The sequence below is a fragment of the Topomyia yanbarensis genome, chromosome 2, assembly GCF_030247195.1.
Source record: "Topomyia yanbarensis strain Yona2022 chromosome 2, ASM3024719v1, whole genome shotgun sequence".
In the NCBI taxonomy this organism is placed as follows: domain Eukaryota; kingdom Metazoa; phylum Arthropoda; class Insecta; order Diptera; family Culicidae; genus Topomyia; species Topomyia yanbarensis.
In genome coordinates this window covers 294,866,536-294,938,624 of record NC_080671.1, presented here as the reverse complement: position 1 = coordinate 294,938,624, position 72,089 = coordinate 294,866,536, and the positions used below count along the sequence as shown (strand labels likewise).

Genomic DNA, 72,089 nt, shown 5'->3' with positions numbered 1-72,089 from the left:
TAAGAAAAAAGGGGGTTAGGTCGGACGAGAAAGGTCTATTGCCATAGATCACCAAAATGCTCTGCGACTAACATTGTGAACAAAACAAACCAAACGAAATTGATCGCAACAACGATAAAATAATCTAAATTCTACCCAAACATTTGAAAATGAGAAAAAGGCAAAAGAAGTTTTGGTCGAATTCATTATAATTCTATTTAAAAATTGAATACTGTTTTATTTAGTTTGATTGCGCATATTGTTTACATCAGACACACCCCTTAATTCATTGAGTACGTATTTCACTGCCTTTATAATCCTTTTGGAATCAGTTACAATAATCCTTTATAATCATTTTATAATAAGTGTATTGCTAGTTAGGACTTTTATATCAGCCGGGCTCTTTTATAATTTGTTATAAAATCATTATCAAAATTCTTCATAATCCATTGTTGCGTTATGTTTATGTACATGGCCAGATAGATAGTTTTTAACTGGGACGGAACGTGTTGATACGAAAAAACCTAATGTCAATTGTAGCCAGGGGAGCTGTCAAATGCAGCCAAAGGGAACCGTCAAATGCAGTCAGGGGGGACTGTCAAATGTAGCCCGTCCATTTAAAATATGTGAGGAAGAAAGAGTGGCTATGCAAGACAAGAGATAAAATGAACAGAAAAAAGAAAAAGAAAACATCTATCCACAGGTTCTGTCCCAGGATTTTAATAGAGAACATCAAAATTCGATTTGTTTGCATTTGGCAGTAGGCCTTTTTCAAATGTTTGGCTAGAAATTCCTGGCTTCTTCAGTGAATCATGTACAAGAAAAGTAAAAATGTTAAATTTAACGGAACAATGTATGATGCCGACATCAATTAAAAAATACAGCTGAGCGACCTTGTTGGGTAAGTGTTAACATTTGGCAGCGAACCAAACCAAGTTTCTCATACTATGATCGAATCAACAAAAATTCCAAGATCATGTAAACAATCTCTTTGAACTGTCAAAAAAGTGAGGTTAAACATTACCATGCAACGTTCTCCACCGAGAGGTTCATTTTAGTTTGTTTACATAACCAATGAACTTTGTACCGCGACTCACCACTTCATTTGCCGCGTTGCCAGGAAGCCAAGCAAAAATATACAAAACAGTGCTGCCCAAACACATATTTTGAGTCCCACCATTCTTGCAAAGGTGAAAAAAATACTCAACATTCTTGCATTTTTCAAATTTAAAAAAATTATTAAAAAATCACGATAGCTCTAAAAAGTCTCATTTCAGCGGTAATAATCTTAAAAATGTGTAGTCTTTTGAATAAAAATAAGAAAAAAGGGGGTTAGGTCGGACAAGAAAGGTCTATTGCACCGCTAGGTGGATTAAAACAGGTTTTTTTTTATTAAGTGTTGTATAAAACTAAATAATCGGTATTTTAGGCTGTGAACCATTTGGCGATTTTTTTAACCTTTAGTTAAAATTTGACAGTTCGAAAGTTATTTTCTCTTGAATGGAAAAATTTAACCGAGAGAGCGAACCATTTCAAAAGTTGACATATGGATAGTTCAAAGAGAATAGTGAAAGAGACGAAGAGTGAAAATCAGTCAAAACGGCAACACTCCCTTTATGATGATTTCAACACTAGAATTTTGGCAACCGCTTCTACAGGCAGCACTTTAAATGACTCCTATTATATTTTGAAAACAAACCGTATGTCGATCGATGGATTTGTTTATCAAACGATGTGCATTTCGAAACAAAGAGATGAAATAATTCTAAAGCTTATTTTTAATCATACATATACTCTAGAATGCACCTCACAATCACGATTGAACTAAATTCTGACGAAAATTCAAATTTCTTTTTTGATAGAAGTACAATACTTATCTCCTCCAACTCAGGCATGAGTAATGTTTATTTACATTGCACGATTGGTCTGCTCAATAAGGTATTTTTGGCTTCACACTATTCGTCTCTTTCTCTATTCTCTTTGGGATAGTTATTGCGCACTTCCCACCAACCTGGACTCCGCACTTTCGAAGTGCGAGTGATCAAACTGCTACTGAAAACTGCGAGCTGTCAAATCACATGTATTTCAAGTGATAGAGATGGTATTTTCATGGACAGACCAGTCGAGCTAACCATAGTCTATGAGAAGAATTCAATAGAAGAATAGTAAGTGCGCAGTGTGGTTAGAATCCAGTTTTTACTGCCACAAGCAATATTTAGAATTGACAGCTGCGATAACCACAAGATGGTAGAGGTGTGAACATTTCTCGACAAATATATGATTACGGCCTAAAAGCCAACTGTCAAAATCCACTTTGAATGGAAATTCTGGACAAACCGTTACATGCCAATCACAGATGTTGGTAGTAAACGAAAGAGAAAAGTTTTCTCTTTCATAAACTGTTGTGAACTGTGTTCAGCTAGTAACGGTTTGTCCGGAATTTCCATTAAAAGTGGATTTTGACAGTTGGCTTTTAAGGCCGTAATCATATGTTTGTCGAGATTTGTCGATATTTTGAAAATTAGTTTTTTTTCTTATTACATTAAGTATGACAGTCATAGCAAAGACAAATAATAAAGACGTGAATCGTTCGAAGAAAGTTTTAAAGAGTTGTGGCTCATTTTACAATTTTTGAAAGTTACTCCGGTCCCTTCAGATTTGACCGCACTCACCGCTTGATGGCGCGCCAGTTTGAAGTTTCTTTTGAGAGTGTACTTAGAAAACGAAAAACATCAACGCAGGCTTTGATGCATGCAAATAAATCAACACAAAATTCGGTATCCATGACTAAATATTGAACGTTACTATGGCGGTCGGTCATCTAACAATGATTTTCTTCCTTGTTTTCTTCTGTTTTTCGCGTCGGTTATTGAGTTCTACAAGATGACGACACGAATGAACTCATAATGAATAAAGTTCATGTTTGACAATTCTCGGTGGTTTGTTTACTTTGTCAGATGCGTGAGTGCGAGCGCAACGGTTGCTCATCTGTTACATTCGAACTCACGTAACTTCCATGTAAACAAACCACCCAGAATTGTCAAAAGAAGTTCATCCGGCTCGTTTTGCGGGGTTATGTCGGTTGGTGTAAAACCTAATTCGGTTGTTACTTGATCAAAAATTTAATTAAATTGGCGAATTCCGCTGAAACAAAACAGTAAGTACTTATTATAACTGACGTGAATTATTTGACCCAACAATCGTGATACATGCAAATTTTATTTTCAGTGCAGTCTGATGATCAAAATGAATCGTTGCATCGACAACCATGGTCTAATAAGAACCTCAACCAACCGACTTGGCGAAATTCCAATCCCACCAATCCACATCCCAACAGTAACGAATTCTAATCAGCTGTTCGCACCCGTTTTACCATCAGAACGATCTCGTTGCACATTTGATGTTGTAAATATCTCGAAAGATCTGAAAACGAGCTAATCAAAGATGCGGGGAAAGTAATTGAAACATTTTTCTTCTCTATCACTCTTCCTTCTTCTACCTACCACTACCGTACCGACTTTGCATGGTACTCTCAGGGCAACAGGGGAACGATCAATAAAATAGCACTTACCCGAATCTCAAAAGTTTGACAATTTCTGTATAGTGATGAATACGAAAACTCAAGATGTTGAAAATATTATTCTAAATTTATTATATAAAAAAACACTTCATGTGGAAAAAGGAATCACTTAATCTCTATATTATATTTATTAAATTTGCGCAAAATTGAATTAGCAGTATGGAAATATAAAAAAATAAAGAATATCGTTGGCATGCTTGAACGTTGCGGCCGTCGGACGGTTGGGCGCCTTCGACGAAGCTGCAGAACGAGTGCTGTCATCCGCACCCGGTCTCGGCGCGCAGAGTTCTCCGAGCAAGCAAGATGACGAAAGAGACGTACCTTTATGAGTGACCACTATTCCCGTCACTATAACTGTTCCACTGGCCGGAAAGGAGACCACGCGGTGACGTTGAACGAATTTACAGATGCTGTCTCCGTCGATATTAATAGCACCCGTCCAGGGGGTGTCCACGAGTCACTTTTCACAGTAGGGTCCACCTTTCTCGTAGTGGTCGGAACGGGCACCGTATGTTGATGGACGGTCTTGACTTTTACGACGCGTAACACTAGATTTTTTTTTCTACACGTGCACTTTTAAGAGTGGTTTTCGTTGGCGAAGTGGAAGCCGTTAAAACGTTCATCGGGCACTCGCACTAAAAGTAGATCTCTAACGAGATTGCCTACTTGGGCACTTTTCCGATCTACCTTTGGCGACACTGGGACCTTAGTCCACCACTCTGCGGCTTTCCACTCCTTCACTACAATAGCCCGATCGTAACTTTTTGATCCTCTGATCAAGCGCGTCGTACTAACCACGTTCCGAACCGTACTAGTGTCTAAATTATACAAGAGACCCCTCTGGCTTATTGTGACGGCTTTTATAGTCTTGCCCGGAGTCCTCTCAGCGCCCGGATACCGTGGTGCCACTGTTGCTCCCGGCAGCGCTAAAATTGCCACTGCTGTCACCACTAAAGGCATCTCCGAGTGTCGACGACGAATCAGACGTTTTGGGTTCAATATGACCGTTAGTAACCTATCTGATGGGTGTTAGAATTAATGGGGAGTGACCAAGTGCGCTTCATATTAGTAACTATTACTTATGCTAGGGGGTTAGTAATATAAATTATACAATTTCAAAAATTATCGTTGAGTTGCCCTGTATGATTCTTTCTGGTTGGGTCACTCCCTCCACACCACTACCTGCTGACCCAACCCCATCCCGCTACCAATGCTCGCCCTCCCTAGGTGCTCACACTATATCAGGAGCAATTGGACACGAGCCTTAATAACGAGCTGCGACGTTTCTCGCAGTATATTGAGTAAGCATGTAGGGTGTTTCTCTGATCTACAAGTTTATTTGGTGGTGTACATTTTTATTCCTTTTGAGAAACGGATTGGAACACGTGGGTTACATAATCCAGCTTATATGACAAAATGGGTGCTATTCGAGGACTAAATGCAAACTCCGAAAGTTTTTTTTTGACGTAGGACTACGTCTTTGTTTTCGATATGGGGGTGCACTCTGCAAATTCTACAAAAATGGTATGTAACGAAAAGTGGTCCAATTTTAAACGCATATAATTCAGCCATCTCACGATAAATTTTCAAATTTTTTGCACAAATCGCCCCGAAATATTTCTAAGAATAGATTCCAATAGATAAACCCAAAGATTTTTGATATCATAGCATTAAAAAATTAAATAATATACAACCTTGTCAAAATATCGCGCATTAACACACAGAAGATAGCGCTTCCCAAGCCCTGTACGACGGATTGGTATACCTAGTGCGCAACGCTTCTATGAATGACGTCATCATCGACTATTTAAAGAACGGACTTGGCCAGACACGCTCAGTTCCCTGTTGAACGGCTGGCGAAGCAGATCACTGCGCTCTGTTTTTTACAACCAGTGTAGCTGAGCTGGAAGTCCGTTACACTGGCTGTGGAGGGACGCTGCCCTGTGTCGTCCAACAGGCGACCGCTCCAACTGCTTCCTAAATGCCGCTGTAATGTTGCCAGTAAATTTTTGGTTTAACTAGCACATGTATTTGCTATTTGCGCTTGAAATTAAGTAATGTAGTGGTAGTAATAAGCTTCCCATTTTGGTTTAAACGCAAGGACAGTTTTTAAAACAGGATTTGATTAATTAGTTTAGCTCATATAAGCAATTTTATCAATTCTGTAATTTAAAAGGAATTTTACGGAACTTGGTGAATTTGGCCCCACTTGCAACTGATATAATCAACCTGCACAAAGTGTTGCATAACGCAGGGCTGTTTTTTGGAACAAAATTATGTGTTATCATTCAGCCCTTCGCTATGCAAAATCACGATTATGACAGATGGGCTAAGCGTGGCCGTTCCTTTCAATCGGTAAAGGCCGCGTAGAATTTTGGTGAAATGCGCTAATAGTGGTGGTACTAGTTGTCTCTTTCGTTCTACCCATCATCATCAGCGTTGACTTATTTTGCATTGTACGCTTGGGTTCAATGTTTGGCGTCAAAGTGTTGGTAGGTAGGGGAACTGGCGGTAAAATGAACACGTTAAGCAAAGTCATTATTTTCTAACTAATAAGTGAATGAGATATTACAATCACCTTATGTTTCTTGTTAGACATGTTTTGTACATATCTGGTAAAAATACTTCGTCATAAACACATTTTTTCAAACATGATTCTTGATTTCTAAACATGTCCAAAAATGAGACATGTTTATAGCGAGTGGGTAAAATGAACATCTGGCGGTGTTAAAATGAACAGCTTCTGGTGACCTGCAAAATGTCCTGTATGTATGCAATGCGCAGCGTTGGAAAGCATTTTCCGATCAATGCTAATATCCCAACAAATCATGAGCTTTGCATACACACAGGTCATTTTGCAGGCAAACAAAATTGTCACGGAAGAATTGAATTTTCATGACGTAATATTAACCATTTTACAATCCTGTGACATCGAAACACATCTACAAACTTGGGGTTATCCATGGGTATTTCAACTTTTAGGATCTGTTTGAGAGCAACTAGAAAGCTTGTTCTACACATGAGATATGATTATATTGTCTAAAATTTGATTTTTCTTCACCGGTCCGGGTGTTTTTTCCCACACACTAAGTACTAAGAAAATAAATATTTTACATTAAGTAGTGTAGTCCTACGTCTACAGTTCGTGCAACCCCATAGGGCTGCCCCTTGTAGTTTTTTATCTTAAATACGTTTATTTAGGCCCAAATGCTTTAGCTTAACGAGGCCGATAATTCATTTTTTTTAATTACATGTCACATGTTAGTGGGGGAAAGGAAAGCCGTATTTAGGGGCGGCTTGCTCCCCTCTTATGTAAGTAAAGGAAAAAGATAGGAAGTGGGATACATATTGTGTAATAGACATCGTCGTTTGCTGATTGATCATTGTGGCGGATATGCACACTTTGTTGTATTGTTGTAGTTTCCAGCCTGTAATCGCAGGGGCGAGGGGAGGGTCGATATTTCGGATAATTATTGGCACTCTGATACTGTCATGATGTTCTCTATATCATCTGCATGTGAGGTATGTCATGATGTTCTGGGTAGACGGATATCAAGAAGGGTATGCACCGAAGACTCGTGAAGCAATGCCATATTGTAGATACAGGGATAGGTTGGTGAGATTCTACTGTGAATGAGAGAGGGGAAAATGTATTAAACTTGGACATCAATGGTTTTCAAAAAGATATAGATAAGAAAAATATAGGGGTGGTCACGGCTTGCCAGGACGTCCCGGACTGGCACATAGGGTGATCTACCTCGGGCCCGAAGGGAATCTATTAGTTGGGACCTGGCAACACAGTACTCTGCGCACAGCCAAACAACATGCTCGATGTCGTGGTAGCCGTTCTCACAAACACAATGATTACTTTCAGCAAGCCCTATACGACGGAGATGCGCGTCAAACGAGTAATGGTTGGACATGATCCTTGACATCGTACGAATAAAGTCCCGGTTCACATCCAACCCCTTAAACCAAGCATTCGTTGATACCTTCGGGATACTGGAATGTAGCCACCGTCCCAGATGCCCATTGCTCCATGAGGTTTGCCAACTATCGAGCGTCCTCTGACGAGAGATACTGAAAAATTCGTTGAAGCAAATTGGTCTTTCGTAAGTGTCGCCTTCTAATGCGCCCACCTTGGCTAAAAAGTCCGCCTTCTCATTGCCCGCAATAGAACAATGTGACGGGACTCAAACCAAGGTAATCTGGTAAGATTTTTCAGATAAAGCACTCAGATATTCCCGTATTTTCCCCAGGAAATACGGTGAGTGCTTTCCAGGCTTCGCCGCACGGATGGCCTCAATGGAGCTGAGACTATCCGAAACGATGAAGTAATGGTCTGAGGGCAGGGTGTCAATGATCCCGAGAGTATACTGAATGGCAGCTAATTCTGCGACGTAAATTGAAGCAGGATCATTGAGTTTGAATGAGGCAGCAAGATTTTCGTTGAAGATACCGAAGCCTGTGGACCCGTTGAGAATTGATCCGTCAGTGTAGAACATTTTGGCGCAGTCGACTTGATGGTATTTGTTATAGAAAATATTTGGGACCACTTGTGGGCGAATATGATCCGGAATTCCACAAATCTCTTCCTTCATGGATGTATCGAAAAATACAGTTGGATCAGAAGTATCTAAGAGATGAGCACGGTTGACGTTATACGTAGATGAATTGATGTTCTGTGCCATGTAATCGAAGTACAAGGACATGAATCGGGTCTGAGAATTAAGCTCGACAAGCCTTTCGCAATTTGCAATCACCAATGGGTTCAGAATATCGCATCGAATGAGTAATCGATATGAGAGGTCCCAAAATCGATTTTTCAGAGGAAGAACGCCCGCCAGAACTTCGAGACTCATCGTATAGGTCGAGTGCATGCAACCCAAGGCAATACGATACTGGATTCGCTCCAGTTTGATGAAATGTATGTTCGCAGCGGAGCGAAAGCAGAAACATCCGTACTCCAACACTGATAATATCGTTGTTTGGTACAGCCTAATTAGGTCTCCTGGATGGGCACCCCACCATGTTCCAGTTATTGTACGGAAAAAGTTGATCCTTTGTTGGCACTTCTGTTTCAGATACCTAATGTGACATCCCCAGGTACCTTTAGAGTCGAACCATACCCCGAGATATTTGAATGTTGAAGCCTGAGCAATAGTTTGATCCATTAATTGAAGCTGTAGTTGCGCTGGTTCACGCTTTCTAGAAAATACGACTAGCTCAGTTTTCTCCGTGGAGAATTCGATACCCAGTTGGAGAGCCCAAGCAGACAAATTGTCCAAGGTATCTTGCAGTGGTCCTTGCAAGTCGACGGCTTTAGGACCTGTAATAGAGACCACACCGTCATCTGCAAGCTGCCTTAGCGTGCAGGAATTGACAAGACATTCGTCAATGTCATTCACGTAAAAATTGTAGAGGAGAGGGCTTAGACATGAGCCCTGGGGAAGGCCCATGTAGCTAAATCGTGATGTCGATAAATCGCCATGCGAGAAATGCATTTGTTTTTCAGACAACAGGTTTAGCAAAAAGTTATTTAAAATTGGCGAAAGACCATGCTGGTGCAACTTCTCATAAAGAATGTTGATCGAAACTGAATCGAAAGCCCCCTTAATATCCAAGAATACTGATGCCATCTGCTCTTTGTTAGCATATGCCATTTGAATTTCTGTTGAGAGCAACGCAAGGCAATCGTTCGTCCCTTTGCCTTTGCGGAAGCCAAATTGTGTATCTGACAGTAAGCCATTTGTTTCGACCCAATTATCGAGGCGAAACAAGATCATTTTTTCGAATAACTTCCGGATACAGGACAGCATTGCAATCGGACGATACGAATTGTGGTCGGAGGCTGGTTTTCCTGGTTTTTGGATGGCGATGACCCTCACCTGTCTCCAGTCATGTGGGACAATGTTACCCTCAAGAAACCTATTAAATAAATTCAACAAGCGTCTTTTGGCAGAGTCTGGCAGATTCTTCAACAAGTTGAATTTGATTCTATCTGGCCCCGGGGCTTTATTGTTACATGATAAGAGAGCAAGTGAGAACTCCACCATCGTAAACGGTGTTTCGTTCGCGGTATTGTAAGGCGACGCGGCGCGGTAGATTTTCTGTGCCGGGGCGGAATCCGGACAAACTTTCTTGGCGAAATCGAATATCCAACGGTTTGAATATTCCACGCTCTCGTTAGTACTGTTTCGGTTTCGCATACGTCGGGCCGTGCCCCAAAGAGTGCTCATCGATGTTTCTCTTGTTAACCCGTCGACAAACCGGCGCCAGTAACTGCGTTTCTTAGCTTTCATTAAATTTTTCATTCGCTTTTCTAATATCGCGTACACTCGATAACTAGCAACTACCCGTCGTTCCGGAAGGTTTTATACGCGGCAACTTTCTCCGCGTACACGTTTGAGCACTCTTTGTCCCACCACGGGTTGGGAGAACGTTTTTGGGTGTTCACGTCGGGTACTCGTTTCGTCTGAGTTTGAATCGCGCTATCGAGAATCGAGTTGGACAAAAACTTATATTCTTCCTCCGGGGGAAGTACCTGTGTTGAATCGATAGTTTTGGATATCGCAGCAGCGTAGCTCTTCCAATCAATGTTTCGTGTGAGGTCATAGGGAACATTGATTGGTGCCGATGGTCTTGAACCAGTGGTGATTGCAATTACAATTGGTAAGTGGTCACTACCGTGGGGATCAGATATTACCTTCCACTTGCAATCTAACCGTAGTGATGTCGAGCATAAAGATATGTCCAGGGCACTTGCTTGCGCAGGTGGTCTAGGGATCCGTGTCATTTCCCCTGTGTTCAGAATTGTCATATTGAAGTTGTCACAAAGGTCTTGAATTGTAGAAGATCGATTATCGTCGTATAGACAGCCCCACCCCGTACCGTGAGAGTTAAAGTCTCCAAGAAGCAGGAGGGGCGAGGGAAGGTGTTCAATCACGTTGGAGAATCTTCGATATCCCATCATGGCCCTAGGAGGAATGTAAATAGAAGCAATGCAAAGATCTTTGCCTTTGATTGTTGTTTGACAAGCGACAACTTCAATGCCTGGCGTCGAAGGGAGGTTGATTCGATTGAAGGAGCAGCACTTTTTGATCCCCAAAAGTACCCCCCCCCCCCCATATGAGTCTTCTCGATCCAAGCGGATAATGTTAAAATCGTGGAAGTTGAGGTTTATATTAGAAGTTAGCCATGTTTCACATAGGGAAAATGCATCACAATGATTGTAATTTAGCAAGTGTTTTAATGAATCGATTTTGGGGATAATACTTCTGCAGTTCCACTGTAAAACAGTGATCAGATCCCTGATTCCGTCTAATAAGTTAGCCATCGAAGGATACGATCGCTGTAAGGAGGGGCCATTGTTCAGTCAACTGTTTTAAAAATGTTCTTACTGTTGGTAGAATAGCAACCAGCAAGCTTTTCATAGGATCGGTAATGTTGAAAGCTGTGAATATCCAGTCCACAATGTCAGAAAATTTAAGGAATCCCGTTTTAGGGTGAGTTTCTGACTGTAAAATTGGAGCACTTGGGATTTTTGGTGCCCCGGGGAGTGCTGGGAACTCCTGGTTGTATCTCAATTTCCCAAAACCAGGAGGTATTATCTTCGGATTTGTACCAGCACTTCCAGTTGATGAATTATTTTTATTTTGTACCCTTGTTTGGGACAACCTAGGACCCTTACGAGGAAGTTCAGGTGAGTTTTGATTAGGTCTTTTCCTAGAGTTTCCAAGCGGAGCCAAAGAATGCCCCTCGCAAGGGTCGTTAGAGGCGTTATCGTCAGTTGGCAAGAGAGTGAATGGGTTTTCGGAGATAAGTGGAACAGCTCTTTTAAGCATTTCTGCGTAAGAGCGTCTGGAGCGATCTTTGGCGGATCGCTTCAGTTTATCCGCGCGAAGTTTGTACGTTGGGCATGTCAAAAGTGCATGCGGATTCTCCCCACAGTAAACACACTTCTCAGCGGGCCTACTGCAAGTATCATCCGCATGGCGTTCCCCACATTTACCGCACCGTTGCTTGTTGCTACAGTAGGTGGCCGTGTGACCTAGCTGCTTGCAATTGGAACAATTCATGACCCGCGGTACAAACAGGCGTACAGGTAGACGAGCTCCTCCCACTTCAACGTAGCTCGGAAGTGCAGATCCGGCGAAGGTTACGCGAAACGAGTCTGATGGATAGTAATTACCATCTTCGATGGACTTTGAGTGCAATTGCTTGCACTCCAAAATCTTAACTGATTGAAGATTAGGGTCCTTAAAGCGGCCAGCCCCATCATTCATCAGATCATCGACAGTTAGACCCGCATCACTTACCACACCGTCGATCTTCACATCACGAGAAGGGATGTAGACGCGATACTCCAGCGAAAAGAGGCTATTGCTAACGATATCATTGGCCTGTTTCAAGTCAGTAACGACTACGCGCAGTTTATCTGACTGAACCTTTTTAATCTCGGTTACGGCCGAGTAACGTTTTGTCGGCTCCCGTGCAACAGTTATGCTGTTTAACGGTTTATTTTTGGGCCGAAAGTGTACCACCCAAGGACCAGCGGATCCATCCTGGTAAACCTTGACTCGTGGGGGCTGTGAGACATTGGGGGGAAGTGGATCGACTATAACATTATCTGTCTCAGTATCAGATATATGTTCTTCTTCCCCATAATATTCGTCTTCGGAGGGTGATCCTTCTGTTTGCTCCATTTTGTTGCGGGAGCAACACGCTCGACCGCACTGTTTAACTTAAATCAAAATAAAAAATCAAAAGCAATAAAAAGAAAAAAAATCATTAAGAAGAGTAAAAAACAAAACACTTCACCAGTTGGTTCCTGACGAGCTGGTAGGTGAATTGATCCTTCGTTTGTTTTATCCGTCACCCGCGTGACCTTCACACAATAGAGCTGATATAGCTCGTCTAAACAAAGCCGTCTTTCAGGCAAGAAAACTGTTTAGTAACTTCACTGCACCGATATCGCAGGTAATAATTATCACTCGCGGGACTGTTTATTACTAATGCTTTACTCAATGTTCCGAAATTTCAAAATCAGTTACCCATTTCTGCCTGTATTTACCGAAACCGACATTCAGATTCAACGCCTCCCTCATGCATTTACTTTCCCACTGACTGAAATTTCATGCAGAATCGAATGCTTGAGTGCAGAGGAAATATAAATTCATTCACCAACCAAAGCATTCATTTGTTATTATGTCGACAGTTTGAAGGCAGAATTTAGCATCTTCTACATTTTCGAGCATAAGTGAACTGCATACTTTATATCTGGTGCACCTTTGATCAATAATCCCTCTCAGAGCTAGCATAGAAATAAAATTCACTTTGCTTCTGAAACTGAACATGTCCGTATCTGAAAGCGCTGCGTCGGGAGAACGAATGACGATGGAAACGAATCAAAAATTTCATTCATCGCAGCGGGCGTGAATTGAATTTCGTTTTCTTTCAAGTTCATGCAGCGATGTCAATTTTTTTACGCTCTGGCTTTACTGCAGCCTCTGCCACAGCAAGCACCTTCGTACTACCGAAAAAACTAAACCACACCGGAGAGAACAAAAAGCACTTGTTTCCCGGTACAAAGTTGGGTTACGAATGAACTCCGAAAGTTGAAATATAATTGAAAAATATATATTTTTAGAATATAACCTCCATAGCAGCGGTTCTCAACCTTTGCCGTACCATGGACCCATAGAAATCACCCTGGGTTGCTGTGGACCTCCATGGATAAACATCGATTTTGTATGCTAATGAATGTTATTTTCAGTTTGTTAGGATTTTTCTTCGCGGACCCCAGCAACGACTTTACGACCCCCTAGGGATCTGCGGACCCCAGGTTTAGAAGCACTGCTCTAAAGAATTTAAGAAAAAACAAGCAACACTTATAGTAGTTTATTTGCTTAAAACGATTCTACTAGTAGCGACTATATAAACGGATCAATAAAAATTAATAAAACTTCAAAAGATCGCATGTATTGCAATAGAAAGATTTGACACGCAATCGCTCTCGTAGCAATATGGTTGCAATCTGTTCCGGTGCCTAGATCGGATAGTTTCGAACGAATGTATTTTCAAAAAAACACGATTGCTTCATAGTTTACCACACTGAAAAAAATCCAAACGTTAATTCTATTTGCTTCAAACCGCTTAAAATTCATATGAAGCAGAAATACTATTGTTATCACGCGCACACATACCTTCTATGTGTCAACTGTATAAACTATGTATGCACACACATAAGTTATATGTGCATATTGTTATAGAATGGGGTTTTATGTGCCTAATAGTTATGAAATGTGAATGTAAGATTAATATTTCTTTTAAATACACACATTAGGTTTATGTGCCAGCAAATAGTGTCTATATGCCTCCGTTAATTGCAAAAATCTATGTGTAAAATCAATAGGCATAACGTTTACTTTTTTTTGAGTGCAGGATGATAATTTGACAATTCCATCTGCGGTAAAGAGCATTATGTCCTGTATAACTTTATCGTATATTGAACCTGGTCGAACTTAGCGGATCTTTGTTCCTGTTTCACACTCATAGCCAATATCCGGAAAAATTGGTTTTCGTAACGGCCAATTTCTTCGCATGGATGAAAACCGGTGTTTGCTGAAAACCGGTCTTCGTCTAACTGGTTACCAGCAACTCGAAAACTGGTTTTCGGTGCAAACCGGCTTTCAGTCTGTGAAGAAATTGGCCGTAAAAGATTTGTTTATTTTTATTCAACTGTTTTTTCCATAGCTACCTAGTTAAGTTGTTTTTTTCCTTAGATACCTTTCGTCAACAGAAAAATGAGTGATCGTATTTAGGATGTCAGTAAAACGTCATGGTTTGGTTTGACATTTCGAGGGACCGTGAGTGACTTGTTGGCGAATCCACAATGAACCAAAAATAAATCGATAGAGGCAAGGCCCTGGTCATAGCCTCGAAAAGTAAACATCCACATCATGAAATAACCCAAACAAATCTTAACACAACACGTTATCGTTTCCATCTTTGTGAATGTTCTGGAACTAAGGAATCACCCAACGCATAGCACTATATAGGTCTTACCTCGTTGACAGCCAGATGCAGAAAGAGACGATTATCGGTGTTGTATGAATGTGTATGCAACTGGCGTTACGGTAACGTGTCGAGGATATGCATACGAAGTAGGATATATTAGGGAACTACAACAGACGTTACTGGCAGTGTTGTCCGCGTATTAGTGTTGCACCACACATCCACCTTCCACTTAGAAAACATTTTTATGTTAACCGAACTCAAAATTGATTATTTTACGTTTTCAGTGTACCAAATTCGTACACACTTAAAATCCATTACCTACCAGTAGGTAATTTTAATTTGCTGTCCTTATTTCACTGCCGAAAACAAGGGAGAGGGAATGATTTTTTTTACACAAAATTAATGGGATGAAGTTTAGTCGGCTTTGGGGAATATCTCCTTATTTTTGGGTAAATTTGGACTCCCTCTCTTTCGTTTTTCGTTGGAGGAAGTAGGATGCACAGATTTAAGATTACCTACTGCTAGGTAATGCAAGTTTTCTGTGTACACTGTAAATAATGTACACTTTTCTTCGAAGAGATTCGACACATAAAATTTAAGTACCAGGCCACACTGAAAATCCAAGAGCTTTCCGCTTGCCATTTATTAAAATAACACTTGAAAATAAAATGTGCCACCCTATGGCATGATCGAATGCTATCGCCAATAAATTTTAAGTGTCATCATATTAAATCACAAGTGTTTTGCCCATCACCGAAATAATGTTCACTTTTTTCGAATAGATTTGACACATAAAATTTAAGTTTCGAGCCATACTGAAAATTCAAGAATTTTCCATTTGTCCTTCAATAAAATTACACTTGAAAATAAAGTGTGTTACCTTGTGACAAGATCAACTGTCATAACATATAAATTTTAAGTGTCAACGTATTAAATCATAAATGTTTTTCTAACGAAATCCATGTTTGCTACCAATTGCGGCAACATTAAGTGTACAAATAAACACTTAAATAAAAATTCTCTTTTCCCAACATCAATTTGAGGAAACATGGCTGCGTAAAACATGCAGAACATAGTCCAGATCTATTGCAGGATTTCCACGGCATATTTTGAAGGTTTTGAATGGTAAATATATTGATCGAATTCGTAAAATTATCGTATAACAGGTACGTTTCCGGTAAATATTTTATTCATGAGAGTATGTCTTTTTGCAGAATGAAGAAAGAGCGAGGATAGGAACTCCAACTGGACATTCAACTTCCCGATTCTCCCCGAAATGTATGAAGAAGATTGGTAGTTTTAATTAGGTTGTAAGTACATTTGCATATAAGCTAAATACTATGTTTGTATTAAAATAAAAACGAAAAATTAAACTCAAAAACCTTTAATGTATCAGTCATTTGCATAACATGGTCTCTCCATTTGAAAATTATCTTTTTTCACATGTGTTTTTTGGAAAATATTATAATATTCAAGTTGATTCCAACTTGGCATCTATATGAATTACAATTAATAACCATTTGTCAGACGCTTCATTTTAATACACCGTGCATATGAAACTTAAGTGTGGCATCTGTTGGAAATAATGTGTTTCAAGTAAGTATGTTATTAAGTATCTAACACATAAGATCGAAGTGTTAGGACAGATGCGGCAAAATCAAGTGTAAAACACTTGAGTTCAATGTGCGGATTATTTGCAGTGTAGGTGAATTCTGTACATACTTGATTCAAGATGGGAGAAAGGTGGGAACATTTGACACTTTTCAGTGTATTAGTTTAATACTTGCAAAATTAAGCATTGAGATATCTGACGTTTAAAATACGCACACTGAGATTTCGCATTTTTATACTACCGCCCTCCCCTTAAGCCCACAAGCGGTTTGTTTTCCTCCCAATTCGCAGTGCAAATGATTTGTTTTCCTCCCAATTTAAACGTCAAAACGGCACAATACTAAAGCAGCTGGATAAGTCTATGGCGGCCGGGGCCCTTGAAGTGAACGAACGAGCATCCTGATTCTTTGGCGCACGATGAAAAGTGAGAAAAGGTCGAGCTTCACGTCGGATCTACCTATTAGAACACTTAGGGACACTTTTTACTTCGAGAAAACCGATTAAATTAACTATGACCGAACCGAAAGAAAACTTATGGCAACAGAAAGGCACACTACGTCATTTGTTTGTGCTTTTCTTCTTCATATCCTCTTGTTTTTTTCGGCTTCATCAAAGAAAAATGACAACCGCACTCACAACAGAAAAAAATGTGCACACCTGTATCCGTCTTGTACTTGATTAGCAACCTTCACACTTATGGCGATTTCGCTTGAACCTGAAACTGAGTCAGGTTCTAACCCCAACTGCTGTCAGTTCATACATTTTGACAGCAGTTGGGGTTAGGAACTGACTCAGTTTCGCCTCAAACAAAAACCACATTAGTTTCACACCTTCCCTTTCACACCTGTTAATGGCAAACGCCAAGTGCCTTCAGGGCAACGTTGCCGGGTATATCGATTTTCTGATGATTATACTGATTTTTGTACTCTCACATGGCATCAACATTATATCAAAACATGGTAGAAAATAATAACCAAAGATGGCAAAAGCAAACCGGCTTGTGAACAACCAAGAAACTGCATTAATAATCGTGAGGCCAACAGGCAAACAAACCGCTTATTGGCTAAAGGGGGAGGGCGTTAGTATAAAAAAAATGCGAAATCTCAGTGCGCGTATCTTAAACGTTAGATATCCATAATAAACCTTGTAATAAACATCTTATCATTCAAGAGCCTAACGGCCTGTTCAGGGTTTCATTCAAACAATATGTGGAATCGTTGGATTATATGGGTTAGTGTTCGTGTATAATATTTTTATTAGGGATTTCAATACCTTCATACCGATTTCTTATTTATAGTTATTCTGGAATAAAATCAAACCATCTGACACCGCTGCTGTATCCATTATGGGATGCCAGGTGCATAGATGAAGCTGTGTTTCACAGGTTTTTAATGTGGCGCACAGATTATTAAAATAGCACATATTTTCACAGTTTACAAGGGTAATGTGCATACTACCACAGATTTCGCAATTTTTGAACTCGCACCAAAACTAAAAGAAGGTCGCAATTTCTTGTTTTGCGACGAACTTTTACAATTTTCAATTACATTTGCTGCGCATAGATTCCAAATGATATTACCTGGCATCCCTGTATCCATCCCATAGGAGTTTGACAGTTTGGAGCATTTCAATATAGGTTTGTTTATTATAATCGCTCTATAACTGTAAATTATAAATTCACTGATTTGGAATCGATTCCAAATATTAGGTTTTACTAGGGTGACCATACGTCCTGGTTTCTCAGGACATGTCCTGGTTTTGCATTGTCTGTCCTGGTGTCCTGGGAAGTCGAGGAAAATGCTTGATTTGTCCTGGTTTTTCTCCTGTAAGCCTAATATATTTCTATCTATTCAGTCTTCGATTTTCACTATGCTCTAGATCGCAGTAACGACTGACCGCAACCATAACTGCAACGTATACTCATCCTCAATCGGAATGTGACAAACAAAACTTAATATAGTCGAATCTCCCAATTGTACCTTTCGATGGTTTTTTAAATCTCCCAAGAGTACCTCGTCAATATCGATGAAACAACAGCGCTTTTTCTTGGCTTAAATCGTCATTCAATCCGGGACTCGAAGAATTCCCTTTCGTACCTCTGAAAAGACAAATCGGCATTTTGGTGCTTCTGCTTCTACTTGAGTTCTCTTGCTAGTGGCTTGTTTTCGTCTTACTGGAAATCCATTCCATAAAAAGAAAAATAGCACCTAATCAGTCGCTCTGCTTGTCAACAGTGCAGTGAATCAAACGAATGTTTCTACCTAAAGAATGTTTCTACCTAAAGTCTATATGTACCGTGCCAGTACTATAAACAAGCAAAGCAATCGAATAATAAATTTCGTCCAAAGCCAGTGTGAACAATAAAGCACCGTTACTTTAATCGATACGATATCGATCATTCATTTCAAGATGTTTGAAACTCAACAGCAAAATTCAACAGCAAATTTGCAAATGCAGTTTAGACTAACGGAAGTCGTCGTTATACAAGCTCACTACACTCATTACTGATAACATTTAAAATTTTGGCTATAACGGAAAGCTACGCAATGGAAGACAACATGTAATACGCCGTTGAGCATGATAATGTTAGGACCAAGATACCCATTTATATTGACAATGATAAGATTGATATGTGTCTGTACGATGAACACCTGGGTACTATTAATAAATTTATTACAACCATCATGTCGGAATACGTAACGGTGGAATCCTTTAAGTTTGAAACCCGGAGAAAATTTAGGTATTTCCAACGGTTTTTGTTTCGTGAGAATGCGAGTGACCTATTCCTTCATATCTGAACTTTCAATTCAAAGCAAAACGCGTGACCAAATCTCAAATCCCGCTGTGCACGTATGAAGGACAGACTCCTACGTGTCCTACGTTGTTATACAAGAAGACACACTACGAGAAACCATGTACACAAACCTCTAACGAAGCAATATAAACTGCAAGCCCTTCATCAACATCAACTAAATCACAAACCACCGGAGTTGCAGCTCTGGCACCAACGAATACTGGAACAACAGAACGTACGCACAGCATGAACGCCTACTACTTCCCAAACAACTGCCAGCACCACCGATATTAAAGTAAATAACAAAGAACACAGATACGCGATCGTGACCCGTAGGCCCCACAAGCAACTCAAACCAGGTAATCGTGAAAGCCCATACAACATTAACAGCGAGAATAGCGTGAACGAAAACGAGGGAAACGAACCAAACATTTCTTTCATCGCGACGTGCATGAATTGAATTTTGTTTTCTTTCAAATTCACGCAGGGATGTCAATTTTTTCAAGCTCGGGCTCAAACTGATATTATTTACACCAAGCTATCCGCCAGTTTTCATATAATCGATTAAACGGAGATATTTGTGGTAACAACGGTAGGTTTTGCAGCTGTCAAGTCGAGAGATAATGGTTGTCAATGGAGATTGCCAGGCATAGCGCAGGGACTTGGGATCACTGATGTTTCTGATTTACGTCCATGTCGTGTTTTTAGTACTGGAAACTCCTCGCCGGTACTGCATAGACCATCTCAGCATTAAACGTTTGTTTATGGTGGTGTAGCAAGAACTGCCACTGTGGAATTCCGATGAAAGATTTTCTGGCAGAGTTCTTCCTCCCAGACTCCCATAACTTTTTTACTGTGCAAGCTCTGCCTGCCAGACCCCATAACTTTTTAACTGCCACATGCGGAAAAGGCAATGTCGATTGAGAGGTAACGGGGGGAATCAGTACCCTTTCGACTGTCCTGGTTTTTTACTCGCCTGATATGGTCACCCTAGGTTTTACACCAACCGACATAACCCCACAAAATGAGCCGGATGAACTTCTTTTGACAATTCTCGGTGGTTTGTTTACATAGAAGTTACGTGAGTTCGAATGTAACAGATGAGCAACCGTTGCGCTCGCACTCACGCATCTGACAAAGTAAACAAACCACCGAGAATTGTCAAACATGAACTTCATTCATTATGAGTTCATTCGTGTCGTCATCTTGTAGAACTCAATTGTGCAAATTCCGACCGTCAACTTCTTATCCAGCAATCGGAGCATTCTCAGATTCAGTGCAGGCACTAGGAATGTATTGCACTAGATATTTTGATTTTGATCATGAACGAGTGCGGTTTTCTCAGAAAGGAACGGACTAAACCATATTCCGATCTCTTTCGAAACTTTGGAAAACATACATACATAATAATGGTGAGGAATAGGTTTTAATTGATTTTATTTTCAGGTTCTATTTAGACATGTCGCATTGATTTATTTTCCAATTACCGTTGCTCCGTGGCGCGAACGAAACTCTTCAAATGTGCTGGAGATCGCTTATTTCTCGCAGAGCGCCGAATAACTTCTTGATTATCATCGTTGTGTTTAGTTTCGGGATTTGGAGAGTGAGATTGTTCCTGATTGCCTCCGGTGTTGTTATAGTCTAGATTAGGCTCCCTCCAATCGTAAACTTTTCGTGTCTGCGACACGTGCCGCTTAAGGATTTGACCAGTTTCATCACTCAAAGTTAACATACCGCTCTTTTCTTGTATTACGGTATATTTACGGGGATCAAATCTGGATTCTGCTTTACCCCGGACTTGGCGCTGTATCACAACTCTGTCTCCAGGCTTAACGCGACATTCACGAGCCCCACGTCTAAGGTCTTCTCGTTTCTTACTTTGAAGTTTAGAGTCGCGATCTCTTTCGTTCAATAGATTATCGTCAAACAAATGTTTTCCGCGGCGCAACAGGGGAAGCCCACGTTTTATTTTCCGCCCCATCATCACTTCCTCCGGTGGTATTTTTGTGACAGAATGAGCTGCTGCGTTATGTGCGTGAACTGCCGCATTTAATTCTTCCAAATATGGTGTCCCGCTAGAAACTGCAGCTGTCATTGCTTTGTTGACTAGCTTCATGCAACTTTCAGCTAGTCCATTTTGCTGGGGATGAAGTGGGGTTGAAAATACGAGATTAATTCCACGTTCAAGGCAGTATCGTTTATACTCTTCACCGTTAAATGGGGGGCCGTTATCGGATTTTATGCATTCCGGGAAACCTTCTTTGTCAAATACCATATCCAAAATTTTCCTCGTGTTCCCAAAACTTGTTGATCTTACTGGTTTCGCAATAATGTATCTCGACCGATAATCAACGATAACCAGTATGGAGACTCCGCCAAATTTCGAATATGGTCCGTTGAAATCAACTGCGATCGTTTCCCACACTGATTTTGGTGCAAAAACGCATTCCATTGGGGTGGGTTTCTCTGGTTTACCGTTTGTTGCGCATACCGAGCAGGAGTTTATCCATGCCTCTGCGTCCTTCGACATACCTGGCCACCATACTCGTTGCCTCAAAATATTTTTGAATTTTGCCGTTGACGGATGACCTTCATGGGCGATGGAAAGTGTCTTCTTCCACAGATTTTCCGGGATAACGGCACATCCGGTTTTGACCAGTAGTCCATCGCGCGTACTTAGTTCACCGCTAAGAATCTCAAAATTCCTCAAATCGGTAGGCCAAACTCCTGTTTCGAGAGCGTGCATTACGTCTTGCAGCTGTTGATCAGCTTCGGTTGCTATTTTAATTTCATCGAATGTTAGGAAACTGATTTGGTTTGTCTCAAGGGACGCAATTTCCCAAGGGCTGGTATCTTCGTCAAACGGACGGTCTTCTCCATCATATAATCTTGACGACGGGTCGGCAATGTTATCACATCCACGCACATATTCCACCTCAAAGTTATACGGGCTGAGTCTAAGAGCCCAACCATCAGCTCGATTCAGGGCTCGTTAAGAGTCCTCACGTGATCGGTTGAGGATGAACGTAAAGCCCTGTGCGTCCGTGCGAAGTGTGAATGGTCGCCCTAGTAAAAAATAAGCGAAATGCTCTACTGCCCATACTGCTCCTACAGCTTCACGCTGATTTTGTGGGTACCTTTTTTCTGTGGATGTAAGAGCCTTGGACGCAAAACTTATCACACGTGGAGGTTGATTATTTCCCTGTTGGACTAATACAGCGCCGAGTGCGTTCGGTGAAGCATCCGTGTAGAGAATAGTCCTTTGATCTTCCGTAAAGTATCCGAGCGATGTTGTACAATTTACGATTTGTTCCTTCAGCTTATCAAAAGCGTTTTGCTGTTCAGAGGCCCATACCCACGCATTAGAGCTGGTGATTGCCCACAATGGGCTAGCAGTGTCGGCAAAGCCTTGTATGTACGGACTCATGAATGATGCCAAACCCAAAAAACTTCTGAGCTCAGAAACCGTAGAAGGAGGTCTGAACCTGCGGATGTCTTTAATTTTCGCCTCGTCGATATTGAATCCGTTTTCGTCCAACTCGTGCCCAAGGAAGCTAATCGGGGTTTTGTCAAACTCGCATTTGTTGGTATTTATGGTTAGGTTATTTTCTTTCAGAATCTCAAGGACTTTAGAAACAGTTTTATGCAAATCTTCCAAGGTTTCTGCAAACATCAATATGTCGTCTATGTATACTATTATATTTTCTACTCCCTCGAGGATACGCGACATTTCTCGTTGGAAGATTTCCGGAGCGCAATTCACCCCGAACATTAAACGTGTAAATCTAAGCATGCCGTTTTCAGATAAGAAAGTAGTCAAGTCGCGGGATTCTTCATGTAGCTCAAGATGGTAAAAGGCGTTCGTCAAGTCAATCTTCGAGAAAAACTTTGCTCCATGGAGCTTAACTCGCATTTCTTCCAATAATGGTAATCGATAATATTCGCGTCTAATTGCTCGATTCGGTGCCCGCATGTTGACAACCAGGCGGAAGTCATTTTTGCCTTTGGCAACGGCTGACATGCCGCTGATCCAGGTTGGCGCTGTCGTCACTCGTTCAACAATTCCCTGTTTTTCCATGCTCTGAAGCCTAGCTCTCGCGCATTCCCTGTAGGCCGCTGGTACATTATAATAAGCATTTTTAATCGGTGGCATGGACTTATCAACGCTAAACTTTACTATAACACCAGGCACTTTTGGGAATATTTGAACCTCTTTTGATGTTTCACAGCTGTTGACGGACACACCTACCCTTAGAAGCTTCATGTCGCTGGCTGTAGATCGACTCAAGAGCGAACGGCGGCCTTCTGTGACAACGAAGAAGTTAGCAACAATCGACGGTTTCGCGTACCCGACCACTTCAATTTCTGCTCTAAAGCCACACTTGACTGAGATTGGATTCGATGAAGCGTATGATCTGAGGTCATTACTGGACGATAGCCTGAATGGTTCCAATTTTGCGAGACCTGAATTGGCTTCACCTTCTAGTTTGCGCCAATCGTCGCCGCCAATAATATTAACATCTGCTCCAGAGTCTATCAGGAATCGGATTGGAGTCGATGATCCTAGCCGACACTCGACAAGCGCATCTGTTAACGACAGTGCATTTATTTGCTGGAAATAAGGTGCGAATAAGTACTTGTGCTGATTTTTTTTAGTTATTTTATTATGCTCTTTTTCTAGGAAGTTTACATTTAAGAAATAGAGAGAGTTTAAGCCATATCGTCATTTACCTTCTTGTCTTCTTCAGTCTCTGTCCGTTCTGGAGCATGCTTCTGTTTTTCTTGAATGCTGTTGGCGTTCTTCTTTCTGCATGCTGCTACGAAATGGCCACGTTCTCCGCAAGCGTTGCAGTTACGATTTACAGCTGGACAGGACCCGAATTTATGGAATAAACGATAGCATTTCGGGCAACGAGAGCGACGTCCCATTCCACGATGTCTGCTATCATTTGGAACTCTGTTTCTTGGAATTTATCCAACTACTTTCAGTTTCAAATTGGCGCTTTCGTTGTAATCCATCGTTGGACGGTCGCTGTTGATTTTGTACCACCACAAATGCTTCAGAGGTTTCAGTTTGTGAAGTTCCTGCTGCATACGCTTCTTCCCGGGTTGCAGATTGGACTATAAAAGTTGTTTCATACCCGAACATTCTCGCAGTCTTAGCCAATTCTTTATTACGCATTCCTTTCAAAAGCTGCATTCTGACAAATCGATCTTCATCGACGCTGCTATAGCGGCAGAGGCGTACCTTTTCCATCAGTCGTGCGTGAAAAGCTATGGCCGGTTCATCCGCGCACTGTTTTAGATTTGAGAACATTTCATGTTCAGCAGTGATGTCCACCATCGACTGAAGGTATGCTTCAATGTTTTTCACAAAAACTTCATAGCACTTTGGATCTTTCAAGCTTGGACGAAGCCTGGCGGCTCTGGTTATCCCTTGCAATTTCTCTCCCAATGAGAGGAACAGTATTTGGGAACGCTTCACTGGATCGTTAACGTTAGAGATCGATGCAGCGATTTCGAAACGATCAATAAAACGGTTCCACTGTTCCCACATTTGGTTTGCGGGAACTTCATTTGGAAAAGGCTGAATATTTTCCCAGCGCATAATTCCGGTGCTTGTAGATGCTACTGTGAAATCACTCGCGTTGTTCCAGCTACGGTCGTCTTCGTACTGTGCCGAATTACAACCACGAACCTGACTTGGATTTAACTGTTCCACTAACTGATTCAGCGTTTTCTCCATTCTTCGTATGTATTCCAGATTTTCGCCTCGCGGGGCTGCTGTACTGTTGTCACCTGTAGGGTCGTTCGTTGCTTTTTCTAGGTCTGTATCGATTCCTACGACAGAATCCTCTAAGCTTGTCACAGATGAGCTTGTATTACTGCCACCTGTACCAAAATCGAAATTTGCTTCATTCCGTACATCGTGAGTTACATCGCAGTCTTCCGAATCACTTTCAGATTCGGGTGCTCGAACGTACTTTCCGTCGCTTGCCATTATCTTGTGAGTTGTTTTAAACCTTGCGTATTTCAAGCCTGTAAAAGTTTAGAGAGATTTAAAATCTCGTTATTTTACCTTATGCTCATAAAAACCCATTCAAGAATATTTTCTTTTATCGAAGAACCGGATTGAATGCAGTACAATCATTCAGCTCCACGGTGGTCGTTATATTAGAATGAGTAAAGTTATCCCGAGTATCGGAATAATGTGAACCCACTGCTAGAGTTGCTTCACGCGGTCATCCCGATCCGCTACCAATTTTCTCTGTTGCGGTCATCTTGGTCCGCTTCCAAAACCGAATCTGGCGGTCATCCCGAGCCGCAATCAAAAATGTATTTACGCGGTCATCCCGAACCGCTTCCAAGCCAGAATTGCGCGGTCATCCCAAGCCGCTATCCGTGAATGAATTTACGCAGTCATCCCGAACCGCTTCCCAACCAGAACTTCGCGGTCATCCCGAACCGCTACCGAAAACGTAAAACATGTCCATCCGATATACAACTGGACAATTACGCGGTCATCCCGAACCGCTGCCAAACTTCTAAAATGCAGTTCGTTCGGTTAGCATCCTAGCTAGATTTATGCGGTCCGCTACTGCAAATGTTATCCACAACCAACAAGGATCACATCCGAAGACATGCAATAAGCAGACGGAATTGAACTACTCTAATGAATTACTAACGGTGAGTGTTGTAAGCACTACAGTACCGGAAATTGTTATGCATTGCCTACTAAATTAACACTTCAAACGAATGAATAAGAATAAAATGGCTCGGCGGCCATCTTCTTTTCTTTTGCCTGAGATATTTTTCACTTCACAAACCACTTTCCATTACCAGAGTTTCTTCTACGCGATGGGTGATTCCAGAGTGCCCACTATTAGAAATTATAAGAAATTATTCGAGTTACTGCTGAAAACTCAGCAGCCTGGCAGGATCGCCAATGTGAATGTTCTGGAACTAAGGAATCACCCAACGCATAGCACTATATAGGTCTTACCTCGTTGACAGCCAGATGCAGAAAGAGACGATTATCGGTGTTGTATGAATGTGTATGCAACTGGCGTTACGGTAACGTGTCGAGGATATGCATACGAAGTAGGATATATTAGGGAACTACAACAGACGTTACTGGCAGTGTTGTCCGCGTATTAGTGTTGCACCACACAATCTTTATCCCTTAATTTTGTATTGAAAAATATTGACAACCTCAATTAGGTACAGAACATGTTTCCACCTTTTTATTCTGCATCATGGGCAATATTTTAGCCGTCGAGCTGTTAAATTTAACTATCGCTCTGTCAATTTTAACCATGCTCCAGAGTAGGGTTATTTTGCAAATAACTTTCGAAGTGTCAGATTTTAACTAAAAGTTAAAAATTTCACCAAATGGTTCACAGCCTTAGAGGCTTTATCGGTATATCGATATTGAGCATAAAAATCGGTGAAATAATGATATATCCCAGTTAAAAAGGGCAAGTTGCTGGCTAACGGGGGGCCATTTGCCAACTCGGATGCGCTAATTACTCTTCAATTTGCCAGCAAATTGCTGGCAATTAGGGGACTATTTCAAATGCAACATTTGGGCGATTTGCCGCCGTCATTTTTTTGAATTCCCACCCGCCCTTAAATTGCCCCCAAATCGCCCGGGGAACGCGCCATTTAATCGCCCTTAATAGACCTTTCTCGTCCGACCTAACACCTGTTTTTCTTATTTTTAATCGAAAGATTACACATTTATAAGAACATTTCCGTAAAAATGAGATTTTTAGGAGCTATCATGATTTTTTAATGATTTTTTAAAATTTGAAATATGCAAGAATGTTGAATATTTTTTTCACCTCAGCAAGAATGGTGGGACTTAAAATGTGCGTTTGGGCAGCACTGCTTTGAATATTTTCACTTAAGTTCTTGGCAACGCAGTAAATGAAGTGGTGAATAGCAGTTCAAAATTCATTAGCGCAATGTAAACAAACTAAAATGAACCTCTCGCTGTATGAACATTGGATGAAAATGTTTAACCTCACTTTTTTGACAGTTCGCAGAGCTTGTTTACATAGACTTGGAATTTTTTGTATTCGACCACAGTATGAGAAACTTGATTTGGTTCGCTTTTAAATGCGAATAGCTTGTATTAACAAGCTCGCTAGGCTTTCAATTTTATTTGACGTCATTAGGCAATGTTCCGTTAAATTTGGCATTTGGATTTTTCTTGTCCACGATTCGTTGAAGAAAGCGATTTTATTTGTTGCGATCAATTTAACTTTTTTTTTTTTTTTTTTGCTGAATTACAACGTTAGCCACGAAACATTTTGATGATCTCTCCTAATTGCGTTGCAAATGTCCTTAAAATTATATACATCACTTCATAGGTCCGCACCAATTGCAGCCGCTCCACCCCGCCTGAATCGAGTTAGCCGATGGTCCAGCCAGCGTCACACTCGGCTGTCGCTGCACCAATGGTAGCTCCCCACCAGGCATCTGGATTAATAGGGATCTTTAGGGGTGTGCGGGTTAAGGCATATTCTGATGCAGATTAGTACCGTGAGTTAATATCTCAGTCCTTTTTCAATTTATTGGCCCGAAACTATTGAAAAAAACATTTTTAGTTTGTTTCCTTTTAGGACAATAACACATCCAAACCCATGCGACTTGCACGACCCTATAGGTTGCCTTATCAGATCTACCATAGTTTGCAGATGAAACTTGGGATGGCAGGTTGCTAGCGGATTGACAAAGTACCAGATCATGCTGTGTGGGGTGCTGTCCCGGTTAACAATGAGGCGAACGAGATATTTGCAGATACGTCATTTAGTAGGACAACTGTCAGTTTGCTGGTTGAGCTTAATTTGGTTTTTTTAAATTTAAAAATCATAAAAGAATAATTAAGGTTTAAGAATGATATGAGTGTACTCGTAAGGACACCCGCTACCAATACATATGAAAAACTGGCACAATTTTTTCAAATTAAAGATCCCTATTGCTTAAATCGCAGCTACTGCTGATAGTGTAGCGATCGGCTCCATCGGTAATACCGTTGGACATAACCTCATCGGAATGTTAAGCGGTTCCGATTCACAAGAGGACAGGCTGCCCCGGTATCGGGCAAGGCAAACACTTATTTATATTTTGATGGCGCGGTGAAGGGGTGGTTAAAGTGCGAGTCGCATCTTGAAAATCGATCGCTTGAAAGTAGTATAAGTGATTATAAAATGCGACAACATAAACTCATAACCTTTCTAATGGTTATTTAGCCATAGGTAACGAGAAAATAGATATGTTTTATTCATGTACAACAAAAATTACTCAACAATAATTTAATTTATTATTAATTGTTACGCGTGATTTTGTCTCCAGTGATTGGCCAAAATTGGTCGCTTTTAGAATCTGGTGCTCTAAGCATAACTGTCCCATGTTAATAGCGAGTCCCATAACAAATGGGACAGTATAGCGATCATACAGCTGTAACAGCGAATTTAGCATTGACATCAATATAATCAGGTTGGTTGCAAGCAGAAAGAACAATACTAGCTGGGCTGCTAGCTGTTTGTGCTACTAATAACACTTGCAGTCTATCAAATTAACATGATTCTATGATTTAGCTTCAATGACGATGGAATATAGCCGAATCCAAAGCCTAACCCATCAGCGCATTTGATCATGTAATGGATATTACGAACGATTCACATTTGATTTCCGTAGTCACAAATTACCGAACCACTGGCAGGTAGCATAATCTTCGGACTTAGTTGTGAATTGGAACAGTCAAGCCTGACTTCCCGAGCTACATCTCCAGTATTGTCGTCCCATACGACTAGTGAACCTAAATGTGTCCCACACACATAGCACACCATCCTGGCAATGGCAACTAGATGCGCCCATCTCGGCCTGCCACAGGTCTATGAAAATACATGTGATAGGACGGTAAGGTGGAGATAGGTGAACGGTAAGTTGTTATGATATGCTTATTCCGCTTCATTGAACTCATATGCTTCAAAAATAAGTTAGTTTTTTTGAGATCATAAGCCGTTTTTCGGAGATTTTAATATATAAGAATGCTTTTTTAAAAAAATATTAATATCGAATGCACTTTTCCCTATTTTCATTCTAGACAGACAACACAGTCAACAAGTCCAGGTGACAATTTCACACATGCCACCGTACTGCAAACAACCATCGATAAAACCTATGAGTGCGGAATGTGTGACCAATCATTCCCCAAGAAGAGAAAGCTGGCAGTTCACAAGCGCGTACATGCCGGCACGCGACCGTACTCCTGTGATATTTGCGGTAAAACATACACCAAGGGTATAAATCTAAGCCGGCACAAACGGATACACACCGGCGAACGACGGCACCGTTGTCGGATATGTGGCAGAGAATTTTTCACTTCTGAGCAATTGGATCAGCACCGGCTTACCCATAAAGATCAGGCTTACATTTGCGATATCTGCAGTAGGAAGTTTACCGAAAACAGTAGTCTCACGCGACACAGACTTATCCATGCAGGTAAGAGATCGCACAAGTGCGATATTTGTGGCAAAGAATTCATAACTAGTGCTGAACTCACTCGCCACATGCGCATGCATACTGGCGAGCGTCCGTATAAGTGTGATATCTGCGGCAAAGGCTACGTAGAAAGCAGCAGTTTGAAACGTCACCAGCGTGTTCACATCGATATGAATCTTGCGGATCAAATATTTAGTTGCGACATCTGTGGTAGAAAGTTTCTTGAATCTAAAGAACTTACGCAGCACAAACTTATCCACAGCAAAGATCGAGAATTCAGATGTGAAGTCTGGTGGCGGGTTTAAAAAATATTCTCACATGACTCGGCACATGCAAATCCATACAAACGAACGCCCGTACAAATGTGACCTCTGCGGGCAGGAGCACATTTGACCCAGCATAATCGCAGGCATGTTGGCGAACGACCCCATGGCTGTGAATAGTGTGGAAAAAGATTCGTTGAACGTAGTCATTTGATGGGACACAAGAAGCTGCACGAAAGGTCAAGGAATGGTAGCAGGCGAAAAGGAAAAATTAATGATTCTACCGTGACCGAAAGCATCCACGCGGTCACTGGAGGCGGTAATGGGAAAATAGAAGAGGAAAAGCAAGTTCTAACATAAATTATCTGATTGAAAGCAATGTAAATAGAAATCTTGTTTATTATCAAAATGTATTTAGTAACTTTCAATATTTAATTGCGGCGCCATTAAATGGCCCTGTTATCAACAATCGACACTATAAAAATTATCCACTCCCTTACCAACGGCCTGCTGAACACTCTCGTAACCATTGTCTTGTAGGAGCTGTTCTAGTTCAAGCCCCACACACATAGCACACCATCCTGGCGACCAGATGCGCCCATCTCGGCCTGCCACTGGTCTATGAAAATACATGTGATAGGACCGCAATGGCCGTTTAGGGTGAACTGCAATAGGTGGCTATCGAGTCGGAACACTTTAACAGTGTGGCCCTGGCTGCCAGTCATGACTGTACCGCCCGCCAAACATGTCACCGGTAACCCTGCTGGTGAAACTCCAGAATACATCGAAGCTCCTCCTCGGATGCGTTATGTTGAGCTGGCAACGCTGTGGACGGATTGCTGAAATAAACTAATGCTTCCTGCCGAACCGGTGCGTACGTGGGCTAAAAAAGAATAATAATTAAGGCACTTGATGACATACTTATTGCAGACTGAAAATTAAATGACTTAGAATATGCAGTATTTCAAAATAACAAATAAAATCTGTCTGTTCTGCGCCCTACGTGAGCTTAAAAAATTGTTTGAAACATAGGACTTACTTCGCCCATATGCAGACGTAAACCCCAACGACAACCTTGCGTGTACGTTTCTAGTCTCAGAGAATCGATTCGTCCACTCAACCGTGCGACTATCACTTTGTCACCGGCGAGCTTTATGTTAGTTACCCCATTGTTGTGGATGTTTTCGGCTTCATATATACCCTGCAATGAAACGTCTGTCAATAGTTGTAATAAAAAACAAGTGACTCCATACAATTTACCTTAAAGTTACCAGTCGTTTCCTCCCAGAACTCCAACTGCCCATCTGCACACCCAATCTCTATGAAATTATCAAAAAAGTCCATCATCCAGATCGGCGATGTCTAGTAACATTTCTTCCGCGCTGAACCTCCTTCTCCAGGTGGCTGAGAACATTCGCCAGCGCTCATCTGCTGCTGGGGTGGGATGAAGCCGTATGATTGGACTTACTCTCCACCGCTGCTACATCATAACCCTTGGTTGAATTATTCCACAAAAACCGGATTCGCAGATCCGCACAAATACCTTTTGGGCATACACGATTATCATTTGTAAAATGTTTCTCATACTGAACGGTAAAATGAAAATATTTTCCTGCATCTAATTCTGATGATTGTGCCTGGTGTAGTTAAACTGTAGTTTTTTCTTCAGTGTGAAAGCAAAACTGGTCGGCGAACTCTCGGGAAACGGGAGACAGCTGATGTTTTTGGATTCCTTGGCAGGATGAAAAACATAACAGATAGGTAGAGAAAACAGGAAAAAACAAAAAAGATGTCATCGATGTTTGAAGAGCACTTTTCACTTTAGAGCAGCGTTGTCAGATGGTTCTAAGTTTGTTCTATAGTACACAGAAGTTGCTCCGGAGCAAACAGAAGCAGAAAATACTTTCTTTTTACTCCAGCTTGCTAACGGAAGAAGAAAAAAGAGAAGAGAACATAGGAACGATTTTCTCTGTTTGCTCCGGAGTACTTCCACTTTCTACTGGTACTGGAACAAATCTAATATCGGTATAGTTCTAAATAAAAAATAGGTATTTATCGGTGTGAAGTTACCTGCAAATTATTGGTTCTAAATAATAGATCATTCAAATGTTATGTAATCAAACCCACCGAGCTCAATCGATTTCAGAATCGGTTGTTGAGCTTCATTTGAAATTTTAATAGTAACCTGGCAGATTGCTGAATCAATTTCCGGATGATTTGATGTGGAAATGTGAAGACATTTTCTAAAAAGGGCCATACGTAATATTAATTGATCGCATTATATGAAAATCGTTATTTTTTGGTAAGAAAAAATTAATCGGTATTTTAGTAACTTTATTGGTATTGAAAGTAAAAATCGGTTTAGATATCGATGAATCGGTATATTCTGCAGCACTGTTTTTGGGTTCATCTACGTCAAAACAATGTTTTTGACAAATTGGAATGAACTCTTGGAGTTCATACCCAGTAAACAAAACGGCGAATTGAGTTCTACAAGATGACGACACGAATGAACTCATGATGAATGAAGTTCATGTTTGACAATTCTCGGTGGTTTGTTTACTTTGTCAGTTACATGAGTGCGAGTGCAACGGGTGCTCATCTGTTACATTCAAACTTATGTAACTTCCATGTGAACAAACCACCGAAAATTGTCAAACGAAGTTCATCCGGCTCATTTTGGGGGGTTATGTCGATTGGTGTAATGCCTAATAGCCAGATTAAAATAGATGCCGGCGAGCGGTAGGCTACTGGAACTTTGTTATAAGCTACCCGCCGTAACTTTATTTCATATTCCCCACCCGAAGTTCATCCAAATGGTGTAAAAGTATAGAGAATCGAGGTAAAACAGAACAGGGGAATACAGAGTAAAATGGGCAGTTCGAAGAATTTTTGATTTTTTCAATAGTTAGAGACACCAAATTAACGTGACAGTATTCAGAATCGATCCAGCAATGAAAACGGAAGCTGTTCTGCATATAAAATTTTTTGACGAGAAAGGTCTATTAGCACAGGCGAGTTGAGTCAAACGTCAAACTTTTTAAATCGCCTGATCATGTTCGTCCGCATTTTTTTTGACAGGGTGCAGGGATATCGAAATGATGTTTGACAGTGTTGCTATATTTATAGGAAAAGATTGTCATTATTTTTGACAAATGAAATTATTATCGTTAAAAAAGTAAAAATAACTAAATTAAACTGAAATTGTGCGGCAAAGTGAAACAAGTATTTATCATGCATTTACCGTATACGTAGTTGATTAACTGTAACAGAAATAAGACAGGAACAATACTATAATCTAAAATTATTCAGATAATTGTTTCATTAAACCTTACTAAACATTCATGACATGGAAAAACGGTGGCTTCCATTAATATAGTGGATTCAAGATACAAAACATTGTTGGAAAAAAATAAATTAACAAAATTCCATTTTCATTAATAAAAATAGCAACACTGGTCGGAAGATTTCGGTAGGGTGAAACCCGGTCAAACCACAGTCTATAGAGAACAGTTGCACAAAGAGTGAAGTCAAAAAAGCCTACCTATCGAGCACAATTGGAATACATCTCTGATAAAGGCCCTAGTATAAAGGTACGCAGAGTGTGCAGAAAGTGAAGCCGAAAAAAGTCTACCTATCGAGCAAAATTAGAATCCAACTTTGCTGCAGAGGTATCAGAGATGTATTCCAATTGTGCTCGATAGGTAGGCTTTTTTTGACTTCACTCTTTGCGCAACTGTTCTCTATAGACTGTGATCTCTGATACCTCTGCAGCAAAGTTGGATTCTAATTTTGTTCGATAGGTAGACTTTTTTCGGCTTCACTTTCTGCACACTCTTTGCGTTCCTTTATAGTAGGGCCTTTAGGTCAAACTAGAGCACTCTAGCGAAGACTACATATTAAGAAGACTGATATCTCTTTCCCTCCCCCATACAAACAAGAGGCGACAGAGGTTGCAGCACCTCTGTCGTATGAGGGTAGGAAGCTTAATGTAACAGTGTATATGTGTGTGTGCATCAATATGGGTAGCACCACCTTTATCCGCAAGTGGCGTTGCTGTTACTGTCTCCAGATTCTGGACAGAGTTGCCAGTCTTCTTGATATGAAGTCTTCGACTCTAGTTAGAGTGTGGCCAAGCGGCCATGACGTATCCAAACGAACATGGAATTTGACGTATACATAATAGAAATACGTCAAATTTCATGTTCGTTTGGATACGTCATGGCCTCTTAGCCACACTCTAACTAGAGTGCTCTAGGTCAAACAGGTTCTTCCCAAAGAGAATAGTGAAAGATAAAGGCCCTAGTATAAAGGTACGCAAAGAGTGTGCAGAAAATGAAGCCGAAAAAAGTCTACCTATCGAGTAAAATTAGAATCCAACTTTGCTGCAGAGGTATCAGAGATGTATTCCAATTGTGCTCGATAGGTAGGCTTTTTTTGACTTCACTCTTTGCGCAACTGTTCTCTATTGACTAATCTATGTGGAGTTGTGTTAGTGCGAGATTGAGGTTAAATCGGGTAGTTTTTTTGCCAAATGAGGTTAAATCAGATGGCGAATTGAAAACATAGCGTTATATGTATGTTGTCTATACACATTGCAACTGTGTTGGTGTCCTAGACGTCAAATAAGTCAATAGACTGTGGTGAAAGAGACGAAGAGTGAAAATCAGTCAAAACGGCAACACTCCCTTTATGATGATTTCAACACTAGAATTTTGGCAACCGCTTCCACAGGCAGCACTTTACATGACTCCTATTATATTTTGAAAACAAACCGTATGTCGATCGTTGGATTTGTTTATCAAACGATGCGCATTTCGAAACAAAGAGATGAAATAATTCTAAAGCTTGTTTTTACTCATACATATACTCTAGAATGCACCTCACAATCACGATTGAACCAAATTCTGACGAAAATTGAAATTTCTTTTTTAATAGATGTACAATACTTATCTCCTCCAACTCAGGCATGAGTAATGTTTATTTACATTGCACGATTGATCTGCTTAATAAGGTATTTGTGGCTTCCCTCTATTCGTCTCTTTCCCTATTCTCTTTGGTTCTTCCCAGACTTTTAAAATTATTATTGCAGACATTTGAAAAGAGTATCTGGCATCTCTGTTCAGCAGAATTCAGCGGCTTTAGTATTGTGGTTTCTCTGAGAAAAACTTGTGCTGACCTTCCAATTATTGAATTATTTTTGCATATCTCATCATATTCAATTATGTCGAAGATAACCAGAAGGGATATTTCTCCGTTGCTCCAGGAGCTTCGAAATTTTTTATTGGGTGTAAGCAACTATCATTTTACGAGGAGTATGAAAATGACTATTATATAATTTCAGAGAAGACACACAAATGCTTTACGGTTTGAGGACGGCATTTCAGCTAGAACACAACCTTCACCAAATCTTCCCGAAGGACCTCATCATAAGTAGATTTTTGTTTTGTGGTAGTCTCAACAGGTTTTTAAATGAAGTAACCCTTTTTTCAGGCTAGCGGCTAACTACTACGTTGTTCGCGATGCTCGTCGTGAAGTAGCGCCACCAATTAATCTTACCTCACAGAAATTACTTAGTGAGAAGAGGTTTGTATTCGCTTCAGTTATTCATGTTCTATTGTCTATGTAAAGTTCCAAAAAGTATTATACTCTAGATACAGAATTCATCACCTTTTGCTATAAGCTCATTATGGTTTCAATACCAATTGGCGATTCTACGTTGAAACCGCTCGCAGATAGCGCTGGAAGGAAAGTGTTGCTGATTTTATTCTGTTCTGTCATAGTGCATATATTTTATGTAAACATTGGAAAAAAATGACTTTTAAACACCAAATTACCGATCAATTTGTTGATAATTGTTTATGAAAATGAAGGAAAACCATCATTTTATAAGATGATGAGTAAACATCTTGCGAAAAGAGTGTAAAACATAGTGGTTTCTAACATTATTCGCAGAGCTATATGCGCGCTGTTTCGAAATGTAATTTGTTGAGCACCGTAGCCGCCGCAACAGCATTTCCCGTTCGTCCTAAGTTAAGCTAAACCTTCATGAGATGGTGTAAATTCATGAAACTCTCCAGATCACGTGAGGAAAGAATATATCCGGCTAATAGGAAAGTGTCAACTTTGTATCATGCACAGCCGATCCTTCTCTCCGATAGTCTTCACTGAATCTCCTACGTAGTTCAAAATATAAAGGAGTTTGACATTGGTGCTGATTGGGTCTCGATTTCGAGTTGGAACTTTATTTATGGAACGATTTTTTATAACCACAATAATACCCCGATTACTTTTCGAAGAAATGTATGAGTCAAATAGTTGCAAATGGCAGTACTTTCAGAATAATTGCAAATAAAACTAAATTTCTTACTCGTTTCATTCATATTTTGGCAGTGGTTAGCTTTTTCCGAGAAGATAATGAAGATTTTGTTGTAAGCTACGACTCACTTACGGGTGAAAAAAAGCAAATTGTATCACTTTGCCAGTTCATGAGCTGAATCATAGGTGTCGCATGACTAATTTTGGTTTTGCCGCAAATCGCCAATTACCATTCATTAAAAATGTAATTCTAGCCGAACATTTAAAAAGGGCCTAACTGCATAATGTAAACAAATGGAATTTTCATGTTTTCCCTTAAAAATATCTACCCTGAACATGTACACAACGCAATATTTGATTATGAAGCGGTTTGATAACTATTTTACAATTTATAAAAGGGCCTAAACTGATTATAAAAGGGCTTAAGGATTATAACGTATTATTGTGTTATAACTGATCATAACAGACTTATAATAGCAGCGCAACGCCTACTTGTTGAATTGATCGAAACTGCAACTGCTCTAAGCTCAACTTTTCCATAACCTTCCGGCAGTCGCGCTAGTGCACTGAGTGCACGCTGCTTTGAACATCTAACGAAATCGTTTCAAGGCTCCAGCGGCTGCTCATTCAGTGGGCCATAAGTGCGACTGCCGGAGGGATAATTTACATACAATCTGATTTGACTATTTTCAATGAGGCCAATCTGGTCATTAAATTAGATTTCACTCAATTCTTGTCACTTTCGGTGTAATATTAGAACTGAACAGTATTTTTGTGTGAGGCATACAAGTAGAAGCAATATGAGCAATCAAACGAAATAAAATAGTATCAATTTTCCAAATTATAATGAATCTGGCCAAACCTTCTTTGGCAATTTTCTCAATGTTTACGTTTTGCAGATTGGCCTATTTCAAATGTATGGCTAGTAACGTTATTTTTCCTTGACCTGAAAAATAGTTGTCACTACCAGTTAACACAAATAAAATTACAAATTATTACTGTGCTATACTCCCCTAAGGAGAAAAATTTGGGTGAATATCAAATTATAATTGCAATGCTGGTATTTGTAGTTGTTTACCCCTCCCCAAGGTTTAGGGGTTTGACGGTATTGCAAACATCATCAAGCATATTGCGTGCATCAGTCCTACAGAACCTCTGACAGACAATTGCTTGAAGATGGTTGCATTACGCCTAGATAGTGGTGCATCGAGGAGACCGAGAAGGCTTATGCGCCTTTTTTATGTTATATGTTTTTTTTCATACTCTACACCTGCGCATACCAACGCTAAACCACTGGTCTATGCGCGGTGGCGTGGCCAGCGTTGCCAACATTTTTTTTCAAAAAATTTGAACCTTTCTTGAAAAAAAACTGTAAAAAACTGGATGCTCGAGAAAAACCTACTTTACCCTTGTATTGTTTAAGTCAACGATTAAATGAACGTAATTTTAAGCAAAAACGTATGTTCCATACCTTTTACTGAAAATTTGATTCGATGATATTGTTGTCCAAATTAAAAACCTGTTATAATCCACCTAGCGGTGCAATTGTGCCTTTCTGAATCATGAACACGAGAATGTTTGCGTTGTTTATATTCATCAAAAGCTTTCAAATGCAAATATTACATTTTATTATTATACATGACATGACAAATATACAAGAAAAGAAATCATTATTCGAGTTCCAAAATTCTGTAAAAGAAGAAACAGCCGCGGTAATATTGAACTGAAAAAAGGTGCGAAATCGGCAAAGTCCAAAAAAGTCGATTTTTATAAAAAAAAAATTTCGTGATGACATGAAATCTCGACGTTTCATACATTTTAAAGATGTTTGGCATTAAAAATACGAATTCGATTTCTGAAATTTCATGGGGTCCCCCCTTTGAAAAAAATTTTGAGTTCCGGCTTATATGGGAATGTCATATGTGACCGGACGGTTCAGTCTATATTTCCGGAACCATATAAGCGATCCGTGCGAAATTTTATAGACATCTATGGGGATATTATCATTTGGGACTAGGTTTGTGAAAATCGGCCCAACCATTTTCGGGAAACTGATGTGAGTTCGTAAATTTTGAAAGATGGCCGCTTTTCTCGGGCACTTCCGGAACCGTCTATGGTGGTCAATGTAGTCAACAAAAGTTTGGTTGGCCGTCGGTGACCTAGAACAGCAAATTTAAGTTGTTTGAGGGACATTTTAGCGAAATTTTTACCTTTTTTGCTTTCATCGGAGTATCGGTTTCAATCGCAATTTGCTATGTGATCGCTCGCCACAACCTGTAACTCCGGAACCGGAAGTCGGATCGGGATGAAATTAAATAGCCATTTACGGGGGCGCAACACCTTTCATTTGAGACCAAGTTTAGTTGACTCAGTCTAGCCATCTCCGAGAAGCCGATGTGACTGTTATTCTGAATTTGGATACTTCCGCCGGGGCTTCCAGAGCCGATGATGGTGGCCAAAGAGACTTTGAATGGATGTTAGTTACCCAATACTACAAATCGAAGCAGTTGTGGTCATATTTTGGAAAATTTTTCACCATTATACATTCATTGCAGAATTTATTAAAATCGACATTTTCTGCGTGATCGTGCTCACCACCCTGTAATTCCGGAACCGGAAGTCGGATCCATCAGAAATTCAATAGCAGCCTATGGGAACGTTGCACCTTTCATTTGAGACCAAATTTGTCAAAATCGGTTCAGCCATCTCTGAGAAAAATGAGTGAAATTTTTGGTCACATGTACACACAGACGCACATACGCACACACATACATACATACACACATACATACACACATACATACACACGCACGGACATTTGCCGAACTCGACGAACTGAATCGAATGGTATATGTCACTCGGCTCTCCGGGCCTCCGTTAAAAAGTCGGTTTTCAGAGCAATTGCAATACCTTTCTATTGAGAAAGGCAAAAAGGTGCGAAATCGGCAAAGTCCCAAAAAGTCGATTTTTATAAAAAAAAAATTCGAGATAACATAAAACCTAGACGTTTTATGCATTTTAAAGATGTTTGGCATCAAATGTACGAATTCCGAATTTTACGGTTTTAATGGTTTCAATCTACACATCCACAAAATCCTAAATTTATGACCATTTGCTAGACTTAAGGATGCGCTTAAATCTTTCTCTAGATATCACTATAGCAACTATCTGAGAATTCAACAAATGTTCATCAAAATGTTAGACACAATGTGCTGCCACCTTTATGTTTGAGTAATCATTTGAAATCGAATCATTTGTACATTCCCGAACCGTTTTACTCACAAGTGGTTTAAAAAGAATTCAGGTTACGATGGAGTAAAATCTTATTCTGGGCATGTTTAAAAACTGGATAAAACTGGCTCAAATTAAAAAAAACTGGAAGATTTTTCCGATTGTCTGTTTGACTGGATGTTGTAAAAAACTGGAAGAATCCATTCGGCTCAAGTCGTAGCCGAAATACGTATCTGTAACAGAAAAGTGCAATTTTGCATTTTGTTCATCATAGTGGAATTAAAACAGAAGACAACGGTTAAAGTGTTTAATGCTATTGATGCATAAATAAAATTCTGCGTGTGCATTCTCCAACCTATTCTGCTGCTTTTATACGCTTCTACCCAGTACATTCCAGCCGGAACCCCGGCCGGCTCCAGTGACAAAACCGATTCTAACTACTGGTGTCACTGGAGTGAGAACACGAACCAGAATCAGCCAGCACTCCGGGCGAACTCAACTGGGTGGCATTGAAGCAAAAATCCAATTGACCTTTCTACTCCCGTCAAAAAAGAAACGGTGCCGAATTATTTCGTGCTTTCGAAGTAGACGTGCCGACTTGTGATATTCATTCATTCTGCGACCTTGTCAAGTTAAATTTAAAAAAAATTAATTACATTACTGCTCTATTCCATTCAGAGTTAAAAATAATCGAAGCTCTTTTTTGATGGCTGAAAATGAACCTGATGCGACTCGCGGTGAATAGAAAAAATATTCATTCAAATATCCATGTTATTCATTCAGTTGAATATCGTACAATATATTCATTTCACTAATTATATAGGAAAATGTTTTCAAATGCCGGAAAAGTATATGAAACAACAATCATCATCGCTTACATTGTGCCAGGGCATACTTTGATACGTTTGATTCGTTGCTGCACGGCCGCTTCGTGTAATAATCGGAGACGAATGAAAATCTGCATGGATGAATGGGCGGTTTATTCGTTTGACGTTTTCAGCTGCGTCACTGAATATTGAAAATGAATGCGGCTGAATTTGAACAATTTTCATTCAATGAATTTGAATATTTTTAACTCTGATTCCATTACGCATTGGTTGCTTGATAGAGGAAAGATTACATTAACATATATCCTGATAAGTCTCAACCAGTGAACGAGGAACACCTGGATAGTTTAAGCATTTCTTGTCCTTTATCCGGCATATAAGCTGTTTCGTCTATTCTAACACAATTCTAGATGACCGTAATACCATTGACCACGTCCGTCATTTAATCGTATTAGCGTGTGACATTGTGCTTCTAAACTGTTTGCGATGTATGATCTCCAGCATTAGAAAACCAAGGTCTGCCCCACCTATACCACCTTGACTGGCCTGATGTAAACAAACTCAGGAGCTTTGTGTATAACTGCATAGAACTCTTCATTCGAAAAAGATTACATTAGAGTCATTCACTCACCATTGCAAACGAAACCTACAAAATGCCAGAGGCCTTTCTATTTCCGTTAAAAAACACATGGTGCAGAATTATTTCGTGATGAAAACAAACCAAACTCTTTTGATTTGACTTTACCTCTGTGGCTGTCGATGAGCTGTCAGATACCTTAATGGTTGACGGCTACTGTTATTTGAACTCGTCCCGCTAGTACCATACCGAAATACCCACACACATGACCGGAGAACACGATGTTTAGTGTGTGTTTAATATTGACATTTTCTATAGTGTTTGACCTGACGTCTGCTGAAATTGCTATGGTGTTGTGAAATGTTACCTGTGCAGTGTGACTCAACTAGATAGGTCTGCCGTGCATTCTGTCTTCCGATCACTCACAACACATTCATGTAGATTAAAGCCAAATTTTCGCCCCACCGATCCGACCCAGTGACGGCCCAGCACCCCGCACGGACCCCAACATCTCTCCATACACCCTATATGCGAGCGCTCACACTTGTCCGTCTGGTGCCTGTGCCGGGCAAGCGTGAGCGCTCGCAACGAGGCGCAGAAAAGAATCCGAAACAGATCGGATAGGTGTTTTTTTTTACAATGGAGAAGACGTTTACGTCCTAACCCAGTACACGTGCTATTGGTAGGTGTCCAAGCTACCACACGGGGTGTGGTGGGGGCGTGTCGGGTACGAATGGTGACGCTGCCATTAATACCGACTAAACTCCATTGGGCTCCGCCATCGTTCCCCCCAGGAACTACCTCTCGGTATTACTTCTGGGGGGATGGCTGTACTAAATGTACTCATTCACTCTCACTCACGCGTTCATACGTCCTGTATGAGGCTTACTTGGGTGTTCTCTCTATCGCACCTTGATTCACTCTCAAACACTCCACATGAGGCTGAGTTTTGTGCTCACCTTTTTCGTTCCTTGCGAGGCTGACTTGTGTGCTCACCTTACTCATTCCTTGCTAGGCTTACTTTTGTGCTCGCCTCACCCATACCATGTGAGGCTGACTTGGGTGCTCACCCTATCACCTGGTTCACTCTCGATCGTGCCACACTATTATACCTCTCACTCCCCCTGGCATCCCATGTGGGACATTTTTCTTAGGCCCCACTTCTGACATACCATGCGAGGCTGACTTGTGTGCTCACCTTTTTCATTCCTTGCTAGGCTTACTTTTGTGCTAGCCTCTACCATACCATGTGAGGCTGCGCTGCGCCAAACCTGCCTCGGCATGAACAGACCATTCACTCCCTTTTTTGCGCTCGGCCTTTTTCGCTCCAACTAACCAATCACTAGTTAGCCGTGCCCGTCATTTGTTGCTCGGTTCGCCAGATTACCTGTAGCCTACAGGCAATCTGGGTGGTAGCAGCCGAGACTGCGTTCCACTTCTCCACCGATTGACACATCCGCTGAATAAGGGTATCAGGGGTTGTGTCCCAGTCACAGACGTCAAGTATTGCTCTTCTTTCGACGTCGAACCGAGGACATCCCACTCACGCTGTCATCTGGCGACCGAGGTCACCCTGGTGCGCTCGCGGGCTCCTCTATTTCCACGTAGCTCGAAGCACTCCTCATCTTCCCGAATGACCAGCCCGACTGGCATCATGCTCGCTATTACGCAGGATGCATCGTGTGATACCGTGCGGTAGGCAGATATCACTCTGAGGCACATCACGCGGTAGGTGCTCTCCAGTTTCTGTAGGTAACTGGTTACCCTCAGTGCTCTTGACCATGACGGGCCGCCGTACCTGAGGATAGATACGGCAACGTCTGCCAGTAACCTACGTCTACTGGCGCACACCCTTGACCTGTTGGACATCATCCTCGATAGAGCCGCAACAGCAGTCGACGCTCTCTTGCATGCATAGTCGACGTGGCTGCCGAAGGTCAGTTTGTCGTCTATAATGACTCCGAAAGACTTCAGACTCCGCTGTGAAGTGATCGCGACTTCTCCCACATGGATAACTGCATGTTGCGCCGACTTGCGGTTGTTGACGATAACTACCTCCATGGTTACGTCGTCGGCAAAGCCGATGATCTTGACCCCAGGAGGGAACTTCAGTCTCAGAACCCCATCATACATGAGGTTCCATACCACCGGGCCTAGGATCGAGCCCTGCGGAACTCCGGCGGTAATCGGAACCCTTTTCTGACCGGCATCGGTCTCGTCTAGCAGTACGCGGTTCTCGAAGTAACTTTCCAGGATCCGGTACAGATCCACCGGTAGACCAAGCCGGTGTAACGAGAGCGCGATGGCATCCCAGCTTGCGCTGTTGAATGCATTCTTCACGTGAAGTGTCACTAACGCACAGTATCGAATGCCTCGTCTTTTTCGTTGGATCGCTATCTCGGCAGTCTTTATCACTGAGTTGAGAACGTCCACTGTGGACTTACCCTTCCGAAAGCCAAACTGGTTGCTTGACAGGCCTTCCGTACCTTCTGCGTACGGGGTTAGCCTGTTGAAGATAATCCTCTCAAACAGTTTGCCAGTCGTGTCGATCAGACAGATTGGTCTGTACGCCGATGGGTCGCCTGGCGGTTTCCCGGGCTTCGGCAACAGCACCAATTTCTGTCTTTTCCATCTATCGGGGAAACGGCACTCGTCAAGGCACCTCTGCATAGCTAGCCTGAACATGTTCGGGTTCGCTATGATCGCTGCCTTGAGAGCGCTGTTTGGAACTCCATCCGGCCCTGGAGCTTTGTTCATTGCTAGGGATTTAGCCACTGCGAGTAGTTCTTCATTCGTCACCGGAGCCACCATTTCGGCCGTACCCGCACTGTCTCGTAGTGCAGGTGGCCAGGGGCTTGTGGCTCGAGACGGGAAGAGTACTTCGATAATTGTCGCCAACCGGTCCGGAGACCGTTCTGGGGGTGAAGAGCCCCCTTTGGTCTTGGTCATCACGATCCTGTAGGCGTCGCCCCACGGATTCGCGTTGGCACTCTCACACAAGTTGTCGAAACACGCTCTCTTGCTGCTTTTAATGGCCTTGTTAAGGGCCAATTTCGCAGCTCGAAACACTTCACGGCGGTTCTCTCGCATCCTCGGTGCGAGCTCTTTGCATCCTATGTCTAGCTCCGAGGCAGGCTGGTCGTAGAGCTGCAATCTCGGCACTCCACCAGTATACCGGGCATCTGCCGTTTCTTGGCAGGGTTTTTCTCGGCATAGTGGCGTCGCATGCGCGTGATAGAACAGCTACCAGCGCATCCCCGCTTAGACTGTCGGTGTTGGCCTCCAGTCCCAGGGCCGCGGTGAAAGCTTCGTTGTCGAAGTGATTGGACTTTCACCCGCGTACCTGACAGGGATCTCCCGCCCTCGGATGCTGCACACCATAGTTGATCCTAAAGCGGATTGCTAAATGGTCGCTATGGGTGTAGCCTTCGTCTACCCTCCATTCCATGCCTGGAACCAGACTCGGGCTGGCAAATGTTACGTCAATCCACGCCTCCACCCTGTTTCTACGGAATGTACTAGCGGAGCCATTATTAACTAGCACAGAATCGAGTTTCGCAAGCGCCTCCATTAGCGCTTGGCTCCTGCTATTTATACAGCGGCTGCCCCACTCCACTGCCCAAGCGTTAAAGTCTCCCGCTATGACTACCGGTTTCTGGCCCACTAGGTCTGACGAGAGCCTGTCGATCATCTGGTTGAACTGTTCTATGGGCCACCTTGGTGGAGCGTAGCAGCTGCAATAGGCTCGAGACGGGAAGAGTACTTCGATAATTGTCGCCAACCGGTCCGGAGACCGTTCTGGGGGTGAAGAGCCCCCTTTGGTCTTGGTCATCACGATCCTGTGGGCGTCGCCCCACGGATTCGCGTTGGCACTCTCACACAGGTTGTCGAAACACGCTCTCTTGCTGCTTTTAATGGCCTTGTTAAGGGCCAATTTCGCAGCTCGAAACACTTCACGGCGGTTCTCTCGCATCCTCGGTGCGAGCTCTTTGCATCCTATGTCTAGCTCAGAGGCAGGCTGGTCGTAGAGCTGCAATCTCGGCACTCCACCAATATACCGGGCATCTGCCGTTTCTTGGCAGGGTTTTTCTCGGCATAGTGGCGTCGCACGCGCGTGATAGAACAGCTACCAGCGCATCCCCGCTTAGACTGTCGGTGTTGGCCTCCAGTCCCAGGGCCGCGGTGAAAGCTTCGTTGTCGAAGTGATTGGACTTTCACCCGCGTACCTGACAGGGATCTCCCGCCCTCGGATGCTGCACACCATAGTTGATCCTAAAGCGGATTGCTAAATGGTCGCTATGGGTGTAGCCTTCGTCTACCCTCCATTCCATGCCTGGAACCAGACTCGGGCTGGCAAATGTTACGTCAATCCACGCCTCCACCCTGTTTCTACGGAATGTACTAGCGGAGCCATTATTAACTAGCACAGAATCGAGTTTCGCAAGCGCCTCCATTAGCGCTTGGCTCCTGCTATTTATACAGCGGCTGCCCCACTCCACTGCCCAAGCGTTAAAGTCTCCCGCTATGACTACCGGTTTCCGGCCCACTAGGTCTGACGAGAGCCTGTCGATCATCTGGTTGAACTGTTCTATGGGCCACCTTGGTGGAGCGTAGCTGCTGCATTAGAATACACCATTGATCTTGGCAATCGCAACACCCTCGGCGGAGGAGTGTATTACCTCTTGAACCGAGAACCGTCCCGTTGTACAGATTGCCACCATTCCAGACCCGTCCGACACCCAATTGCCGTTGCCGGCAGGGATGTTGTACGGGTCTGATAGGAGGACGACATCTGTCCTCGACTCCGAGACCGACTGCCACAGCAGCTGTTGGGCTGCTGCACAATGGTTAAAATTTAGCTGTGTAACGTTCACGGCTTCTTATTTAACTCACCGAAGGGACACGAAGGTCCGTCCATAGCATGATTACGGGCTTGCTTCTTAGCGGTGCAGATAAGGCACTTGTGCGCCTTAGTGCAACCCCGCTCCTTATGCCCCTCCTCGCCGCAGCGACGACATAGTTTGCTCCTGTCTATGCCCTTACACTCGTAGGATTTATGGCCGGACTCAAGGCACCGATAGCAGCTATCCACTGAAGGCGGCTGGGGTATGCTAATTGGGCATACCGACCAGCCGATCTTCAGTTTACCTTTCTCAGTTACCTTTTTGGCATCCGCCTTCAGAAGCCTGAGGTAGGCTACTTGGGTACCGGAGGGTCCCCCTCTAAAGCGCACAGAGGCCCGCTCGATTGTCACGTCGCATTGCTCCTTGACGGCTGCGACGACATCGTCTGCGGTCGTGAACTCGTGCAGATGCTTGCACTGGAGAGTCATTTCTGCCCCTAGCGACCTGACCTGGGCGCCTTCACTAAAGACCTCTTGGGCCAAGGCCTTGTACACTGCACTAGATTGTGCGCCTCGCTTCAGCACCAGAAGCATTTCTCCTGTGTTGGTGCGTCTCACGCTACGCACGTCTTGCCCAAGGGCCGAGAGGCTGTCGGCCGCCCTCATCGACTTTAGGACGTTGGCGTATTTGTCCTTGTCGGTTTTTAACAACAAGGCCTCGCCTCTCTCCTTGGCCTTCTTCGCGGGCCGCGGTACCTCCGGTGTCGGTGCCGGCTTCTTCTTGGTGACCAGCGTCCAGCGGTTTACGTCCCCCTGCCCCGGTTGCGCCGGGTTGCTGGTACCATCACTGCCCAGCGAGGTCACTCTCGCCCCCGCTTACCTCGACCAAACGGCGTTTGGCCTTGACGGTTGCACGCCGTGTGGTGTCGGTTTTTGCACCTTCGCCTGGTGACTTCCTAGGGCGTTTCGCGTTCGACGCCGTCTTGCGGGTGGCCTTGCCTTTACCCTTCGGGGGGAACTCAGCTGCCGCTTCGAGCGACATGGCTGCTCCATAGAAGGTGAAGGCCACTGTCTGGGTACCTATGTCGACCTTCTCTCTTTCCTCCCTCTTGTAGGCCACTGTCTGGGTTCCTCTGTCGGACTTCTCCCGACATTCCACCCTCTTGGCGTACGCCTGCTGTTCCTGTCTTGCGACACGAACAGCCTTCCGGAGCATTAGCAGGCTCTGTTTCAGCTCCTTGCTAATATTTTGTTTCGCGCTAGTGAACTCGATTATTGCATCGAGCTGCTCCACCACTTTGCGCATCGCGGATAGTGGCCCGTCCAGCGCGTTGGTAGGGCTATTTTCTACCACTGGGGGGGGGGGGGGGGGGTCACTGGTGCTATCGGATGCAGCACTCGTCGCTCCACTACGCTCCCCACGGGGGGAGACCTCGCCAAACCACCTCTAGCAAAGGGGTTTGGCACCTCCGTTTTTTATTGTTTTTGTTCACTTCATTCATAATACCCACGAGTTGCGCGAGAAAGAAAAGTCCGCCACGCCAGTAACGTGGTAAGGGAAGCTTAATGTGGGGGTTGCCCAGGTACCCCACAGGCTCCGTTAACGATCGAGCATCTTTTTCACCCCCTCGATCACTCATCCCTCGGCACGGGTCGCTTCACGCCTTGGAATTTGTTATGACCTATCTTGCTTTACCTGGTGACCGCGGCCCAGATCATCACAACCATCCTCCTTTACCAGGGCTTTGGACCTGTAGCTCTGGTTCTCAATAGTTCCAGGTACGTATGTTATTACAGACATCCCGAGCAAATACTCATGGGTTCAAACACCACATAACCCCTTGAAAAGGCCTTAAACATGATCCGTGACAAAATACACAACCATCAAGACACCATAAAATGGTCTCAATAACCCATAAATACACCAACATATGGTATTTTATATGGGATCTACCGGACCATGGTGATGGTATTTGCATGGTTTGAACCCATTTCAAACACCCATATCGAACCCCATGACCATAGGGGTATTATGGGCTTTTCGTTTGCTCGGGATGCTACTATTGAGATTCGTCATTCGCTAGCGGAGTTGGATCGGAAAGGTGTAAAAAATGCTGTTCGTTCTCAGCGGTAGGACCCATTTCCTGACATCCAACTTTCGACGCACAAAACTCAAACGTATACGAAAAAGCAACACAAAGACGGACTGTGATAGAAGTGGAAAGGAAACAATGAACTACGATCAAGTTACCGCCGGCGGCGGTGGCTGGCTTAGACTAAACTGCTTTTATTATTACTCAATATCACAGATTGAATTTCAATTGCAGAAAAGTATAAATGAGTGGCTAGGGGACGACTAGAAATTGCGCTCTGCCGCAACAAGTGCTTTACTTTAAAAATTATATAGCATATCGAAAGTGACTTATCTTTTCGTAGAATGTTCTTTGGGGCGAGTGTTGTTTACCGCCGTTCACAGAACTCCGCTCGTCGTACAGAGAAATAGCCTTCTTTTCCTTGTTCCAATACTAAAATCAGTCGTTTCTCGGTGGTATTTCTCGCACACACTTCCATACACATATGCACTGAGGCCTAGGACCATCGCATTTTGTAATTTATTAAGATAACTGCCACTTGCAGAACCAATATGTACACAAAGTTCACTCTGTTTATCGCGGCTAAGCCATGAATCCGAGAAACTCCATACACGTACAAACGCTTGCATTTCCATCAGTCAAATCTGAAATTTGCAAGACGCGAACCACAGCGCAATAGCAAACAATAATTAGGCAGCGAAACTTAAACATCCTCTCACGACAATATTGCCAGACTCTCACATTGGGCCCAGCTCTTGCTTTTGACATTGAAAATGTCTTACTGCACTATCTGGGGCAGGGTGTCATTCTAAAATCTAAAATCAAACGATGTCACGTTTTTGCGTCACTATTTTGAACGCTAATAACTTTGTTATTTATGAACGGATTTCCGTCTGGTTATCATCAAACAATTCGGAATTAACTGAAATTATGTTTTATTGCTATAGTGTTTTTGTATTTCAATAGCACACTATTGAAAAACAAGCAAAAATGAACAGATCTCGAAAACGTGAAAACTCCCATACATCAGTCAATCTATCCCCGGCAGCGCCGTCAATAGGGAGCAGCTTAGTGATTCAAACGAACACGAAAAGTTATAAATAAATGTGCCGTGTGCCTGTTTGAATCAGTTGTTGCTCTTTTGCCAGAAAAATAACATCGTGCCTATAGCGTCTCGTACGACAGATTTGAGCACCCAGCACACTACGCTTCTATGAATGACGTCATCCTCGACAATTTAAAGAATATCATTTCTCGAGCGACTTCATTCTCCCATCGAACGTCGGGCCGTAAAGAACAGCAGTAGCAATCATGTATGTTGACAATGCGCTACGATGAGTGCTGCATTTGATCACTGCTACCGCTGGGGGTGATTCGATGTAAATAGCGCGCGGCTGGAAGAGTTGGCAAACCTCAGTTGAAGCTGACTAATTGTTCCATTCTGCATGATATTGTTAAATTAATAGCCCTTTTAAGGGGTTAAAAACAAACAATGAAGAACAAATTTGAATATTTCCAATCATTGACAGTTATAATCCAATCGCGCAGTTTATATTCGTTATTTGTTGCTTGCATACGCGCAAGCAATCTGAAATTTGCAACAATCTGTTATTTGTTTAAATTTATCCTTCCGAAACAATACAAAAATGTGCAGCTACTTAAAGTACATTTCCAGGCTGAAATTGGTGAAAACCTGTGATTTATTAAAAATAATCTTTCGGAAATTTCGGAAATTCTCCAATGTTTCAGAAAATTGGAGGATGTGGCAACACTGCCAACTAGCGAAAGCCGTACCAAAAAGAATCTGCAAATTTCTGTTTGTTATTATGCATGAAGGCAGTCCTTCCATCAACAATGCGAAAGTGATAAAAGCCGATGTCACGCTTCAAACTATCAGTATTTCAAATTATCTGTTGAAGGGGAAGGTTGTTTGTTTGTTTCCAATTTTAATTATTTATCGGATGTAAGCAGCGCGCGGCTGGAAGAGACGGTAAAACGTTGTTGCGGCTGACTGATTGTTCCATTTCGCATGTTATTTTTGCAAATTAAAAGCCCTTTTCAGGGCAATAACCAACAATGAAGAACAAATTTGAATTCTTGACAATGACGATAACCTAATTCCGCCGTTTATATTCGATACTTGTTACTTGCGCGTACATTGACAATCTGAAATTTACAACAATCTGTGATTTGTTTAAAATTATCCTTCCGAAACAATACAAAAATGTACAGTTATTTAAAAGTATATTGCCATGCTGAAATTGGCGAAAATCAAACCAAATCCAAAAGTCTGCAATATTATAGAAATCGGAGGATGTGAAAAATACGCAAATATTTTTTCGTTATTCTGCATGAAGGTAGTCCTTCCATCATCAGTGCGAAAGTGATAAAAGCCGATGTCACGTTTCAAGCTATCAGTATTTCATATTAGATTCTGAAGGGAAAGGTTGTTTCTTTTTATTTAGAAATATTTATCTGATGCAAGTACCCTCTCCTAGGTTGACGGGTTTGACGGTATTGCAAACATCTTTAAGCATATTTGAGCAGACACCTGCTTTAGGATGGTTATTGCATTGCGCCTCGATAGTGGTGCATCGAGGAGACCGAGAGGGCTTATGGGCCTTTTTTATGTTTTGTGTTTTTTCATACTCTGCACCAGCCCAAACTTACAGTCAACTAAGAGCCTGTGCACACTGGCGTGGCCGATTGGCGGGTCGCCGTGGATTGACTTTTTCTGTGGGCTGTGTTTGCAGACATTGTTCAACAGCTTAACGGCAGTCTTTGTGAGCACGGCTCGCAGTGCAAGTCATTGTGTGTCGATTTATTGGTCGACCTCGGCAGCGTGCACAGGCGCATTAAAAAAATAACAGTAGAACCCTATTAGTTGTGTTGTGTTGTAATAATTGTAGTTTTCGGTACTAGTGTACAATTGTGTGCTATCTGTGTATGTGGGCGTCTGAGTATTTGTGACATGTGGACCAGGGAATGGATGCAGAACTGGCTTATATGATGGAACAGTGGGTGATCCTTCTTGGGATACGTTGGTCACTTTTTACTGGTGTTCAATTCGTGCATTCGATTCGATTCATTCGGATTGGATAAATGAAGGTACGATTGATTTACCGATGCACGTCAATCATCCATTCCCGTCCAGCATAGCATGAGAAACTTCTAACGGAGTTAATTGTCGTTAATGGTAAATATTTATCATTTTCTGGCATTTGGACGATTCCAAGTAGTTTTATTGCATGGCACATGTGTTGTTCAATTAATATTTAATAACAGTACCAACTCTACTCTTTATTTTATTTAATTTATTTTCGATCTCATGCGTCATATTCCTCTGATGACTTCTCCGAGATAATTTAACATAAAAGGGCAACATTGCTGTCAACAATGACTATTCGCTGCCATCAGACGTCGCCAGGTTTTAGAAAAATTGAGATGTACTTTCATACTCAATTGAATCAGATAAGTAGGAACGAACAACAAACTGTAAGTAGCATATTACACATGTCTTATTTTAACATCATGCATATTTGTATTAACATATTATTTACAGGTAACACGCATATCTCAACATGCAACACTTCCCATACACACGTAAACATTCACACACGCAAATATACAAATGCTCGACAGGTGACTGGGCCAAGTGCATTCACTCGTAGGATCTATCATTTCGATGATCGCCTCGATTCTACGAAACCAGTGCACAATTACGCTGACATAAGCTAGTCTCGTCTGGTGAATGCACGTAACCTGGAAACCCCAGACACGACAGGACGAGACGGACAGATGGCGGACTGGACTCGACGGGGCCTAGTTCAGAGTTTTAGGCATTCTTCAATGCACGGCTAGCGACCTCAAAAAATATGAATTCATACTATCAACCAGATGTCATATTAACAACTTGGTACAAATCAACTTAAACATTCTAGAAGAGTTCACATTTACAGTCCCATAAAAGAAATATTCATTCAAGAAATCTTCGTATCTACTAATCTCTCTTTCATGTACGAGCGGAATAATTCATAAAATCGTGGACACAGAAAAAGCTTATTAACAGAACGGGAAAAGGACTAACATAGAGGAAAAAAAAAATTTAAATCTGAAATCTAAAGAGGAGATTTGCAATGGCAAAGGAATATGAAATAGCAATAAGCGGTAAATATCAGCCTCAAGGTAAATTATGGAAACGCAAAGGTAAGAATGCATTACAACCAATAATAATAATAATGATACTGAATGATACTAAATAATTATTTTAATATTAAAAAAGGAGTTTAAATGGCGCCCATGCGCTAATTCGTCCTAGTTAAAATTTGGGTTGAAGGGGGCATGCATTTTTGGCCTAGGGCGAAATGCCGATCAGACCGGTTCTACACCAAAAATGTACTATAAGGAAATATTTATCTGATGCAAGTAGCGTGAGAAGGCAAACCTTTTTTTACAGCTGACTAATTGTTCCATTCTGCATGTTATTTTTGTTAAACCAAAAGACCTTAGTCAGTTTAGTACTTTTCATTCCATAGCACGCGTGTTTGTGGATTCCGCAAATAGTCCTTTTCAGGATTCCACCAATGGACTCCAAATATAGAACATTTCAGAGTTAATGTAAATTAAACCACCGAATATATAAAGATCCATATGTTAAACTTTCTTCGTTTACGAATAGTTTGAGTTATGACCAGTTATTTTTCTATCGTGCTTGCAAACATTTAATTTGTTAGCAGGTATTTAAAGATAGATGTAAGATTTTGTTTGTGAGCATAATTAATTTATGTTCCCATTTCGTGGATTTGAATAAAACTTTTTTAAAACTTGAATTTGTCACACTACAGATTATCGATTTTAATTTAAAAATTCAACAATTATCTCTAGTGAAGAATAGCATGCCTGTGTGTAGTTCTGAAACAATCGATGGCATTAAGGGGTTTTAATATGGCCACGGATAATATTGCTTGCTTATAAAACTGGCTGCATTTTTAATGTCATCGTGGTCGTGTCTTGTACACAACCCTTAAATTTTTTATTGTGTATTTACTTCAAAGTTTTGGAATATCATTTTTAACGTCCTAAAGCATATTTTAGACTAATAAATAGAAATTCGATTTTTTAACCATCAAAAAGGCAAGCTAAAATTGTGACTTAAAGAAACATCGCTCCTAGACTCAATGCAATCAAAAGGCTCATTTTTGTCGTTTTATCGGTGCGAGAATCGAAAGTATGAAAACGCTCGATCATTTGTATTTCAAATTACAAGTTCATTAAAACTAGAGAACTGTAACTAGCCAGGCCTCTGAGACACTTTCAAGGGCTAAAATTCCACAGTGGTGTAACCCCTTAATTGAATATTACTTAAAATACAGTCCGTAAATTGGGATTTCTGTGTGTTGGATTACGGAGTAACATAAGCATAGATAACAATTTTATCGTATCTATTCTACTATCACTATTTACTTCACAATATCAACAAAATATGCTTATGTCTCTTATTCTTCACTGACTGGCGCTGTGTCGGTTTGAAATTATAAGACACTGAAGAAGCTTAGTAGTAAGCGATATGAGTACCTTATATCCTTTATTTGAGATCACTTACTAATCAAGGATTTTATTCTAAGACTTTTACTGAAATCACAAATACATATAAAAAGTGACTGAAGACGCTATTATTGAAATTCTAACTTGATTTTGTTTTCCAGTGCAACAACTAAGCTTCCTACACCGGGAAAGTCATACGGATGGGACAAAAACTAGAGCCAAACAACATAGTTCGGAATGATCAGAGCAACTGAATTGTAATTAAATAGACAACAAAAACTGAAAATAAATACTGGAAAATGTTTCCACGTACAGATTTGTTAAAATTCCGCGTAAGAAATTGTCTATAGTAGATAAGTAGCACAAAACAGTCGTCGCAATGTGGATCCTGCGACCAGGAGTAATTCTTTCAAGTGCCCCACGCACGCTTAGTTTTCCAGTCAGTTTGCCTGATGCGCTGATCGGACGAAAAAACTGTACAATTAACTGAACTGAGTTCGTCGCTGTTGTGCTATTTTATGAGAAACGCTTTTTTGGGGTAAACTGAGTTAGATATTGCCACATTACTTGTCTAAAAAATCTCTACAAAATGGCGTTTACAGAATTTTGACATTCTGCGTGGTTACTGAGATATAGCGAGAAACTTGCTGAGAAATTTGTAATTTTTTGCTTCAAATGACTGTGTATGGGAATTGGCTCAAGTTATCTCGAGGTATAAGATGTTTTTACATGTAAAACTATCTGAGAAACAATGGCATAATCATTTTCCAAACAAAAATGCACGAATTGTGAGAAAAATGCAATTTAAGTTTTAAACTGGAAATATAGCATATTTGGCAACACTGTAACCAAAAATAACTATTTTTTCTAGATTCCCTGACTCATTTCTTTCAAAATGCATCTCACGGATTATTTATAGACCAAATGAAGCTAAAGATATGAATAAAAGTTGCAGTCCGAATTTATGCACCAGTAAAGATGACAGAATTCATGCACCAGTAAAGATGACTAGTTCAAAGTATCAACCCTAGTACACCCACCACTTGCAAGTGTGGACTCGCATCAACTAACTGCAAGGAGGCAAACGAAGTAGCATGATTACCTTGAATGTATCGAATGACATGACCAGCAACGGACCGGAAAAAGCCGAGGCATTTGCTAACGAGTACAGAAGTAAATCAGCTGACACTAACTACACTGAAAAGTTTCGTAAAAAATACTACATCCAAGAACAAGTTTACCCAAAATACACGCCGAACCTATTTAAGCTCTTCAACGCAGATTTCACAATGGACGAACCAACATAGGCTCTATCTCACCGAGGCGGATCGTCTACCGGGAATAACAATATTGGGTACCCGCTACTACAGCGTCTACCTTTCACGGCAAAAACAGTTTTGCTGGACCTGTACAATAAAATATGGGAAAGTGGTAGCTTTCATGCTCAGTGGGAAAACTACAAGGGGCAGCCCTATGGGGTTGCACGAGCTGTAGACGTAGGACTATACTACTTAATGTGAAATATTTATTTTGTTAGTACATTTGTAGCAATAATAAATCAAACATATTTCTTACGTGTGGTTTAATCATAACCAATCAACATCGAATATTACATATTGAACCAAACCTTCTTGGTTATCAGGTCATTTCATTTGTAGTAGGTGATCGAATCCGATCAAACTTATCCAAGAAGATTTAAAGAAAGAAGACAGAAAACTGTGACCGAACTAATATCTGGAACTAAATCTTTATAGAATAAGATTAGCTTGTAAAAACTTTTCGATTGTGTGTGGTAAAAAACCCGGACCAGTGAAGAAAAATCGAATTTTAGACAGTATAATCCCATTTCATGTATAGACCAAGCATTCTAGTTATATTTTGCCATTATTATAACTTTCCTAAAGTACGCATACAAATATAGCGAATGCAGTGGTCTTAATCATATATCGAAACTATAAATATACAAGAATCGAAAACAATTTTATATATGCACAAGATGCGTTTTTGCAACGGTTTTTTCAAGTGGCAGTGTATTCATTCATAAATCGGCTTTGTAGTATGTACCTATTAGTAGAATCAAAATACTATAGGCTGAGTGGAAATGAATCACGTGATGGGGAAATGAATCAATGAATTAATCGAACGTAAATAATAACCTTTCGTTGTGCAATTTAGTAACAAATCAGATCTATCTACCTACACATTCGCCTCAAACATTAAACCCAAACGCACAAAGCAAAATGAATCAACGCTGATGATAATGGGTAGAGCGAAAGAGACAACTAATACCACGACACTATGTTAACCGTGTTTGCAAATGGAGCTCTCATGTACAAACTATTTTGTGTACGAATAATTATACATAAAAGTGTGCTGGAAACGAGCACAACACAAAAGATAGCATAGTGCTTGAACGGACAAGCTCATTCGCACTCACTGGGTAGCGTACCTCCACAGGCAGTGTAACGGACTTCTTACACAGTCGCAATGTAGATCCTGCGACCAGGAGTAATTCTTTCAAGTTCCCCACCCACGCTTAGTTTTCCGGTCAGTTTGCCTGATGCGCTGATCGGACAAAAAACTGTACAATTAACTGAACTGAGCATGTATAGGCAAACAACGCTGTTGTGCTATTTTACGACAAATGCTTTTTTGGGGTAAACTGAGTTAGATATGCCACATTACTTGTCTAAAAAATCTCTACAAAGCGGGGTTTACAGAATTTTGACATTCTGTTTGGTTTCTGAGATATAGCGAGAAACGTGCTGAGAAATTTGTAATTTTTTGCATCAAATGACTATGTATGGGAATTGGCTCAAGTTATCTCGAGGTATAAGTTGTTTTTACATGTAAAACTATCTGAGAAACAATGGCATAATTTTTTCAAACAAAAATGCACGAACTGTGAGAAAAATGCAATTTAGGTTTTAAACTGGAAATATAGCATATTTGGCAACACTGTAACCAAAAATAACCATTTTTTTTTAGATTCCCTGACTCATTTCTTTCAAAATGCATCTCACGGATTGTTTATAGACCAAATGAAGCTAAAGACACAGAGAACAGACATATAAGCTAGAACAAACTTTCCCGAAAAACCTGTGTAAACATTTAAATGAAAATACGTTGAAAATCACCATCGCATACAGGTTTGCATGCGTGAGTCACTATTGTATCCAATTTTGCATACAAGTCTCGTATAGCGATTTCTGGCCGATCGAAGCGCCGACCAGTGGCAAGTTACTACTTGCTGTTGTCATTTCAAAGCGACAGTTTAATTTCTTACACAAGTTGAAAACTTTACTTGTATGTCAGTTCTCAGTGCTAAAGATATGAATAAAAGTTGCAGTCCGAATTTATGCACCAGTAAAGATGACAGAATTCATGCACCAGATGACTAGTTCAAAGTATCAACCCTAGTACACCCACCACTTGCAAGTGTGGACTCGCATCAACTTATTGCAAGGAGGCAAACGAAGTAACATGATTACTTTGAATCTATCGAATGGCATGACCAGCAACGGACCGGAAAAAGCCGAGGCATTTGCTAACGAGTACAGAAGTAAATCAGCTGACACTAACTACACTGAAAAGTTTCGTAAAAATACTACATCCAAGAACAAGTTTATCCAAAATACACGCCGTACCTATTTAAGCACTTCAACGCAGATTTCACAATAGACGAACCAACATAGGCTCTATCTCGCCGAGGCGGATCGTCTACCGGGAATAACAATATTGGGTACCCGCTACTACAGAGTTTACCTTTCACGGCAAAAACAGTTTTGCTCGACCTGTACAATAAAGTATGGGAAAGTGGTAGCTTTCATGCTCAGTGGAAAAACTTCAAGGGGCAGCCCTATGGGGTTGCACGAGCTGTAGTCGTAGGACTATACTACTTAATGTGAAGTATTTATTTTGTTAGTACATTTGTAGCAATAATAAATCAAACATATTTCTTACGTGTGGTTTAATCATAACCAATCAACATCGAATATTACATATTGAACCAAACCTTCTTGGTTATCAGGTCATTTCATTTGTAGTAGGTGATCGAATCCGATTAAACTTATTCAAGAAGACCTAAAGAAAGAAGACAGAAATCTGTGACCAAACTAATATATGGAACTAAATCTTTATAGAATAAGATTAGCTTGTAAAAACTTTTCGATTGTGTGTGGTAAAAAACCCGGACCAGTGAAGAAAAATCGAATTTTAGACAGTATAATTTCATTTCATGTATAGACCAAGCATTCTAGTTATATTTTGCCATTATTATAACTTTCCTAAAGTACGCATACAAATATAGCGAATGCAGTGGTCTTAATCATATATCGAAACTATAAATATACAAGAATCGAAAACAATTTTATATATGCACAAGATGCGTTTTTGCAACGGTTTTTTCAAGTGGCAGTGTATTCATTCATAAATCGGCTTTGTAGTATGTACCTATTAGTAGAATCAAAATACTATAGGCTGAGTGGAAATGAATCACGTGATGGGGAAATGAATCAATGAATTAATCGAACGTAAATAATAATCTTTCGTTGTGCAATTTAGTAACAAATTAGATCTATCTACCTACACATTCGCCTCAAACATTAAACCCAAACGCACAAAGCAAAATGAATCAACGCTGATGATAATGGGTAGAGCGAAAGAGACAACTAATACCACGACACTATGGTAACCGTGTTTGCAAATGGAGCTCGCATGTACAAACTACACAAAAGTGTGCTGGAAACGAGCACAACACAAAAGATAGCATAGTGCTTGAACGGACAAGCTCATTCGCACTCACTGGGTAGCGTACCTCCACAGGCAGTGTAACGGACTTCTAACTCAGCTACACTGGCTGTGAAAACACACAGCGCAGTGATCTGCTTCGCCTGCCGCTCAACAGACAACTGAGCTGCTTCGGCGAAATCCGTCCGTTTAAATAGTCGATGATGACGTCATTCATAGAAGCGTAGCGCGCTAGATACACAAATCTGTCGTGCTGGACTAGGGAAGCGCTATCTTCTGTGTGTAAATGCGCGATATTTTGACTAGGTTGTTCATTATTTAAATTTTTAATGCCATGATATCAAAAATCTTTAAGCTTATCTATTGGAATCTATTCTTAGAAGTATTTCGGGGCGATTTGCGAAAAATATGAAAATTTATCGTGAGATGGCTGAATTATATGCGTTTAAAATTGGACCACTTTTCGTTACAAATCATTTTTGTAGAATTTGCAACGTGCACCCCTATATCGAAAACAAAGACGTAGTCCTACGTCAAAAGGGTATGGTAATTCTGATACCCAAACCTAACAGCGATCGTAGTAAACCAGACGGCTACCGTCCAATAACTCTGCTTAGCTGTCTTAGAAAACAATTCGAGCGCATGGTAAACTGCCGATGCTAATAACGGAGCAAGAAGCCACAGGACGGCTGGACCATCGACAGCACGCATTCATAGCCGGTAGAGGCGTCGATTCTCATTTAGCATACTTGGAATCATATATGAACAAAAACGACAATGAGCGTGTTTGTGTTTGAAATTGTTTCACTAGACATAGCTAAGGCCTATGACACGACATGGCGCCCTGCCATCCTCCGAACACTTCAAAAATGGGAAATATTCGGTCGCCAGATGAACATTCTTTTTAGTTTCCTCAATGAGATAACCTTTCGTGTAACTGTAAAGGGAGAAATATCCAGCCGCAAAGTGGTCGAAAATCTTGTGCCTCAGGGATCCACACTATCAGTAACATTGTTTTTAGTTGCCATGCAACCCATCTTCGAGATAATACCAACCGAAGCTCAGATCCTGCTATACGCTGACGATGTGTTGTTGATCGCAAAAGAAACCAACTCCAAAAAACTGTTCTATCAGTCTCAAAATGGACCGAAGGCGTAGGCTTTGTCGTTGCCCCGGAAAAATCTAAGTTTATGCACATATGCAGCATAAAACATTGAAAACGTGGGCGAACCATCAAACTGAACCGGAAACCAATTCCACATGTCAGGAAAATAAGATTCCTATGAATTATAGTGGACTCAAGACTGAACTTTCTCCAACATGTTGCTAGCATCCGGAAAAGCTGTTCTAGTCGCACAAAAAGAATCAGCATCGGATAAAGCCTACCTTTTATCGCGAAACGCACTGAATTGCCTAGCATCGCTCATTATATCTGCGCATGGAGTAAACATCCAAAAAATGTTTCGATGTTTATTGCAGCTTAGTGCCTCAGGAACGGTTAGTGCAACGCATTCTGCATGGTACTGATCGAAACAAAAACTTTCGCAAACGATGATAATCTCTCCTGGAGCAAACAAACCGACACACTTATTACAACTCATTTTTACAGTCTCCCAGCAGCTAGCACTGTCTATCGTATTATTTGCTTCTTCTTGCCACAACGCTCGTTCTTTTGGTGATGAGTTTTGAAACGGTTTCTTGGCTTTTGATGGCGGGTAACAAAAATAACAATTTAACGGCTACCTTGAGTAAAACTACAGTCAGCGGGTTAACCAATCGAATTGTAGTACACTTAATAGAACATTTAGAGAGTTCATTTTCACTAGAAACAACGCTGGCACGGCGAATTTTAAGATATTTAACGAGCGACGTACAGACACACCCAGCAACTTTTGATACAATTTTAAATAGCAGCAGAAGAGCTATTCTTTCAAACAACTGGACTATCCACACCAGACGTCTGCAGCCTAGACTGATCGACAGAGAATGGCTCGCTTCAGCACCCCATCTCGACTACGAACTCAAAAAGACTGGAGAAGTTAAGGTTGCAGTCCGCAACACACACAATAGTGGCAGTACCTTAATTATTCAAAATTGAGTCACTGCATATTCAATCGACAAACATAGGATCTGGCCACTATAACTTTGTAAACTATCAACAAAATCACTAGAGTTAGCATAAACCATTCAGTATATACATCCGCCCTGACAGTGCCATAAAAAGTAGGCGCGCCGCCAGCGAGTTTCCTCAGTCCTCGAATTTCATCAACGCAGCACGATGTGGCCCTTCGGAGGCGACGTAACCATCGAGAATACAATCAGCGCACACGACGTCGCCTCCTATTTTCTGGACGGCGCATTTTTCATCATCATCATTGTCGTCGTCATCATATGGAGATGGCGACGAAACGCCAAGCGCCTAAAAGCGCTAGAATCAGCAAATAGACGCAGACAACTTCAAGTGTAACTCAACTCTGTAAATAACGAATGAAATAAACTAAATCAGTTCCCTTCAGGACACCATGTGGATAAGTTCATTTCAAATATCACAACTTTGCAACGGCGCTGGGTTCGGACCAGCACTGCAGTTCACTCTAATCAAGTAAGTAAAAGTTCAAAGACCATTGAAGCAGGTACTCATAAACATTTAGTAATCCCAATATTTCAAGAGTTCATACAAAACCACCATCCTATTCACGAACAAATATATACTGATGGCAGTTACTAGCTTCCGGGACCATGTAGTATTTTTTCAGCAGAAGGCTTTGCAATCAGTGAAGCCATTAACAAGGTTAAGAAGAACGAAAGAGTACCAATTCTCACCGTTTTGGAACCGATAGACCCTACATCCGCTCAGTTTGAAAATCCACCATTAAACGAAAACCAATCTACAAAGGCCATAGAGCTCTTGATTAACTCCCCGAAATTTCCAGACCTAGAACCCGAAATCGTTGACCATCTACCGCCCGAGACTTTTGGTATCCAATGGAATATTAGTGAACTCCGATCTCATCGTAATGAACTACAAATTTAACTCGCAAAATATAGGCCGATCGTGGTAAGCCTTCAGGAAACGAACGCTGAAGGGAACTCACTTAGTGAAAACTACATCGGAGTCTTTTGAATCTCGGGCCGTGCTCCACTCACGGAAGACAAGGTGCAGTTAAGGACGGAATCCAATTCGAGAAACTAGATTTACAAACCAGTATCCAAACAGTAGCAGTAAAGATGACAGAATTCATGCACCAGTAAAGATGACTAGTTCAAAGTATCAACCCTAGTACACCCACCACTTGCAAGTGTGGACTCGCATCAACAAACTGCAAGGAGGCAAACGAAGTAACATGATTACCTTGAATGTATCGAATGACATGACCAGCAACGGACCGGAGAAAGCCGAGGCATTTGCTAACGAGTACAGAAGTAAATCAGCTGACACTAACTACACTGAAAAGTTTCGTAAAAAAATACGACATCCAAGAACAAGTTTACCCAAAATACACGCCGAACCTATTTAAGCACTCCAACGCAGATTTCACAATGGACGAACTAACATAGGCTCTATCTCGCCGAGGCGGATCGTCTACCGGGAACGACAATATTGGGTACCCGCTACTACAGCGTCTACCTTTCACGGCAAAAACAGTTTTGCTGGACCTGTACAATAAAATATGGGAAAGTGGTAGCTTTTATGCTCAGTGGAAAAAGGGTATGGTAATTCCGATATATAACATTGGATCTGGCCGCTTTAACTTTGTAAACCATCAACAAAATCTCTGGAGTCAGCATAAACCATTCAGTATAAACATCCGCCCTGACAGTGCCATAAAAAGCATGCCCGCCGCCAGCGAGTTTCACCAGTCCTCGAATTTCATCAACGCAGCACGATGTGGCCCTTTGGAGACGACGTAACCATCGAGAATACAATCAGCGCACACAACATCGCCTCCTATTCTCTGGACGGCGCATTTTTCCTCATCATCATTGTCGTCGTCATCATATGGAGATGGCGACGAAACGCCAAGCGCCTAAAAGCGCTAGAACCAGCAAATAGACGCAGTCAGTTTCAAGTGTAACTCAACTCTTAAATAACGAATGAAATAAACTAAATCAGTTCCCTTCAGGACACCATGTGGATAAGTTCTTTTCAAATATAACAACTTTGCAGCAGCGCTGGGTTCGGGCCAGCACCGCAGTCCACTCTAATCAAGTAAGTAAAAGTTCAAAGACCATTGCAGCAGGTACTCATAAACAGGTAGTAATCTCAATATTTCAAGAGTTCATACAAAACCACCATCCTATCCACGAACAAATATATACTGATGGCAGTTACTAGCTTTCGGCACAATGTAGTATTTTTTCAGCAGAAGGCTTTGCAATCAGTGAAGCCGTTAACAAGGTTAAGAAGAACGAAAGAGTACTAATTTTCACCGTTTTGGAACCGATAGACCCTACATCCGCTCAGCTTGAAAATCCAGTATTCAACGAAAACTAAGCTACAAAGGCCATAGAGCTCTTGATTAACTCCCCGAAATTTTCAGAGCTAGAACCCGAAATCGTTGACCATCTACCACCCGAGACTTTTGGTATCCAATGGAATATTAGTGAACTCCGATCTCATCGTAATGAACTACAAATTTAACTCGCAAAATATAGGCCGATCGTGGTAAGCCTTCAGGAAACGAACGCTGAAGGTAACTCACTTAGTGAAAACTACATCGGAGTCTTTTGAATCTCGGGCCGTGCTCCACTCACGGAAGACAAGGTGCAGTTAAGGACGGAATCCAATTCGAGAAACTAGATTTACAAACCAGTATCCAAACAGTAGCAGTAAAGATGACAGAATTCATGCACCAGTAAAGATGACTAGTTCAAAGTATCAACCCTAGTACACCCACCACTTGCAAGTGTGGACTCGCATCAACAAACTGCAAGGAGGCAAACGAAGTAACATGATTACCTTGAATGTATCGAATGACATGACCAGTAACGGGCCGGAAAAAGCCGAGGCATTTGCTAACGAGTACAGAAGTAAATCAGCTGACACTAACTACACTGAAAAGTTTCGTAAAAAAATACGACATCCAAGAACAAGTTTACCCAAAATACACGCCGAACCTATTTAAGCACTCCAACGCAGATTTCACAATGGACGAACTAACATAGGCTCTATCTCGCCGAGGCGGATCGTCTACCGGGAACGACAATATTGGGTACCCGCTACTACAGCGTCTACCTTTCACGGCAAAAACAGTTTTGCTGGACCTGTACAATAAAATATGGGAAAGTGGTAGCTTTCATGCTCAGTGGAAAAAGGGTATGGTGATTCCGATATATAACATAGGATCTGGCCGCTATAACTTTGTAAACCATCAACAAAATCTCTAGAGTCAGCATAAACCATTCAGTATAAACATCCGCCCTGACAGTGCCATAAAAAGCATGCGCGCCGCCAGCGAGTTTCACCAGTCCTCGAATTTCATCAACGCAGCACGATGTGGCCCTTTGGAGACGACGTAACCATCGAGAATACAATCAGCGCACACGACATCGCCTCCTATTCTCTGGACGGCGCATTTTTCCTCATCATTGTCGCACTCGCCTAAAAGCACTAGAACCAGCAAATAGACGCAGTCAGCTTCAAGTGTAACTCAACTCTTAAATAACGAATGAAATAAACTAAATCAGTTCCCTTCAGGACACCATGTGGATAAGTTCATTTCAAATATCACAACTTTGCAGCGCACACGACATCGCCTCCTATTCTCTGGACGGCGCATTTTTCATCATCATCATTGTCGTCGTCATCATATGGAGATGGCGACGAAACGCCAAGCGCCTAAAAACGCTAGAACCAGAAAATAGACGCAGTCAGCTTCAAGTGTAACACAATTCTTAAATAACGAATGAAATAAACTAAATCAGTTCCCTTCAGGACACCATGTGGATAAGTTCTTTTCAAATATCACAACTTTGCAGCGGCGCTGGGTTCGGGCCAGCACCGCAGTCCACTCTAATCAAGTGAGTAAAAGTTCAAAGACCATTGCAGCAGGTACTCATAAACAGGTAGTAATCCCAATATTTCAAGAGTTCATACAAAACCACTATCCTATCCACGAACAAATATATACTGATGGCAGTTACTAGCTTTCAGCACAATGTAGTACTTTTTCAGCAGAAGGCTTTGCAATCAGTGAAGCCGTTAACAAGGTTAAGAAGAACGAAAGAGTACTAATTTTCACCGTTTTGGAACCGATAGACCCTACAGCTCAGCTTGAAAATCCAGTATTCAACGAAAACTAAGCTACAAAGGCCATAGAGCTCTTGATTAACTCCTCGAAATTTCCAGAGCTAGAACCCGAAATTGTTGACCATCTACCGCCCGAGACTTTTGGTATCCAATGGAATATTAGTGAACTCCGATCTCATCGTAGTGACCTACAAATTTTAGTCGCAAAATATAGGCCGATCGTGGTAAGTCTTCAGGAAACGAACGTTGAAGGGAACTCATAGCGAAAACTACATCGGAATCTTTTGCTCGGGCCGTTCCCCACTCACGGAAGACAAGATGCAGTTAAGGACGGAATCCAATTCGAGAAACTAGATTTGCAAACCAGTATCCAAACAGTAGCAGTCCGAATTTATGCACCAGTAAAGATGACAGAATTCATGCACCAGTAAAGATGACTAGTTCAAAGTATCAACCCTAGTACACCCACCACTTGCTAGTGTGGACTCGCATCAACTAACTGCAAGGAGGCAAACGAAGTAACATAATTACCATGAATCTATCGAATGACATGACCAGCAACGGACCGGAAAAAGCCGAGGCATTTGCTAACGAGTACAGAAGTAAATCAGCTGACACTAACTACACTGAAAAGTTTCGTAAAAAAATACAACTTCCAAGAACAAGTTTACCCAAAATACACGCCGAACCTATTTAAGCACTCCAACGCAGATTTCACAATGGACGAACTAACATAGGCTCTACCTCGCCGAGGCGGATCGTCTACCGGGAACGACAATATTGGGTACCCGCTACTACAGCGTCTACCTTTTACGGCAAAAACAGTTATGCTGGACCTGTACAATAAAATATGGGAATATTTTTACCATTTTTTTTTGTTAACCATTTTTTGTTAACGACCTATTGAGTCAATTTGACGGTTCCGACAGCATGAAGTAACAAGTTACTTTACGCTTGTCCGGACATGTCGTAGACTCAGGTGATTCGCATTTCTAATGCCAAAAGACTCTGACTCCTACGGTAGCAGACAAAAAGTTAAGTCGCCGGTGAGCTCTAAGCTTGCATATATGATCCTTCCACGCTTTTCTAAACTTTCTCCCTTCAACTCCTTGCTCTCCCTTGAGTACTATGGCTCTAAATATTGAAAAATATACTTCACCTTCCAGTCCCTTGCTAATTAAATGCCGTAACAACTGTTGACAAAATATGGGAAAGTGGTAGCTTTCATGCTCAGTGGAAAAAGGGTATGGTAATTCCGATACCCAAACCTAACAGCGATCGTAGTAAACTAGACGGCTACCGTCCAATAACTCTGTTTGGCTATCTTAGAAAACTATTCGAGCGCATGGTAAACCGCCGATTAATAAGGGAACTACAGGCCACAGGACGGCTATACCATCGACAGCACGCATTCATAGCCGGTAGAGGCGTCAATTCTATAGCGATCACGTGTATCAGAAGTCAAAATAACTTACAAATTCAGTAACCCAAGTTCCCTGTTGCAAATATTTGTTCACTTCTTCCATTCCGTAGGAGGAAGAATGAACACTAGGCGACTAAAACGTACTATCCGCTCGCGTACGCACGTTTTTCTCTTTCCCAATCTGTCACACGATTGCGCAAACTAGAGCAAGTGGTTGAGTTTCGGTCGCCGAACGGACCTCTTTGTCGTTGTCTTATCAACTGCCTGACCAGAAAAAAAATTATTTGAACGCAAGTGAGGGTATTGGCGCGTAATGGTATGATGCAAATGTTTCGAGAGGGAATGAGATAGCGATTTAGAATCAATTGTCCAAGAAGTTCGTTTTTCGAAATACGAGTTCTACTTCGGTAAAATTACGTACTTCCGGGGATCTAGAACCAAAAATCGTTTATCTGAGGGTTTTAGGAATAGCTTCCCATCCATTTCCATCTAGACCGTGAAGGAGACTAGAGTGCGTGATTTTGTGAATTTGTCTCGCGGTGTGTCGAAGGTTTGTCCAGTTTAAAATGTGAGGTATCTTTAAAATCAAGTAATTATCTGTCCTTAGATGTTGCGTTAGAGCTTAGCAGTAGGCAGTGCGGAGATTTGTGTGCGTTTGTAAAAACAAAAAGGTAAATATCATTGGTGCTATATTGCAAAAGGACAATGCGTTCACGGTATCGAATAGCCGTGCGACGGCTTTTATTCTACCATTTAGATTGGCGCTATTCATCGGCTCGCCACACCGCCCTTCGCCCACCGACGCGCTCTAGACCCACGCACTAGTTTGGGATACTCTGGCGCTGCAACCGAAAAAGCCAGAAGTGCGACGATTCGCAAACGTTTTGCACAGGAGTGCTGCACGTCACAACCATCCGGTGTGCACGTATTTTGTTGTTGGTAGCTTGTCCGGTGTACCGACACTGCCAGCAGTTATCTATCCCGTACGCAGAAGAACATCTGTAGTTATCGGACATCCTTAATCGCCGTCTGCGCTGATTCCTCCCCGCCGGTACGGATTAATCACCGCCACCGCATCAGGACAGTCTTCGCAGTAGTGCGAAAGTGAGTGGGCAAACAACGGAAAAAGACTGTAAGTAGAACTATAAAATCCATGCGGCAAACAAATGTTCGGCCACATTATGGCACAGTAGCCCGGTAGTAATAGAGCGATCGCTCCCCCGCACACAGTAGGGAACAGTAAAATTATAGGCAACACCATGTTAGGAAAAAAGTAGATTAAGTTTATGAAAATGTCGGTTCAGTGAATAAATTAAAATGTTGATTGTAGTTTGTTGAATAATGTGTTGGTGTTAAAGAAATAGTATTAGCCATGTTTCCCAAGTAATTACAAGTTTGAATAGGTATCTCATGTTTCGCGTCGTGTTCATTTTGTAGATTTTTGGGTTCTTTACTCCAAGTTGGCTTGGGAATCTTAGCCCCACCACTCGAGTTTCTTTTTCGGTATAGTTATTTGGTTATGAGATATTCTGCCAGTGATGAGACAATACGAGTGGTGTTCTTAGGTATTTTGGGATAGGAAAGCGAACTTCTTTGGGTTAATTCGTTGGTAATTTGATGCATGAAACTAAGTACCTCTCGATTCAGTTGCGTCTGCTAGGTCGTTCCTGCTGACAAACGATGAGCTGGATTACGAATTGGTGATTCGTGGTAGGATAGTGAAAACTAAATGGAGGTCAAATTTCAGGGAAACTGTTTCGAAACGATGCCCGAAAGAAACGCGAATATTCATCCCCAAATACAATTTACGAAGAATACGACTATACTAGGGTGAAAGTGGACATTCGGGATAAAGTTGGATCGATGTCATGATGAAAGGGTTGTTTCTCGCCTCAAGCATTACTCGATGAGAGTAGCTAGAAGCAAAACACCCGATGATGCGTCGGTAAGGATGCGAAATGAGCTGACTAACTTCATTCGCTCAATCTTAGACAGGTCTAATGGGAAACGGGGTTCACTTGCCCGAGCAAATGGATCACCCACAAAAACACCATCGTATGGTCCGGACAAATAATGGGTGTTTGCGCCAAGAATATCCCAAGAAATGCCCCCACTACGATGGGTGCTGGAAATGGGATCCACCCATGAAACGGTCCAAGAAAAAACCATAATTTTCAAGCACTAGGACCATGGTTTGGTCCAATTGCACCCATCGAAACACTTTGATTCAATATGGTGCCACCATAAACGGCCCATTACGTACTCCATTTAAGGACCATAAATTACCCCAACGCTGGTCCACGAATTACCCAATAAAATGACCATACATTGAACCACAATAAGACCATTATTCAAACCATTTAAGGACCTTGAAATCTATCATTGAAGAACCATGAATTATACCATTGCTGGTCCATACATTGAACCATGCATGGACCATTGCTTACACCATTGAAGGACCACGTTGTAACTCATTGAAAAACTATTGCTTACAGCATTGAACCAGGTTTTATTTTTGAGTTGTGAAGTGTTTTGAACGTGAAAGAGTGATGCATACAGTATGGATTGAATAATAATGAACCTTACTTAAATTATGTGTGTATGTAAGACAAACTGGATGGGCGCTACTGCCCAGTTAAGCTCAGCCGGAAATGAACCGGAATGCTGGCTGGTTCCAGTTCGCATTCCGGCTCCAGTGACACAACCCGATTCTAGTTAGAATCAGTTGTGTCACTGGAGCCCGTATACGAACTGGAACCAGCCAGAATTCCAGTTCATTTCCGGTTGAACTTTACTGAGTGCAGTTGTGATGTACCAATAGTTTCAGTAGTAGTAGTTAACACGCCTATCTAACGTACCAATTGTCGACAAATATTTTGTACTTGGTATATCCCACTAAAATCGTACCACAACAGAAGATTTGTCCTTAAATTTTGGTCTAATAACATACCATACGAATTATACCAATATTAGTACTTGCGTCTCTATAATTAAACAAGTGATTTTAAATTCATAAATCTGTTAAAGCATAGCTTTCTATTTTTTCTATTAAATAGGGGATGAAAGCTTTCGTTTATCTTAATAATATCGCCCATAGTTTCTTTCATAGATTTTCAACACAACTTTCTCTCGTGTATACGGCTTTTAGTACATCGACCCTACGTAATACTTTTCTTCCAAAATTGGCAATTAATATAATTCCAATGAACTCGCATTAGGGCATATCTTTCACTTATTAATAAATGCAAGTTAAAAAATCTAAACAAAAGTTCGAACAGTTATCAGCGGTTTTTGAATAATGATGCATTTCAAAATTTAAAGTTGCAACATATTTCTTCTAAGATCCAATCAATTGACGTTCATTTAGTTGTTAATGGGAGTTAAAATGGAAAGTATATTAAATCTCGCATACTTATTGAAATGGTCCATTGTTCAAATGAGAATCTCTCTATCAATAATTCTCCAATGCTATCAATAATTCTCGAATGCACCGGAAGTAGGGTTCGCAGTACCGACCCTTTTTGGCGAAAACCGGTACTACGATACTGAAGCCCTCAGTAACGGTAGTAGCGGGAAAGTACCGGTAGTAACGGGAAAGTACCGGCACTCGAATTTTTTTTTAAATTCGAAAAAAGCTTCAAAGTGAAATTGAATGCTCAAACTGATGACCTTATACATAGATGATTGATTTGTGCTGATCAAAAAAGCATGTTAATTGTTTTTAATTGCGTTGGAATGGCATGCTCATTTCAGTAGAAGATATTTTTCGTTTGGTACCGGTATTACGGTACCAAAAATGGGTCGGTATTCCCGGGATTTTCGGTACCGGTATTACCGGTACCACAACCCTAACCGGAAGACTCGACTAGCATACTATGCAAAAAGTTAAGTAGCAAAAATAAATTCGACCGACTTATTAGTGGAAGGGAATGTAAGCAAAGAGAGGCTCTCGTGTGCACATAGAACCTTTCCAATAAGTTTCCTAGATTACTTTAGTGCGGAATTTCGCGCCTCCTCTCATTTTTGAATACTGCTCTCAGAATATCATTGATTCTGAATGGATTGCTGTTGGCTCTCGCTACGAACTCTGTTTCTCCAAGGATCAAAAACCGTTCATAAAACATTTCTGAAAATGAAATAATAAGTAAATGCAGAATAGATCGAGATATGAAAATTTACCATAAATCCATTTTTTATCACTAGCGCGTAATTCCTGTTTTGGGACAAGGGGCGGTGCTTCGTTTTCTTGTTTCTTTGTTCCGCCTGGGTTTCTTGACGGTAGCCCACTAACACTCGAATGCCTTAGACCTTCCGGGTAGAGCTTCCAGTAAAAGCCTAGCGAATGTGGTATCCTTTTGCAACGCTGCTTGGTACATTTCCATCACTTTGTCCCCAGCTGGGTATTTACGAAAAGTTTTGATAGCTACTGTATTCTGGAGAGAAGATGAACGACGCTGGTCTTGCAGCGCCATGTTCCGCCGTAGTAATTACGGTAGTAAATTACGGTTTTTTCCCTCAGTATTTTTTATTTTGGCCTTTCTCCTATAGAAAGGTTATGCAATCACTCTGAACATCGTCAATGTAATCCTGGCCCGGAGGGCCGTCTTTTTTTTACAATGGAGAAGACCTTTACGTCCTAACCCAGTACACGTGCTATTAGTAGGGTCCAAGCTACCGCACGGGGTGCACTGGGGGCGTGCCGGGCTCGAATAGTGACGCTGCTATTAATACCGACTAAACTCCATTGGGCTCCGCCATCATTCCTCCCAGGAACTACCTCTCGGTATTACTTCTGGGGGGATGGCTGTACTAAATTTACTCATTCACTTTCACTCACGCGTTCATACATCCTGTATGAGGCTTACTTGGGTGCTCTCTCAATCGCACTTTGATTCACTCTCAAACACTCCCACATGAGGCTGACTTTTGTGCTCACCTTTTACGTTCCATGCGAGGCTGACTTGTATGCTCACCTTACTCGTTCCTTGCTAGGCTTACTTTTGTGCTCGCCCCACCCATACCATGTGAGGCTGACTTGGGTGCTCACCCTATCACCTGATTCACTCTCAATCGTGCCACTCTATTGTACCTTTGTCACTCCCCCTGGCATCCCATGTGGGACATTTTTCTTAGGCCCCACTTCTGACATCGTCGTCTATTGCTCGGTTCGCCAGATTACCTGTAGCCTACTGGCAATCTGGATGGTAGCAGCCGAGACTGCGTTCCACTTCTCCACCGATTGACACATCCGCTGAATAAGGGTATCAGGGGTTGTGTCCCAGCCACAGACGTCAAGCATTGCTCTTCTTTCGACGTCGAACCGATGACATACGAACAGTATGTGTTCGGCAGTTTCATCTACACCTGGGCAGTCCGGGCAGACTGGGACCTCCGCGTGCCCGAACCTGTGGAGGTACTGTTGGAAACAGCCATGGCCTGACAGGAATTGTGTCAGGTGGAAGTGAACTTCCCCATGGGGTCTTCGCACCCAGCTCGATATGCTAGGTATCAGCCGGTGGGTCCACCTACCTTTCGAGGAGTTGTCCCACTCACGCTGCCATCTGGCGACCGAGGTCACCCTGGTGCGCTCGCGGGCTCCCCTATTTCCACGTAGCTCAAAGCACTCCTCATCTTCCCGAATGACCAGCCCGACTGGCATCATGCTCGCTATCACGCAGGATGCATCGTGTGATACCGTGCGGTAGGCAGATATCACTCTGAGGCACATCACGCGGTAGGTGCTCTCCAGTTTCTGTAGGTAACTGGTTACCCTCAGTGCTCTTGACCATGACAGGCCGCCGTACCTGAGGATAGATACGACAACGCCTGCCAGTAGCCTACGTCTACTGGCGCACACCTTTGAGCTGTTGGACATCATTCTCGATAGATCCGCCTCTCGCGCTCATCCATTCCTCCACCGTGCTGATCGCGTGTTCTGCGGTTAGTTCTACCTCAGGAATTGACCCCGCGTAGACCTCCAAGGTTACATCGTCAGCAAAGCCGACGATCTTGACCCCAGGAGGGAACTTCAGTCTCAGAACCCCGTCATACATGAGGTTCCATAGCACCGGGCCTACTCCGAGCAAAATTTACTTTGAATTTCCATAAAAACGTCTTATGACTTTCAGACATAAGAATTTTAAATGGATTTTATAAGTCTGTCTTATGATTTGGAGGGGAAATTTTCCAAATCCATCTCTTATTATTTTCATGAGACACTCCTATGAAATTTATGAAAATGTCCGAATGAACGCCATAGGTGCCCCTTTATAAAAATTGCTGACATTTATAAGCAGAAAACATAGTAGTAATAATGATTTCCATAGAACAGTCTTATGAAATTCATCACAATGATCGAATGAATGCCATAAGTATTTTTTTATGGATATTATTGCGCATTTATATAAAAAATAGAACATGGCTGATATTTCTGGAGCATTTTTAGTAGACAAAAAATCAACAGTAAAAATCAACCT

The 72,089-nt window shown here is 41.6% G+C and overlaps 2 protein-coding genes across 5 annotated transcripts; one reads left to right on the top strand and one right to left on the bottom strand.

The window, feature by feature from the left end:
- Positions 1-30,159: 30,159 nt before the first annotated feature.
- Positions 30,160-31,969, bottom strand: LOC131683295 (uncharacterized). 2 transcript variants are annotated; one of them, XM_058965130.1, is made up of 4 exons: positions 31,886-31,969; positions 31,019-31,490; positions 30,798-30,959; positions 30,160-30,641 (listed from the first exon to the last, which is right to left on the bottom strand). In XM_058965130.1, exons 2-4 carry the CDS (start codon positions 31,103-31,105, stop codon positions 30,507-30,509), a joined length of 384 nt encoding a protein of 127 aa, XP_058821113.1. In that variant the 5' UTR covers positions 31,106-31,490; positions 31,886-31,969; the 3' UTR covers positions 30,160-30,506. The 2 variants fall into 2 exon arrangements, with proteins under 2 accessions (XP_058821113.1, XP_058821112.1); XM_058965129.1 differs by having other exon boundaries at positions 31,829-31,909.
- A 2,895-nt stretch (positions 31,970-34,864) lies between these two features.
- Positions 34,865-53,517, top strand: LOC131683294 (NADH dehydrogenase [ubiquinone] 1 alpha subcomplex subunit 7-like). 3 transcript variants are annotated; one of them, XM_058965127.1, is made up of 4 exons: positions 34,865-35,048; positions 35,103-35,191; positions 35,252-35,344; positions 35,413-35,602. In XM_058965127.1, exons 1-4 carry the CDS (start codon positions 34,983-34,985, stop codon positions 35,438-35,440), a joined length of 276 nt encoding a protein of 91 aa, XP_058821110.1. In that variant the 5' UTR covers positions 34,865-34,982; the 3' UTR covers positions 35,441-35,602. The 3 variants fall into 3 exon arrangements, with proteins under 3 accessions (XP_058821110.1, XP_058821111.1, XP_058821109.1); XM_058965128.1 differs by having other exon boundaries at positions 35,400-35,602; XM_058965126.1 differs by lacking the exon at positions 35,413-35,602 and adding an exon at positions 53,353-53,517 and having other exon boundaries at positions 34,867-35,048.
- The last annotated feature ends 18,572 nt before the right edge of the window (positions 53,518-72,089 follow it).

Coding starts and splice junctions, on each gene's coding strand:
- LOC131683294 (XM_058965126.1), top strand. CDS start 34,983: ATGTCGAAGATAACCAGAAGGGATATTTCTCCGTTGCTCCAGGAGCTT. Junction 35,192..35,251: donor CCCGAAGGACCTCATCATAA/GTAGATTTTTGT, acceptor CCCTTTTTTCAG/GCTAGCGGCTAACTACTACG. Junction 35,345..53,352: donor AAATTACTTAGTGAGAAGAG/GTTTGTATTCGC, acceptor TTTGTTTTCCAG/TGCAACAACTAAGCTTCCTA.
- LOC131683295 (XM_058965130.1), bottom strand. CDS start 31,105: ATGATGGACTTTTTTGATAATTTCATAGAGATTGGGTGTGCAGATGGG. Junction 30,960..31,018: donor AAACGACTGGTAACTTTAAG/GTAAATTGTATG, acceptor GTTTCATTGCAG/GGTATATATGAAGCCGAAAA. Junction 30,642..30,797: donor TACGTCTGCATATGGGCGAA/GTAAGTCCTATG, acceptor ATTCTTTTTTAG/CCCACGTACGCACCGGTTCG.